This window comes from Frieseomelitta varia, unplaced genomic scaffold (assembly GCF_011392965.1).
Source record: "Frieseomelitta varia isolate USP_RPSP 00005682 unplaced genomic scaffold, Fvar_1.2 scaffold_182, whole genome shotgun sequence".
NCBI classification, from domain to species: domain Eukaryota; kingdom Metazoa; phylum Arthropoda; class Insecta; order Hymenoptera; family Apidae; genus Frieseomelitta; species Frieseomelitta varia.
Window position 1 is genome coordinate 1,499,801 of NW_025109550.1, and position 72,089 is coordinate 1,571,889.

A 72,089-nucleotide genomic window follows, 5' to 3' on the forward strand; every position below is an offset into this window, starting at 1 on the left:
TTTTAAATAAAGCTCGCAATTTTTAATCATCGACAATATAAACAAAGATCCAAAAGCTATTAATTGTAATCTTTACCTGACATATCTTGGATAACACTTCTTCTTACAATGTCTAAAACAGACATTTGTAGATATTAGTTACATCCCAGATCGTAAGAAATTATAGTAATTTTGATTGAATATCATAACATATAATAAGCGTGATATATAATCTATACCTAACCAAAGATCCATTTCACTTTATGCACGTCCACTTCATTTCATGCATCAATTTGGCCTAATTGTAAGTGAAATAAGCGTCTTAATTTTAAGTTTTAATTTTTGACTTTAAATTAATTTAATGAATTTAATTTATTCAATTCCGTGTAAATAATTTAATCGTTTTCAATGATTGAGTTGAATATAATTTCTATGCCTATCTTACTAATTGCAAATCACAGAGGGCGCAAGAAACGCTCTGATTTTTTGTTTAAAGTCTTTCTTTAGATTTTTCTTTTATATGATATTTTGTCTATTTTATATGATATCTTATCTATTTTATTTTTAGTTAATGCTAATAGTTATTTTAACGTTTCCCAACATTACCGATATAACAGTAAATAAGATTAACTAAAAAAACAGAACATTAACTTACAATTAATCAATAATGTAATTACAGTATTAACAATTATCGAAATTAAAATTTTACTATGAAATTGTATAAGATTAAGATCTCATAAATAAGTAGAAAAGATTATTCAATAAAATTCAGTAAAAATTAAATATAATTCTTAAATTAAGATGCCTGCTCTATTTTTGCATTTACTACCTAAAACATCATTAAACATCATACTCAATCTTTATAATGTCATATGTTATCAGTTAAGCTTGATGCTTATCGTTAATACGCTTTTAGATATCATCAGTCTGTAAAAACTACTACAAACAGAAAGAAAAAGACGGTATATCACGCTATTATATAAAAACATCTTATGTAAAACTTTTCGATTGGCACCTGTCTCGCAAAAACAAAATTTTACAAAATAAGGATGAAATGTTTAACATTTGTTTCTGAACTGTGTGGTAATACTCACAAGGTGAAGTCGATTAAAAGGAAACATTAATCGGGTTACCTCGTGCAACGAGTGCCTAATCGATCGTAGACTTTCAATTTATTACGAAAGTCTCGCTGAAGACGTCTGCATATTTGCGCGTCATTGAACGTTGTAGCCTAAGAAGCACACTCAAGCGATGATGTCAAAAAACTGCATTTGTGATGATGTTCGATTTCAAGGCCGCTCGTGCAACCGGTTCCTTTGAATTATATCGATAGTCTGGTAAAAGCTGCGTTTGCGTCACAAAGGAAATGCTTGTTGTATTGTTTTAGGTCAAAGAACAAACCTTGCGTAAATTACTTTTAGGGAATTACAACTATAGTTTGCAAAAGTTTAATTGCGCAATAGTAGAACAATGAACGAATTGTGCATTCACAATCTTAAGCATTAAGAATGTACATATATACTCAGTATGTACATATATACCAATTTTAAGTATCTAGATTTTCTTGGACATTCTCTGCCAAATCTCTAATGCATTTTGCGTAATATATTAATATTAAACCGGCAAGGCGTTATTTCACACCGATTGCAAAAGGGCTGAATTTACTTTCACAAAGCAGCATGAAATAAAGTGGAAGACTTTTTTCAAAACGAAATCTCGTCACACGCGAGGACATTGAACATGATCATTGCCGATTCCGTGGATAAGATCGAGCTTGACAGAATCGTTTCCATCAACCGCCTTTGTTTAAAAGCCTGAAACATACATTCATGAATAACCTGCCTGATGGTGTATCGTGCTGAGACGCGGTTGCTCGTGACTAATGTGACCTTCACCCTTGCCTCGTTTCACCGACTGGTCATTTCTCTTCCAGTGGTCGGTTAACTTCTTGAACTAGCACCACAGCTTGTCTAGTTGCCAGTGTTTAGATGATGGGACCACAGAAGAAGAGGAATACGTTAAAATATTTGTTTGTTAAATTGTTGATAAAGTAAAATATAAATATATATAATAGTGATAGAATAAACAAAAAATTCTCTCATGACGTAAAATCAACGTACCTTAAATATTAAAAGTATATTGCTAAAGAAAGATGAAGAAGAGAAGAATGCTTCGTTTCAACAGATACTTTGCTGAATCTCTTGTAACGTAAAGGTTTTTTGCCAAACAGTGTAAACTTCTTGCAACTGCTGTTAGGTATGCTGTTAATCTGGTAATACAGCTTTTCAAGTTTCTAAACCCTGTTTGGTGAATGCTATCACGAAGGAGAAGAATAAAGTGAAATAAGTATTTGATCTCCGTGACAAATCTAAATTTAGCATGTTTCATCTCTCTTCTTTGTTCAGTAATTTTTCTTCAATAATAGTTGATGCGATATTACAGGTTCTCGCATCGTTAATTAGCATGTGAATGAAATTGCGGAAAAAGAGTAAGATGAAATGTTTTATATATTCAACACGTTCTTATGTAGATATCCTTAATATGATATATTATAAAAATTTGAATGAATTGTCAGATTTCTGAAATTGACAAAGAAAAAGTGAGTATTTAATTGAAACTTGTTTCTTAGAACAAACTTTCAATGATGAGAGAAAAAGATATTCTAATAAAGATTGAAACACATAAGATATGTATCAGCAATTGTCATTGCAAACACAAAATAAATAAAATCTAAAAATCCTACAAAACTAGAAGATACGCAAAGCTCCGAAAATACAGTGAAGAGAGAGAGAGAAAAAAAGAAGAATCTGAAAATCACGTAACGTCGTTATTCAGCGTTATTCAATCCCGATTGAACGTGTTCTTTTGCACTCAGCCACCGAGTCGATTCGCATGATATCCATAGTCATTTCTTTTCCGGCCAGTCGCGGTATCAGAACTTTCACGCTCGAAATGTTGGTTGGTCATTGCGAAATCAGATGATATTTGCAGAAACGTGTCGATTTTTCGTTCGTTTGCTTTATAAACGTCAATTATCGTAGAAACTGTGTCGAACTGTGTTCAACAATGTTGAAGTCAACCACTCCGGAAGAATTACAGTCGGGCTACGTGTCGGATGGGTCGTTAATATTCTTCAAGGTTGGACGCTTGGAATACATACATACATACAACGTCTAGAGTAGAAGCAAGATATGCCACGAGCGAGGGCGTATCTCGCTGTTATGCGCATTTTAATTAAATGTGTGCACGTATCGGGTATTGTGGCTTGTGTAAGGAAGCGAGTGTACCAGCTATTTTTGGCCAATAAATTGAATTTCCCTAGCATCACGATGCCACATACAAATAAATATTTGTTCCACGGGATAATTTTGCTAGTGGAGGAATTTTAATAAAGTTTTAAGAAATAGTTTAAAGGTAAATATTATAGGTACAGTGATTCACTAAAAAATTGAAACAATTATTAGTTTTTTAAATTTTAACAATATAATTAAAGTAGTTGTGCCCTGTTGCAATGTCAAGGTGATATTTTGTTAAAAAAATTTTAGAGTTACAAAAGAGTTACAGCTTTTATCTTCATGCTAAAATTCTTGAACGCTAGATTGAATTTCTTGTATATTTATCAAATTTTTGTTATGTTTGTATGTATTCAAAAAATTGATATAAGTAATTGTCATAAGAGGATGACAATCTTTTTCACCGGCTATTTGTGAATATAAACATCGCTATCAATTACTAAAGTTATTAAAAGTCGAACAACAGTATCCTTTCTGGAAACAATTTTCTAAACGAGCAGCAAACTAGCGAGGAGAAGATGACTAGATGAAAAGATCGTTGATTCCATTTAGAATGAATGAACGTGAGAACGGAAATAAGGACCGAAGGTACCGCGAATTAAGCTTCATTGTTATCCAAGGAACGACAGGAAGACGAGTTATCGCAAGAAGGAAGTTTACGCGTAATGAGGCAAATCAGATCGCTCGGTTACGAAATAAGAAATCGTTTACCATTTCTTGCAACAGACTCGATGAAGTTTCAAAAGTGAAACGATTACCACATTTCTTATTCCCTGTTTTGTCGTGTGCATATTTACAGCGTTTTTGTGTCACCTCGATTGCTATGGTAACACACCTTTAACGTGTTACTGATTCAAAATATACTATACTTTTCCACCTGTAATAATTTTTCATACTTCAAGAGCTGAACATAACCTAATTCATAAAAATTATTCTAATTAAAATTAATCGAAATTTGCATATATAGCAAAATATTTTATTGACTTACTCGTTCACGATATCAAGAAATATAGCAGTTTCATTCTTTTGTTAATACTGAAACTATGACTGCATAACAGGAAACGATCTTATATATTCAAGTATTAATTATACATGTCCCGTTTAATATCATAAAGATTTCATATCTTATAATCTTGCAAATTAACATAAATGATCAATTAACATAAATGAATTGATCATCAACAAGCTATAAAACAGGTTGTCCTTGAATCTTATTTGATCTTGTTAAAAATCTCCTCTTTTTCTTTAAGTAATAAATAATAAAATACGACGACTAAATTCCAATTGTTTCATCATTAACAAGCCTGAAAAAAAGAAACTCTGTATTTCCTTTCCTTGTAAACTCTGTATCTCGTTTATTCGCTACAAACATTTGCGCATTATGATATTTATAATATACTTGTTCTTTCTGGATTATATCCAGTTTTCCTTAGTCTTGTCCCAAACAAACAACCATAAATAATGCGTCTCCTCTTTTTTATCTACAGACATAGATTTTCCATTGTTTATGAAACTTATGGTTCTATTCCTTACGATGTAACATTCACGAGAAACAAAACAGAAGCGTTTACGCCACCTAAGGACTCCAGACAAAAATCGATCTTGTCAAAAAAAAAAAAAAAGAGAGAGAGAAAAGAACGAAAGAAAAAAGGCTGTGTCTTATCTATCTTTTACCACCCATTGTGAGGTTAAAACTTTTCTTCCTCCCCTCCATGCTATCCCAAACTCATCACTCAGCGACCAATGTATGCGTGAACGTCCGCTCGATCGTTTATCACTGCTTTGTATGTACATGTGGTCGTCCCTGCATGCAGTAGTCCCTCATGTTCCTAACTGACCACGATTTGGGAATGAATCTGATTAATTAATACAAGAGACAGTTTAAAATTTCAACGGTACAATGCCAAACGAAGGGACTCCGTGAAGTCCAAGAGATGGCAGGAATAGCTGTGGTCAGTTGGCAAGGCAGAATTCCGGCCAGTTAGCAAGGCAGTTCCTGTAGATACACTCGCGCGCGCGCACGCATTCACCGCTCACAGCAAGTAGATACAAAATAGCGGCCGCAGTCGTGAAGGCTCGCTGCTCACGGTGAGATCGTGGTCCGTCGGGATCGGTGAGCGAAGAATTGTGTTGATCGTGATCGATCGATCGATCGATCGTTGCCGGTGGTGAACGCGGTAACAAGGAAAAGAAGAGAACGAAGAGAACACATGAGCCACGCATCGTTCAGGATCAGAACACGACGGAGAAAGAGAGAGAGAGAGAGAAAATCGTGATCTCTCATTTCTTATCGATCGACTCATCGATTACCTTCGAAGATTCGCGGTATCGACCGATAAGTGCGTTACAACGATTGATCCAACGCGCGGGAAATAAAAGGCCGCGAAAACTACCGGTGTGATTCTGCGCAATGATGACTCCCCGTCCGCGTGCAAGTCGTTAGTATTTCTAACGAATTGGATACACAAGCGTGAAGAAAGTAACAGGAAAATTGGTTTGAGCTTGGGAATTTAAGTGACACTGAGTGGACAAATTTGGCCGTTGATGTGGTACACGATCAAAGTAAGGTTAAGCGGATGTTTGTCATTTGATACTGGCGGTAGAATAACTCCGATTGTAAGAAGAGTGTGTTTGAAAGAAACGCAGTAGTGATTTAGTGAGGAACGACGAGCCTCGTTGAGAGAAATGCTGATACGTTTTGCTGCTGGTTCTACGTAGCTGCGATAACATTGGAAGAGTAACAACGAACAGGGAGAGATGGAGAATCCTTGAGACGTTCAGGTGAGCTTGTTTAATTGTTCCTTTTTAAGCCTATGCAGGTGTTGCAATTTTATCGATATGACGTCAGTATTTCACGAAGAGATACTCTGATCGATCGAAGTAATTGAACTATTCGAACGTACGAATAAATCAGGATCTTCTAGCAGAATTTTTAAATTAGAAATTGTAAATTGTCGATTCCTTCTTTTTCACAATTTGATAATTTTTCATCGAATGGGATGACGAACTGCTTACGGAACAGCATAGTTTTCTTAAACGATGGATACATAGTTGCTCAAGGTAGGCGGGAAGTTTAATTAAGTCTTTTTTACTTTACAAGTGTTCTTCGGTAAGAGCAGTTTGAGTAAACAGCTTCATCATCGGACAACTGGTTAATGAGAATTCGTTTCGTGTTTCTTTATTTATTTATCCGTTATCTTGTTTCATCTTTCGTGCATCATGTTGCTTTTAGCAATTGATGCACGAAAATTTTCAATTGAAGACGAATCTTGAAACGCGTCCAATGTTCGATCGTTCTCATGAAAATTCAATGGAGCACGAGTACTTTATTCAAATAGGGGATTGAAAGAAAGGGGATGAAGAAAAATATTCTTTATGGCATATCGAATATGCCCCAGTCGTGAGAATCAGTGACCGAATGTACACGTGTTGCTTGCAATGCGTATTTTCGAACCTGCCAGTCAAAACGATACTTTACTTCGTCAAACTATCTGACGTGTAATTTTAAGGCTGATTACGATAAACGATATTTATGACAATGTTATTCCATGCATCTTACATGAATGCAAATATCAGTTCTGAATGGCTGAATCACAATTCTGAAATTCTGATATTATTTTCGTATAATTATGTTTTATGATCGATACACGTTTGTACGGATTGTTTTAGCAGTCTTCTTAGAAATTTTTTATCAGCTTGTTTCAGTAAAGACATGATTCCAATTTAACGAAACAAAAATTTCTCCATATATATATGTATGTATATATATGTGTGTGTGTATATATATATATAATTTCACATTATACAGTACAACCCTATAATTTCATATTACAGCATATATTGTCCTAAAATAACTATTATACTATTATATTTATGGACATACCAACCAAAACTTTAAAATCACTACATCTACAAGACTATATACTCAAATGTATTGTTTTCTTGCCAATTTTCGCACTAATTCGTCAGCTGTATCAAGAGTTAATATCTCAAGTACTCTTTTAAAAGTTCTCTTTCAAGTTGCAGTATTTAAAAATTTTAAACATCCATTCCATTTGCTCCGCGTGTTTAGCTACAATGATATCAAATAAAGTAAACATCGCTTTCAACAAACGCCGAATGATTTCTTCATACGTTTTGACCTGTTGGAACCGATCTGCCACTTGGTAAAGTAGGTCTCCATTCAGGAAGTGAACTTACTGTCGAAATGAAGGTGCACCATGTATATACACGAACTGCACGTGTGAGCCTACTGTTCGAACATTGCGTGTCGACTTACCTAACACGTTATTCAACCTCTGGTTAGACTAAACGTTGGATTACATTCCGCAGGACCGCTGGATTGCATCCTGATATTCTATTCGAATTGCTAGGGACGATCGATGCTCGAATGACAGACGAATGGCCGCGAAGTCAGTCGTAAAAATCTCTTAGGCTCGTTTCTGATGCACTATTGATGCGCCTGCGATGATCTATTTCAAGCTTAAACATTACTTCATTTTTTCCCCCTTTCCAATTTTTTTTTTTAAATCTTCGAATTCGATCCCTTTCTGTATACCTTTGCACTCCGTTCGATTAGAAAATTCTGAATATGATTTCGAATTTAATATGGTCTCGATGTACAATTTGTGAAATTGTGTATTATTATTCGAAAGAGTAATAATAATACGGGTCTCAAAATATCTAGCAATAATTGTTACGCTGAAGACGACAGAGCCCACTGAAAGTTGGATTGCGGCAACGTAGCCTTGGACTCGTTGTACTTAGGGGATTAACAGACTCATTCTAGTCGACTACTGTGTCTTCGTGCAATTGTAGAAAGATTTTGATAGCTGTGAATGGCAACACTTTTTATAGATTTTTCTGCGTATTATAAAGTAACGTACCCATCCATCCTTGTTGCAAGTTCTTAATTAATTAATTAACTTCTTAATTAATAAAAATAATTAGATTTAATTAGATATTAATAAACATTATTAGATTATTGTACGATCTGTACAATAACTTACTATGGTAATCATATCTGACAAGGATAACATCCGAAAACTTTGTAAGAAAGCAATTAATAATTTTGATTGCTTTTGATTTTCAAATAACACGAAGCTCGTGCACATGTGCTCGACACGTGTAAAAACATAGATTTGCGTAGTAATATACAGATGTCTGGATTCACATGAAAGCTGCGACGTAGATTAATAGCTCGACGGATTGGGTGAATAAAACAGATCTTATGAAGAAAGGGCAGGGACGAGTGTTTCTTGAATGAAATTGGGCTTAAAATATACTGAGAAAAACGGGCGGAGATAAATCTTATGGTCTATAAACAAATCTCGCGATAAATCTTGATAAAGTTGATTTACGTTGCCTTTGCGTTCGTATCTCCATTTGTTGGAGCGAATGATTCTGAATGTATAATTCGATTGAAGCGTTAATTTTTTTTTTTTTTTTTTTTGAGCGTTGCTGATCGAAAAATTGCTCAATATGCAAATTCGAATTTCGGAATAGACTTGAAGATTTCGAAATCGTTCGGGGGCATCTCGCGCTCTCGTTTTAAAGGTGAATTGACAAATGTTGGTCAAGGTAAATATCTATCTATGAAACTTTTTCTTAAGTATATATTTAATCATTGCATCACATGTTAAATATTGTGACCTGTAATAAATAAATAAAAGGTTGAATAAAGTAACTTGATGGATACTTTTAATTCGAGTAGATACTAATAAAGTTGACGAACAAGTTACATGACCACTCAGTGTTTGTACCAAAACCAAAAGTTACCGAAACATATATGCAACATTTCTAGGACTTATGAATTTGATATAAACTAAAATTCTGAGATATGCATGTACTTATCTTAAAAATGGGGAAAATTCTTTATTAAGAACTGTAATTCGCAGTTAAACAGATTTGTGAAACATTCGGTCAAAAGAAGTCCGAATTGTCACGATCAACTTCCATTGTCTTTATTATTATGAATACTTTCACCGTGGCAGAATTAGGGACACACGTACGTTATGATAGAAATTATTTCTCCGTCTAAGTTGCCTAATACGATACGTTTGCGGCGGGGCAATTTCGTTTCGTTCACGGTGTTTCACGTATAAAAACTGTCTACATATATTATTATGCGTATTTGTAGAAGAAAAATTATAATATAAAACAGCGAGTAAGCAGCCAGCGAAACCGTGTCAACGTGAGTTAGTTACGCAAAATTGACGAATTAGAAATTTCTCTCTCGCCAAGTGCATTGTTTCGGAAGCATTAAATGCTGGATCGCGTTGGTTATCATTCAGTTATTATGCAAAGTGACTAGTGTAATATGGTTTATATTTATAACACAGAAGCGATGGTGATATAATAATTTTTACAATACTCGTAAATCAAATTAAATTAAAATATATGTACATGTATGTTTAAAGCATTTCTATCAGTCTAACACATTGCGTGGATCAGCTCACAATCACCCTAATCTCTAGCGCTTGCGCCACGTGCGACCGATAATAACGTGTCTACCAAGAATACCGTAACGAAACCAAAAAGAACGGAGCGACTGTTCAACCTTATTTAATTCTCTCTTAAAACAAAGTAGCCTATTACAATTACGCCTATGAATCAGCGAGCGCGCGGCGTACAACGGGCCAACGTTCTAATGTTGAGTTCACCGGGATTAGCACGCTATCCAGATCGATTGGTAGATCTCGTGATATGAAACACGGTCGCAGGTGTAACAGGAACCTCTCGAAAAGAGAAGTCCAACTGCAAGGCAAATCGCACGGCCTTCCAGTTGCATTTATCACTGACGTCGCGACGCAACTTTCACGTCCATTTGTACAACGCTTTCAACGATTCAGCATTTCTAAAAAACAATGTAAAATATTTTTAAAACAATCCGCGAACTAGGAGGAACAAAATGACCGATACCGTGGATTTCTTTCTGTGCAACAGTATGTAAAAATATTCTTTAAAAATATGTTGTTGATATTGCAAGATCCTAGATTTTTGCATAGGAATGTGTCCATAATGCGCGCGCGTGTGGCGGTAGACACGGATGTAAAAGGATGTAGAACCTCGCGGCAGGTTGAGAAGGAAAAGCGAGAAGGAATGATCTGTAACACGTGGTACACAATCGCGCGGGTGACCGTCCTTATACCAGTTACCCAGATTTTCAACCAGGAACAAGCGTACGGAATAGTACAGACGCAAGCACGACAGGATTTTCCAAGGGAACTTGTACTTTCAAATTCTGATAAATATCGCGATAAATATCGACGACCCTGCGCGTCATTGGCCGCGATCCACCGATTCGTTCGTTATCTGCGAGATATCGATACACCGTCAGCTGTATCAATTCGTCGTGGAACAGTGTAAATAGCAATCGAATGGAATCGAATCAATAGCAATCGACCGCCGTGTCACTAGCTGACACAAGACGACTACACCGATTTAATGACCTGTGTGAACGTTCGTTAAGAAAGTTTGATAACGTTCGTGCTTTTGTACCGTATGTGATTTCATTTTGATCGAGCGTTAATTGACTCGAAATGTTCGTGCGATTGCAGTGGGTTCTGTATCGATACATTGATACTAATTGATATGGATTCTACGTTAATCGGGTTTGATTGGTGATTACGTGCGGCGAGTTGCGACGTAAAAGAACGTGACAATTTAATACCGTGATACGTGACACGTAACACGATATTTTTGAAGTTTCGATACGAAAGTAAAACAGAGGAGGTCTCGATGCGAGGATAAGACAATTTGAAACAACGTCCTTACGTTTTCTGAGTTACAGAGGAAACCTGCAAGGAGCCGGTGATCTTTAAAAAGAAAAGAAAAAATGAAAGAAATATTATTATGAATAAACATATATAATTGTAAAACTTTATAATAATATATAATGAATATAAATGAGTATAATTATATAATTATATAAATTGTTCTTGGGAAATCAAGAGTTAAGTTATATATCCAGTGGAGAGAGTATTTTTCTCTTTGTAACCGTGATTCGAGGATTTCTCCCTCTGCTCCGTCAGCTGTTACGCGGTAACAAATCAAGTATAAACCGCAAAATTGTTGCTCAACGCTGAAATGACTCGAGGTTAATGTCTCAAAGCCATTCACGCCGCTCGCAGAGCCCAAGAAAGCATTGTAATCATTATTTCCTCCGCGCTCGACGATTATCCGGTATTCCGTGAGGCAACAATGCAACGCGTATCTTTCGGCGGACTCGTTAAACTCGTTGAATGCGCTAACCACGAGTTACATTCACGTTCGCTCCTCAAATTATCTGTCCTCTTTCGCAGAATTTTCTTCTCTTTTTTTTTGATACTCGAAGTGCATACATGTTCGTCTGGCAACCACGTTGCGCTGGCAACTGATTGCGGACCATAACGAACGACCGAACCGTATACAATAATTCGTCGCTTTCCTTTTGAACTCGTCAGTATGATATCACTGGATAGAAGTAATAATAAATTTATTATTTGTTTTGAGTTACACCTATAGCTATACGTAAAACTGAGAAGATATTGCAATTTTATGGGACAAAAAGTTCTCGACGTGCGTGGCACGTCATTCCGGCGCAAGAGGTTAAAGAATGGTTCGATTAGATCAATCTCTCAAAACCATCTAGAGATCAAGGAATCAATGTCGGCCGGATTGCGTCATTGCACAATCGAATGGCGAACCTCAAGGGAGTATTCTGATAATCCGGCTTAAAAAATCAATTTTTTTTTTTACATTTTCTCAAAGTATATGCTTTCGAAAATGTCCATGTAAAAGGATTTGTTTGAATTCGTAAAAATTAGCAAAGTTATAGATGTTCAAAGGAAACGGTGTACTGCTCGCAGTGTGAGTATGAATATTTTTGTACAACAGGCAACAAAAACTTCAAATGTGTTTTCCTCAAAAAATATTTTATTTTGTTATATTATTATTTTATAATATTTTATTTTTTGTACTGCTCGATTGATTAGTAAGTATGAATGTTTTTGTACAACGGGTAACAAGAACATTAAATGTGTTTTTCTCAAATCCATATTTTTTAAATTGGCTGACGAGATAGCTCATATTTTAGTTGACCGATTGACTTAAAATTTGAAGATCTTCGCCGGATGTACCTTTATCGCATGGATTTCAAAATCTGATGTTTTTTTCTATTTTTTTTTTTTTTACCATCCAAAAGACGAAAAGCACAAGGAAAATCGATATTTTAACTTCAAAATGCTGCCATTTTGTTTAATTTTCGAAATTTCGCTGTTTCCGTGGTTCGTGCGATAGCCAGATTTATACTAATCAAAATGCACTTTGGTTTTTTAGTTTCAAATAACCAGGTGAACCTGAATCACGTCAGCCGTTCGAACCAGTTTTTAAAAACATGCTTTACCTAAGGCTATATAATTTCCACAACTTTACAACGTTAAAAAAAAAAATTGTAAAATACTCTTCAAGTATGAATAAATCTGTGCGCGAAAACTGCATACCAAAATGTATCATGGTTCCCTTAGAAAAAAAAAACATCTCAAAAAGTCGATTTTTTCGAGCCGGATTACCAGACTACGCCCTTAATAATTCCCGTTTGCACAATGTTCCCTGCCCGCCGAACGCTGATGTAACCGCTCGGAAGACAAACGATCGCCTCTAACTAGATACGAAAGCATGTTTCCTCCGAAACATCGGACTCTGAGTATCTGTCTGTGCAAAGCCGTTGCAAAATCGGCCGCGTATCCCCGAGATGGAAACGTGACCGCTGGCGCGATCTTCGCGATTGGCTTCCCATGCGGCACGTGATCCTCGTTCGTTCGAACGTTGCTCCCCCTAGAGAGAAATCCATGGCGCAAGATGATTCCTCGATTCCCGAGGAATCTTCCCAAGCAGACAGCCAAGTAGTATCGCAAGCGGCGTCACGCAAATGTCACGAGACGTATCGAGAGAGGGAATTTATTCGCGTAACCTTGCACGTCGTATCCCTTTCTCCTTTTCTTTCTCCTTCTCCCTTTTCCTCCTTTTTTTCCGAATCCAATTACGACGGTGGACAAGGGACATCGCCGTAAACACGCTTGAAACTGCAGGAAAGATGGTGAAAGAAGTTGACGATGCGACGCGTTCGTCCAAGGTTGACTTCTTTTTTTTTTTTTTTTTTTGTCGAAATATTCTGCGATGTTCACGGACGTATGATTTCTGAAATGTTTCCCGGACGTATTGATCTTTGTCTCTTTTTGACTCTAATCGCAGAAACGGCAAACAATAGTCGCGTTGCCACTTTAAACTACAAGATTAACAGCAAGCTGAGATTACAGTTACTTTAAACCAAGAGCGCGGAGAAAGAAGGGAAGATTAATTTCTGTTTTGGGGAGGAGACAGAAAACAGCCGGGTATGCTGGAACAAGTATGAATGCATGCAAGTATTCGCGGGAACGAGGTGCTCTTATACCTCGCGGTTTTAAAGATACGCTTAAAATGCCTGGCCGTAAATGCCAGGTTGATTCCCGAGGATATAAAAGGAATACACGAGTGTTCTTCTTTCGCCTGTCGTGCGGTAATGACACTGCAAAGAATAATAAGCGAGATTGCTCTCGTCAACCTGCAAAAAGAAAAAAAAGGAAGAAGAAAAAAATGTTGCCTCGCTTGTTCTGAAACGAGAGTCGAGAAGATGATTTATAAATGGAAGGGGCGAGTAGATTGTCGCTTGCAGTGGATTTGTACAGCGTTTGAAACAATTAGGAGGTTAGATTCTTCACGCGTGAGATTCAAACATGTATTTATTGGGTTGTCTGGAAATTGATTTGTCGTGCCGATTTTTAAGGAAAATTCAAAAATAATGGTAGGAATCCCAGCTTGAGACCCCAATTTGTAGGAATTTTGATAACAGGTAGTTGTTTATTTGAAGGTAAATAAAGAAAATTTGTTTAATAATGATTATAAAGTGACGTTTTACACTATTTTCTTAATTGCTAAACTCGCTGGACTAGCAACTCTCAACTCACTGTCTTCTCTCTGGCACACTCACTCCCTTCTTCCTCATCTGCCCAAAATTTGTCATTCACACACACGTCCACACAAACGCATCCATACCCTTAATATCTTAAATGCTAGACCTGGAGGACTAGCCATAAATAATCTCAAGTCCCAGGTCTAGCATTCTCTACAGTACGCCACTTGGGACATCTGGTTGCAATTGTTGGGCACTGGAGAAAGTTCTGGGCCCTTTCCCAGAATTTGCTCATCCCACAATAATATCTGTCTATGTATCGACGTTTATTCATTCAATTACGTATTCATCATTTTGTTCTACAACCTTTCTACAACCTTTCTTCACCTTTCATTAAAGCAGCTTGAAGATTCTATATTTCCAGAACGTCTCAGGTTTCGCAATGAAAAACTTCTCAGAGTGGTTTTTTATGTTGATCAAAGAATTGAAGTTTTTGCCACTAACATACCGGAGTCAGAATTGTTTTGATTTTGATGAAATTTCGCACGAATTGTAAGCAACGATTCTACAAATCGTTTCTCGTTGAGGACAAAGTGTATATTTTCGCGCTAGACTTAGGTGACGTTCTGCTGACGGACTGCTCCTCCGTGCCCTCCTTCGGGTGTATATATCCTTCGTTCTGACCTTCGTCCAGGTACCCTAGTTCTGATTTACGGCCATCCGTCATAAATCTTGGGACCTTACGGGCATCCGTCATAATCTTTGGGACCTTACGGGCATCCGTTATACTTTGGGACCGTCACCTGGTCCTTAACCTTGAGTAGCCTCTTCTACCGAGTAGGCAAAGAAGTCTTCCCCTAGAAACGGCCGGCGTGGCTAACATTCGCTTACAGAATGTTTCAAAAAAATGTTCGATCAGTATTTTTTTTTATCGGTAATGGTCGATGTTGAAGAAGTGAAAACTAGCCTCAAAGTTAGGGGTGCGAAACATATTTTGTCAAATATCTCGGGAATTATTGAAGATACCGTTTTTGTGTGAATTGATGAAAATTAGTGTTTTGCAAACAAACCTTTTGTTTAAACGATATATAAAACGATATATAAAAAATCGTATTTTTGGTAAGTTTTCCTAAGTAAATGTTAATAAATTTTCTCGAATATTGTTTATGAATACTATATATATGAACACAAATTACGGATAAAATGGAATCTTGATTTTTTTTATTACAAAAAAATTTATTATTTTCAAATCTTTTTTACTGAACGTGTAAAGCAAAATGTGTACTAGAATTGTTTTCTGATTGTAAATTGAAATGTTCTAAAATATTAAATTTTGATATATTTATGTATTATAATAATCTCTTGATTTAGTCATCTCGTCCAACTTTTCTTCTAAAAAAAAAAAATACGTTGGAGTATGAATAAGAAATGCTTTAAGAATATGTAACACGAATCGTACGTTTTCAATAAGTTTGACATATTCAGTCGTGTTCCAATACCATCTAGTAAAAATCGGCAACTAACTTTCCGGGGGACAACCCAGTAATAAAATTAGCGCTTTGGGAAATACGTAATTTACGAGATAATTCGCGAGGAAATTCATCAGCCTAAAATCTCGATTTGTTGGACGTTGGCCACCGAAAACGCAGTTCGACGGTGCAGCGTAAAATCGCCAACGGGTATCACGGATACCACAGACTCGTTATCAATCAATTGTATAAACGGTGCCACGTTCAATATTGACGTATGTGTTATTCGTGCGAGCATGGTGTGTCGTAAACACAAATTGTTAGGACGCTAGATAATGGATCATGGTTCGTTGGTTACGGATAACACCGCGGATTCACTATATTAATTGTTGTGATACGACAGCATGGAGGTGCGAATTCGTCCATCCTGCAACATTTAATAATTCGTTCGTTAAACCAAATTTGTTTTGTTTTTGCTCGCGATACTTGTACAAAACGTATGTGCGTGTGTGTGTGTGTGTGTGTGTGTACTTGTTTAACAATTTATTGTCATTAACAAATGTATTTTATTTGCGAGATAAACGCGATCGACGTGCAGAAGTGAAAATGGGGAAATTCATTTCAAACTGCAACGTTGAGGGACGATCGTTTTTAAAGGAATATTCAAGAGCAGTTAACGAAGCGACGAAAGTCCTTGAAACAGTAGAATGCGTATTAATATTTAATTAAGTCATTAATAAGACATTAATGATTTGTACTGATTCGAATTGATAAAGATTTTCGAAACGTTTGCGAAAGCTCAACGGCAAGTGTCGCAAGCCACAAACATGACTAATTTAACAAGCGGGCTGCTCCAGTTATCACTGTAATAGCGAGCGATTAACGCGATCGTGTTCCCGAGCTCGAAACACACCAACTGTTTACAGACTTATTTCCTGACTGTAAAATGTCTGTAATTTGTCTTGCCGCCGAGATAAAACGAACCTTTTGCTCTTCAAGAACGTGTTTGTCTCACAGTTAATTTACATACGTGCGTCAGCCGAATGAGCGACCTCGGCCACCTCGTCCATCAAATTCACAAGTTTCGAGGTCTCGCTAACATGGAATAAATTGTAAACGTTTGAATAATTACGCGCGAGGGAACTTATTAGATGTAAAAAAAGAAAATTTGTTATTCGATACGTGGAAGTTGGATAAAGTCGCCATGTCTATAATTGGCATGCTTCGTGGATCGCCGATGACCCGTGGTTATCAGTTGCGAAACTTTCTTCTTTCAGATAAAGAAAGATATCCACTTGCATGTCTTGTTTGAGTAACGAGGGCACAAGATTTGGCAATTGTAATTTTTCTCTTTTCAATTTGTATACAAAAGAAAAAAAAATATATATATATATAAAATATATATAAATATATAAATATATACATATATACATATGAAAGAAAGTTAATGATATATAATTATATATAATGATATATGAAAAATAATAAAATGAAAATAAAAGTTAATGATATATAATTATATAAAAATGATATGTAAAAAATTAATAAAATGAAGAAAAATATATATATATATAAACATTATAAAAGAATGTTATTATTAGCAATGTAAGTCAAGGATAAGTTGCGCAATTGTCGCAATCGTTTAAATGAAGATCGAAAGTAGTTCATTCGCGGAGACGTAACTTGCAATTTAGCGATCGTTGCGCTTGGAATACGCAAACAAAACACTTCGTATATAATAAGAAGCACGGAATGTCTGACACAAATGTCTGCGCTCGATCGACTCGGTCAGCTTTAAATCAGTTCCCAGTGTCTTATCTTATACGGCTTCGGGTTGCAATCTTTCTTCGGTTTCTTCAAATCGTAAAAACGAAACTGGCGCATTGAATCAGCCAAGACTCCGGAAACCCATTTTTTGATTCAGTCGTCATGTAGCGGACACTGCATACAATAAACGAGAAACAAAATATAATGTATCGCTTGGTCGTTCTATTATATATTTCACCCGTTTAGTAATAACAATTATATAATCTTCCTTTTAATATTTATTATCTAATTCTCTATTTTTGGGAAAGTAGGAAGTATCTATCATAGTTTCCTTTCGCATTGATGTAAGAAACTAGTTCCAGATATTTAAATTTTCAATAAAAGTATTAATTGCAGCAAAAGTGTAGGAGTAATATGTATATACTGCAGCCAGCGATACTTTGCGAATACTCATTCGTCAGAAATCTTAGAACCAGAGCGATAAAAAGAAATCACGCGTGATAAAAACGTGTCATTATACAGATATGCATATTATTATGCGTCTCTGTCTCTCATTCAACACTTGAACATATAAAGTTGATAGTAAACTGATCCTAAGCTTCTAAACATAACAAATTTTATTACACTAGACTTTGATTGAACTCAATTTTATAGAAAGTATGATGGTATAATATAGAAATCAAAGTGTCTAACCACGTACAATGTATCAATCTCCACGTCGCTGATTAAAAGAAAAAAACCTGAAACGATGGAAAGATACGACAATCAGCAACGGCTGATTGCAAGATCATCGGTTCGATGGAATTAGTGCAACAAGTGTGTAGTGGCAACAAGTGTGGCGATGATTAAAACGGCAACGTTGGGCGGCTTGCGTTATCTTTTGCAGTCTTGCAACAAGCATTCAGTCAGTGACCCATAACAATTAGTCTCACGAGGGAAGGGGACAGCCACTACGATGCAGAGGGGAATGTCGATTAACGGAAGTGGAATAAACTTGGGTGATCCGGTAGGGTAAGTCCATCTGGACTTCTTGACCCTTCTCGGTCTTCTCTCTTTCACTCGCGTAATTCGCCCAATAACGACGGACACCGAGCCTCCAGCTTTGATAACGTTGGTATGTAAAGGGTTTAGTACAAATTTCATTTCATATTTCATACCTCAATATTTCATTTAATTTGGCCGACATCTGTTCTGGTTTTGAAGTTTCAATGGAATACTCCAAAGTTCATCAACATTTTACGATAATTTCGATTAATTGCCAAGAGAAGAAAGAAGCTTTCGCAAGCTTGCGCAAATGTTTGGAAAAGATTTAATAACAGCAAGTTAAGAGAAACAACGTGAGAGGAGAGCTTTAGTAACAACTATTATAACATCCCAGCAGCCATCAACCTAACGCGAACATCAGCCTAACGACATAATAATGCAACGATATCGTTCAACAACATAATGATGCCAACATAACGATATACAAGTACAAAACCGTAGTGTACTAATAAGCCTATCAGTGTAGCATAACGATGCACAATGCGACCGATATATAACTATCTAATTCGTAAGTTCCACCAACAATGCATCTGCTAAAGTTTGGAACTTTTAGGGTAGATAGTACTCGCCGAAATATGAAAAATAGTCGTAAACATGAGTCGAAAAATTAATATAATAGTTTCAAAATTATATAAACGATTTTTTGTTCCGGTTGAAATCGGCTTGCGAAACAGTTAGAACACATCCTTGGAAATCTTTGAAAGAGTACGTAAAGAGGTTACGTAGAAAAAGAAGAAATTATAATAAAGTAAATCACTATAGTATGATAGCTCTTTCGTTTCTTCAACCTAAACAAAAAATCGTTTATAATTTTGAATTTCGTAATTTTAAAATATTATAATATTATAATTTTTTAATTATAATAATATTATATAATTTTAATAATGATAATATTATAATATTATAATTTTAATTATAATAATAATAGTAATATTGTAATATTATAATTTTAATAATAATAATATTATAATATTATAATTTTAATAATAATAATATAATATTATAATTTTAATAATAGTAATATTGTAATATTATAATTTTAATAATAATAATATTATATTATAATTTTAATAATAGTAATATTATATTATAATTTTAATAATAGTAATATTATATTATAATTTTAATAATAGTAATATTGTAATATTATAATTTTAATAATAATAATATTATATTATAATTTTAACAATAAAATTATATTATATATAATTATATATAATTTTATTATATTATATATATATATAATTATATTATTATAATATTATAACATTATTATTTTAATTGATTTTTATTTTTTATTAATTTTTCGACCTACGTTTCTTACAACTTTATTCGGTGAGTGCTATCTACCCTAGAAGTTACGAATCCTTTTTTCTACTCACCCTGTATCAAACTACATCGGTGGAAGATCGAAGAAGCAATACGCGAAGAAACTGATATGTGAAAATTAATGTAAATTCGAGACGTTCGGAACGCACGTGTGCGCGCAGCCGACTCGATGCGCGCGCGTTGAGTAATGGCGCGAATGCGTAATCATTTAAACATTTCGCGCGTATCGGTAAGGTTAAGCGCGGAACAGTCATTCGGAGAGAAAATTAATCGCGACCAAGTTGGACGGGGCTGCGGATTCTATTTACGAATTGCGTGTCTCCCTTTCTAAATCCGTCATACGATAGCAATGCGAAGAATGAAGGGAACACGTCATTTTCATCTGCACCCGTGCTACAGAGGGACGAAATTGATGTACATATTCGCCGGAGTGAAAGACATTGTTGTGAGATGGATCAAAGTACCAGAGAGGGAAAAAGAGAGAGAGAGAGAGAGGGAGAGAGAGAACGCAGGATTAAACGAGATGCGAGTTGTTGAAGAATGTCTGTAGTCATACATTTTTTTCGAAGTAACTAGGCTAACAAACGTTGACACCGGTGAATGTAGAATGTATAATTGACGATTTAGAAAATTACTCTATAAATTTTCAATACCTGCATCGTTGAGCATCGATCGCTTTATTTCTCCAAAGTAGGAAAAAGTTTCACGAGTTCAACCTATTAGATCAAGTCCAGTTTCAACAGCGTACTGTCAGTTCTTTTTGTTTCGTTTTCTTCCCCATTCAGACCTGCCATTTTAGGAATGGACATCCAGAGAACCATGTTAGACACGAGCTCGATAGGCCAGCAAATATCAGTCGCGTCGTTAAAGTGCACGTGCATCGTGATTCACGAGCGCAATAATTGTGACAGTCGTTTATTATATACCTCTCTCTTTCTCTTTCTCTAAATTCCATGGTTCTTCTAGAAAACACGGGAACTTGCGTCTGCGAATCCTGGCAGTTGCATACGAATCGCAGATTCAGCCACGATTTAACTAAATCCATCGATGTTGCGAATCGAGTTGCTGTGCACAACTGCAAATGACTGTACGGTGATGAATGGTGATGAAAGTGACGGCGAGAAAGCCGATAATTATGCAGGGAGTCTATTGCAGCGGGTAATTAACATGTTCGTCGAGTCACAGCTCGTCTTTGAAAATTTTTGCGAAACTTACGTATGCTGTGTTCGACGTTTCGCTATTTTACGTGCTTCTCTGTTTTCCACGATGCACGAAATGCAAACAAAAATTTCGCAACGTAAGTTGCTTATTTGTTGAACCACAAATTGTATATTGTATTTCACACAACTCTCCAGAGAAAACGATCTTCGATCGTCCACATCGTAATAACAATCCCGATTTCTATACGCGTTCCGCAGACTCAATTCGAAGAAAGTAAAATTATAACGCATTTTATATCGTCATATTGCAACGCAAACTCATTGCAAAAATTACTTTAGAAACTAGGGGACATGAGTGATAGTCACAAAAATTTAAGCATATAATTGTAACCAAATTACAAAGAGTCTTCGAATTTAACCTATTAAGTATAAATTGGCTAATTGTAGTTCAAATCACGGCCAATGGTAGGCATTTTATAGTCTCAATTCGAAGAAAGTAAAGCAAATTCATCAAAAAAGAAGTTGACAAGCTAACTTTAAAATACGCAATAGTCACAAAAATTCAAATATATAATTGTAACCAAATTATAAACAGTCTTCGAATTTGACCTATTAAGTATGAATTGGCTAATTGTAACTCAAATCACGGCCAATGATAGGCATTTTATGGTTTCAATTCGAAGAAAGTAAAGCAAATTCATCAAAAAAGAAGTAGACAAGCTAACTTTAAAATACACAATAGTCACAAAAATTCAAATATATAATTGTAACCAAATTATAAAGAGTCTTCGAATTTAACCTATTAAGTATAAATTGACTAATTGTGGCTCAAACTATGGCCAATGATAGGCATTCCACAAATCGAAGAAAGTAAAACTACTACAACGCAAACTCACCATAAAAGAAGTAGACAAGCTAACTTTAAAATACACAATAGTCACAAAAATTCAAATATATAATTGTAACCAAATTATAAAGAGTCTTCGAATTTAACCTATTAAGTACAAATTGGCTGATTGTGGCTCAAACTACGGCCAATGATAGGCATTCCACAAATCGAAGAAAATAAAACTACTACAATGCAAACTCACATAATAAAAGAAGTAGACAAGCTAACTTTAGAAACTTGGGAGACACAGCCAATAGTTGAAAAAAATTTAAATTTCCAAAGCCTTTGAATTTAAGCTATTAAGTGTAAATTGGCTCAAACCACGATCGCGTGATTTAAATGGTGGTCGCTTAAAAAGTCATCTCCTCGAGGATGATTCGTTTGCGAGGCCGCTTCCGGTGTCTAATCCACCGCGCAAAGACCCCTTTCGACTACACGACCGCGCTACTTAAGTAATTCCTCCCCATTTGCCTCTGCGTCACGTAGACCTCGCTTCTTCCAGCAGCGACAACTGAATCGCAACGTCCGCGACCGCTCGATTGTCCTTTCAATCGTGACTTTTTTTTTTCATGACCGCGTCTCCTCGCCGCGTCGTTACTTGCATCGTTTACCGCGCATCTGACATTCGGTGTAACGAAGATTTCCTCTCTCTCATTACAGGAATACTCCTCTAGAACTCTGTTGCGTCTCGAGAGGACAAGATAACGCCGAAAGGTACGTGTTTCGTGCGTGTTCGAGCGATCGTCGTTGCGGTTAGGTGCTTTTTCGATTGTTTGACACGTGACATGACGTGGTCACGACGGTTCGTAGCTGCGGTGACGTTAGGGTTGATTTTTAGAAAAATTCCGATATTCGGTGCGGTCTTTTTCTCTTGTCCAATTTTTTTTTTTTTTTTTTCTCTTTTGTCCACGATGAAAATGCCACGAATGACAAACATTTTCTAGAAAATTTCCTTTATTTGATCGACTCGGACTTTCGACTTTCTAACGAATCAGCTGATTCATTGTACATAGTAGTCTTTAAATAACTCTTGAAGTATCCGGTCGCTGATAGATCTGTACACAGAAACGAACACAGAAGCTGTCTAGTCACTTTTTCTTTCTTTCAAATTCCTGCTATTGCCACTACTGGCAACGCGAGAACGCGGCTCAATTGCAAATTAATTGTTCGACAATTTCATTCATCGCGAGTACAGCCAGTCGTTCCAATGTAGGGAACACGCTGATACGTAATGACATGAACCAACAGTGCACGCGTGAAACTCAACATAAGAGCAATTTCTCTCCGAATCCCCGCAGAGTATCGAATATACATATGTACCTCGACTCGAGGCGATTCTTCAGGAGTGAAACGCAGCGGCGGAATGACGAAACGCGTCTCTCGGGAGACGACCACGTCGTTCATCTCCCCCGTCTCGATCGTACGATGCATAACACTTATTACACAACTGTCTGTATGTATATATACCTGGTTGGTGCAGCATCGCGCAAAAATATCGATGGTGTTCACGATCGTTCAGTTTCACGAGACTTTCTACGTTCTTACGCTTGTGTACGAAAGTCTGTTCAGAGTGGCGAGGCTGAGGAATATTTGTCTCTCTTCCAATGAAATCGAACACGGTTACGTCCGTGACATGCAGACGTTCACGTTCTGCGAATCGAACGACGAATTTCCCTTTCGCTGTCCTTGAAGGATTTCAAGGAGAACGCCAATCAGGTTACGAACGCGCGAACAATGCGCGCCGCGTGCGAACTTCACCCGTTTAGCACGCCCGTGAACTTCTAATCGCGGTGACAACGCCGCTTTCTTGCCGCCTAACCGGAAGAACGGCGAAAGTGGAACCTGTTCCACTTCCGTTTCACCAATTTCGATGCTCCAACGTCCACCGCTATGGCGGATGCGCCACATTGCACCGCTCACGTTCTGCTGGTATTACGTACACTCCACTCCGAAAGTGTTAGGACACTTACAGAAAATGAAATGAAAATTTGAAAGAAATTGTTATAATTAGGAAATTATTATAATTTCTGAAATTTATTTCAAAGTTAGTTTATTTTAAAGTTATATTAAGTTGGGAGAGGTATATATAGTTTACATTATAGTTAATAGTTTATTACATTATTTAGTACATTATTACAGTTATTATTTATACAGTATATTTATTATTACAGTATATTTAGTACATTATAGTATATAGTTTACATTATTTGTTATACAGTACATTATAGTATATGGTTTACAGTATATTTATTATACAGTATTATTTAGTACATTATAGTATATAGTTTACATTATAGTAAATAGTTTATTACATTATTTAGTACATTATTATTACAGTTATTATTTATACAGTATATTTAGTACATTATAGTATATAGTTTACATTATTTGTTATACAGTACATTATAGTATATAGTTTACAGTATATTTATTATACAGTATTATTTAGTACATTATAGTATATAGTTTACATTATAGTAATAATAACATTAATTTTGCTAAAAGAAAGTTAAATTTTTCATCGATATATCCACCGCGGTTTTTTTAATTAATTGTTCGACTAATTTCGGCATTTTATTAGTTTCTCTATTTCTGATACTATTTGGTTCCATGCATTTTGTAGTTTGTTCCATAAATCATTTTGGGACTTTGAATACACCTCACGGATTTTCCGATCTAAATAATTCATTCCAAATCTTCTCTATTGGGTTCAGATCGGGGAATTGAGGGGCACAATTATTTTTGATTCATCACTCTGTTCTAAATGTTGCAAATAGTCTTTACAAACCCTTGCAGTGTGCTTGGGATCGTTGTCATGCATGAAAATAAAATTTTGGCCTCCCAGATGATATGGCATGATCACGTACAATAGACAAATATTGTTCTTTTTTCAGAATCCCTTCGATTTTTATTAAATCACCAACACTATTTGCTCCAATACACCCCCAGACCGTGTTTAACTGTGTTTAACTGTGGGTACGATACAGTCAGGAATTATTTTTCCTTCAGGTCTTTTAAAAACATAAACTCGCCGCTTGCAACCGAACACCTGAAATTTAGATTCGTCGGTCCATAAAACATTTTTCCACTCTTCGACTGACCAATTTCGATACTGTAGTCTTCCTACTTTATTTTATGGTCTTAATAATGGTTTCTCTTTATATAGCTACGTATCCACGAAAAAATTATCCTAATACTTTTGGAGGGGAGCGTAACTGTCGAAACTCACGCTCCCGTAGGCGTTAATTTTGGTTAATTGTACACCTCGTTGGAAATGATTAAAGTATTGCGTGTATCGACGATTGAAAGGTTTCACTGCTCGTACCGCCAGTGAAAAACGTATTTCTTACCTTTTGTGGAAGAACGATTTCGAGATTCGATTGGTCTATGTTTCTATTTAATTTTGAAAGATCTATTTAATTTAAGAGATTTTAATTTAACCTTTGTGAGAGTTTTATCGTTTCTTTTATTATCGAAGCAATTATATAGGGTTATAGTATTTCTTGACACGTTAAGTGCTGTGCGTACTTCGTTTAACGGTAAGAAAAACACAAGATCACGGCACGATCCAGCATCTCAAGATGCCGAAAATTTTGTAAAAATTATTTTGTAGAAAATACAAGAAATATTAGTAGAAAAACCACATCTTTGCCTAAGCTCTTTCAATAAAATCCATTAAAATTATTATCGCATCATTAATACTGTATAACAGAAGCAATACTTAGCTACTATTCTTTCCTGTAATCTTAAAGTTTTTCAAGTTTTAATACACGTGTCTCACCATCTATCAACATGGTAGCACTTAACGTGTTAACGAAGTATATATATATAAATATACTCGATAGTTGCGTTAAGAAAAAAAAAAATAAAAAATAAAAAAGCTCGATTCTCAGCTCCTCCCTTAAACGCGAATTTCTTTCACGCTTGTTGGCGTATTAGATGTCAGCGTTGAAAGGCAGTGTGCTTTCACGCGTCTCGCTGTATTAAATATTAAAATGGCAGAGGATGAGGTCATCTTGAGGCGCCGACGATTCTGTGCGCGATGAGTTCTTTGTTGTAATCTTATGAATATGTATGGAAACTTTCGTTTGCCCGGCAACTGTGAATCTGGGTATGTGGAACGATCTTCCTTTCGAGATAGATCGGCAAATAGCTCGCTTCCTATTATGTAAACTCACAGCACGCATACGTGGGTGTTTTTTTTTTTTTTTTTTTTTTTTATCAAAGGAAGATGCTTGAAATATAATGACTGGTCGGTCAAGAAAAATGGACAGAAACAGCAAGGATAAGGATACGTAGTTTTATTAGAACACTTTCAGGATTTCCAAATTTCCCTTCCCTTCTATAAATTATTCGTCACAAATTTGAATTTGAGCATATTAAAGGATAAGCTGTAATTAAATTAAATATAATTTGTAAATAATTTATAGAATAATAGTTACAAATATAATTTGAATACAAGTATATTAAGATGAAGGACGTTTAAAAAAAAAAAAATAACACATCAGTTTCAATTGACTTTTATCGTTAATAACGCTATAGAATCTATAACTATAAATAAGAGTGTATATTTGTGAATATACTTGTATTTTTTTCCTTTACGTTTATTGCATTATAAATTTCGAGAGGCCCATAAAATGTGCAACGCTGGCCCGATATCTCGCGTGGAAGATTTCAGTTTCACTTTCACTTCGACCACGCAGTACCCGATTCTTGTAATCACTCTGCCGTAATACCTCAAATACTATAAAATGCATTTATTACGAATCCGGGCAATGTAATGTCGAGAAATTAATTGACGTAATTCAATTCTCGTAAGCCTCGTATCCCATGAGTTCTGCGAAGTTTAATAACTTTTGCTGCTGAAATAATAAATATCGATTTCACACAACCCAAATTACATATCTCTTATATACTTGCTTCACTTATGTTACGTAATGGTTATAAAGGTACTCTTTTATTATATATTATATATTATATATTATATATATATATCGAAATTGCAATATCTCATTTTAAACACAAATAAGCTGAATAATATATAATATATAATAATATATAATTCAATTTATTTGTGTTTAAATGAGATATCGCAATTTTTGCACGCATTTCATTAAGTTATATAATTCTTACATTTCTCTATTGTGTACTAAGAAACAGTGTGAAATTAGATAACCTTCTCTGAATGCTAGGACTCAAATACACACACACACATACACAATATATCACTCAGCTTACTTGTGTTTAAAATGAGATATCGCAATTTTTGTTCGTATATTGCATTAAGTTAGGTAATTCTTACATTTCTTTATTGTATACTAAGAGGTGGTGTGAAATTAGGTAACCTTCTGTGAACCTCCTTTAGGAATCAAATGATAGATTAATTAATGTTTCGCATATCCCTTTGATAATTTCATTTTTCGAATAGTGGCTCGTTACAAATTGTAAGTAGAATTATAATTTTAAGTCTCTTTGACGTTGAGAAGCGTTAACGGTAGAAGTCGAAGAAATTTGTCTTCCCTATTGTACGTTCCAAGGAACATTATACTTCAGGAACACTACGCTTTTAACCCACCAGAAGAAGCTCTTGTGCACTTCCGTTTCTTTGTTGCTACGAGCTACACTCTCAGTAGAAATAGTCACGTTTTTACCGTATTAATTGACGCTTCAATACGGTACTTCTTTCTCCGAGCTCATTGTCATTGTTCGTTTATTCGAATACGCGAGTTTTTTTTCTCACGAGTCAACCAAGAAAGAGCTCGATTAATATGGGGAGTATTGGAACAGCAATGAAAGAAAGATACATCTGAACGCTTGGAAAAAAAAAAAATCTGCAAGAGGACTATAATTTATAAAACAATAAAATTATTCCCACTCAGGATCAGAAGTGAGAAGTGAGATGATTTTGTGGACTGGTTCAATCATTTGTCACTGCACGTTCGACGTCTCTTTGCATGGAAGAACAACAAGCAGTTGATAGAAAGCGGTCTTTCTCTCGATCGTATTCGAATCACGAACGTTAACAGAAAACGATAGGAACGATCAGCGAAACCAAAGTGACGGAGGAAAGAGCGAGCGCATAATTGTCCTCTTGGGACAGAGAAACGTTCAACAAGTAATTACAACGGCCAATGTTTCTCCGGATGTTAATTGAGGTGAAACATTCGCGTTCGCCAGGACGACTGCCAGGTTGGAAGAAGTCCAAGGGTCCGGGCACGACCTTCGCTCGTTACGCGATCCATGCACGAGCGAATGCGTTTAACGACATTACCACGAGACCTTGTTCTTGAAATACTTTCTCACAGACGACGCGAAATGGGACGAAAGAAGGTACGAAGGCTCGACGACGAGTTGTAACCTTCGAGGCAAGTTTTTAGAGATTCTAATGCGTGCTATTAGATTATCTCAGAAGACTTGTCGCTGAATTGATGTCGACGCATCTCTTGCAAAACAACTTTTTAAAAAAAAAAAAAAAAAAAAAAAGTAACGTTGGAGCGTTTTCTCGAATTAAACGTTTGACTCTTTTTTATTTTTCTTTTGTTTTTATTTTCATTACTCATAATCGCTTCAATCAATCACTTGCGCGGGTTATTATTATTAACGACTTGAAATTAAATCTTGTGAATCTAATTTATTATAAAACTATTGTTAGATTTAGTCGTAAAAATTTCTTAATTTTAGGAACGCTTCTTCATCATTTGGGTTGTTAGTCAAGGAAGAACTTATGTTTAGTTGATGTCTATCTATTTTCTGTACTGGACAATAATACGTTCCGCCGTCAATTGAACTTTGCACAAATTTCAAGTTGGGGGCAGACTCTGGACGTTTTGAAAAATATTCAAACAAACGTTATTTTTATATTACTTTTCAAAGTTATTTCAGAAATGATCTATTTGTAAAATAGATAAAAATAACGAGATCATATTATTAAGTATTTCATACAAGAATTTCAATTAACTTATTTCCAATTAAATGATTCATTTGTTATTTCATGAAATAACAAATATCTCTTATTTGCTAGAATCGTTTTTTGTTATTTGATTTCGATGGAAATAACTGGTATCTTGAGTTATGGAGTCTTCTTTGTTGAGGAGGATACTGGTAGTTGAGTTTGATCATTATGGCCCGTTATGTTCCTTGAGATTACAACTTGTTCGTGTCTTGGTAGAGAACGAACAATTGTCTTCTTAAAAAATTCATTTTTAATTTTTCATTTATTTTTTTTTTATTTTTTATTTAATTTTTATTAGCCACATGAGGATTTTTACATTGATTTCACTGTTTTATGCTAAGAAGTACAGATTCCGGAGGTAAACTGTCGGTGTAACGTCGATCAGCGAGTTAGCTGCTTCTTTGACTTCGCAAGAAACGCTCAAAGTTGCAAGAACGTGGAGAAAAATTTCGTAAGGCAGGAAAAACGTTAGAGACAGGGAAAGAGAGAATGCTGAAAAGCCAGATTTACTATTTATTCTCTCTTACGTTCAGTTATTAATACGGAAAAGTAAACGATTCGTGGCGTTTCATTGTTAAACGCGCTCCACCAGCGATATATGCATACCGTTAACACAGAGCGGCGCATAAATCGCAGTCGATGTGCACAACGATCAATCGTGTCGCGTGGACATTTATCAAGATGCACGGGCTCACGTGTACGCGGCCAACCGAGACGAACGACAATCACTGTCCGGGAACCATTCCTTGCAGATCCTCCTCGAGCCTTCAGGACAAGAAAAATCCAAATGATTGAGAGAGGGATCAAACTGTGGTTTCGTCGGTCGTACGAAACGGAAAAATCGTTAAAACTTCGATCTTCACTGATATTATTATATACTATATATATATATACATATATATACATATATATACTGATAATTAATATTATATATTTGATATTATACAGAGTGAATAGGAAAAAGTTCTGTATATTTCTATGCTAGATAGTAGATAGCTCGCTGAAACATGGAAAAAAATCCTAATAAACACGGGTCGAAAGATCAACAGTGTCAAAGTTATAAATTTTGTTAGATAAGATTTTTTGTTTCGGTTGAAATCGACTTGTGAAAAAGTTAGAACATCTGGGTATCTTTGAAAAAATTTAACTTTAACACGAAAATATTAAGTCAAGCGTCATGCATAGAAATGGAAGGACATGTAAAAGTCTCCTGTAATCAGAAAAAGAAGAAATCATACAGTAAACCACTACCTACATTTAGTACGATAGCTCTCGAAGCGAAAGAATTCGTTTCTTCGGTCAAAACAAACAATTAAAATTATTAATTTTTCGACCCACGTTAGTTAGGATTCTTTTTCATGGTTACTACTTTTCGACGAGTACCATCTACTCTAGAAGTTGTGAACCTTTTTTTCTATTCACCGAGTATATGTAAGTAGCACACGAGACTGTGGAAACTATTTCGAGAAATTCTTCTTCTCTCCTTAGTGATATTCATTTTATCATTACTTGTCAACACATGTAGGATTATTAGATGCGTTAAAATGAGGGAGATTTATATATGATATTTATAGTATTATAATAATCATTATATCATTATAATAATAATTAAATTATGATATTTATATCATTTTATAGTATTTTATATATTTTATAATATTTTATACATTTTATATATTTTATAATATTTTATACATTTTATTTTTTTTATAATATTTTATACATTTTATATATTTTATAATATTTTATATATTTTACAATATTTTTACATTTTATATATTTTACAATATTTTTACATTTTATATATTTTACAATATTTTTACATTTTATATATTTTATAATATTTTATACATTTATATATTTTGTAATATTTTATACATTTTATATATTTTATATATAGATAATTTCTAAAAGAAATGATAGATCAGATGCCAAAATGAGTCTGAAATCTCCACAAACCGCTGTCCGACCTCTGAGCAGCGGTTTGTGAAGATTGCACCGCTGCTGAAGAACCGCGTTAGACCAAGGTGTTCACCCGATGGCTAGGTGGGGATGAAGGCCACGTACTGCTTCTGCAAATGCCTCGACGATGTGCACCTAGACCTACAAAACGAGATAACTCGCGGCGATCTACCGGCGCGGTGACTCGTTGCGTCGCGCGTACACTCGCGGATCCGAGGTGCCGGTAGACGCCAGCTGAGACGATATCGAGAGCCGAAAACACCTGTTTGCCGATTCATTTTGTGATGCACATGCCGTACCTCGTGTCAGATACAACTTCAACAAATTGGAGATAGTGAGATTAGTAGTTTTTTAATCAATCGTGGCGGAGCTGTGAGATCGATGGTGCGAGAAAGTTGTGCATCGTTCGCCACGTTTCAAGGATCAATTTTGTAAGGTTCGTTGTGCGTTCGTCATTTGATTTCTTTCGTTCTGGAATTATTCGTTGCGAAGCAGAAGATTTAACATATCGGAAAATAAATAATGTTTAAAGCTTCTTATACTACCATCTGATCAGAGAAATTCTCAAGTATCGGAACGAAGAAATATCGATAGAATGTATAAAAAGCTTCGCAAAGGATTGAACACGTCGGGAAGCAATTTCCGTGTATTTCAGCGAGGCATATTTTAACGATTCGCACGATGTCGGAGATTTCAGCGTCAAAGTTAGCATCGCGAAAAAAAGAAACGCCGTTTAACAGACTCGAAGGAACGCTGAGAATCCACAGAGAGAAGAAATTGCAGAGAGGGAAAAGCGGTCGGGTCAGGTATCCCCACAATCCTCTTACGCTTTATATTAGTGGAATCGATATTTTCGAAGCTACCAACAATTCCAATGCGAGAAACTTGCTTCCCTGTGAGACCTAACTGTCATGTCCAGTAATGTGACGTAACAACGACTAATTGCTAAACTCGACAGCTTCAACAAATATATCTCACAAACTTCCTTTTTGAAAAAAATAATCTTTGCCACCAGTCTCTGTTGCCTGTGAATAATCTGCACATCCCCTCCCATAGATCGTTAAAAGGATTGCACTCGGCAAACCCACGCCTACACAGTGCAGAATCCTGGAATTCGATTCATTATTTCAGTGTTGAAGCAGCCTGGTGGTCGTGTCTGTTCCAGGTGGTTTCGCCGTAGGCAGCCGCGAGAGATGTGGTCGCGCACGCGATTCTTGCTCCTGGCGTGGACGATCGTGCTGTTGGCTGGTGCACGGCTCAGCAACGGATCGCAGAGGCCGCGTCTCGGCGGCGCCGTCAACATCTTCAGCCGTTACGGCTACCTCAGCATTAGCATGAGAGTGGTCCCCAGAAACGACACGGACACGTGGATCTTCCGAGAGCCGACACTGGACGTTTTCAGGAATCCGACACCGGTGGTCGTTAAACAACGGCAACAGGCGGCGGTGTTCGACGGAGACTTCCACATGGAGTTCTGCGACAACGTCCGACAACTATTGCAGGCCTATTTCCGGGACTTCACGTTCGAACGGCTGGAGAGACCGTGGCGAGCTTTCAGCGGCAGCTGGTCCAAGGCGGCCATTGCTCGCCACTTGGGCATCAACTCGTCCTTCATCACCGGTGAACATTGTTACGTGCTGGTGCGTGTTGCCAGGTTCCGCGAGAATCAGAAACTGGCCAGTGCCGCGGACTCGATGATTCTGGACGAGGCTGTGCTCCGGGAAACGGAGAACGTCACGATTGGAGATACGGCCAGCGTCGTTCGATTCATCAAACACTTTGGATCGCACTACATCGCTGCTTACGTCACTGGCAACTCTTTGTATCAGGTAAACACAGAGATGAATTATTAGCGTACAATTATATCGTTACGAAATTTTGCAGAAGCGCTTCCTTCAGGATGGAGTATTTTTCAAAAGTAATGTCCCCTGAAAGGATGATCCCCTCCGCATGTAACAAACATTTGAATCCTCGTATATATCCTCGTATAAATGCTCATGCAATTGATTTATGGCTGCATAAAATTTATTGCCTCGAGCCTCGCTTCCGAGAATCAATTTGAATCTCCACCTAGTATCATCAAACCATCTCCACTCACGCCACGGTTGCAAAACGTTACCAAAGAAATCCTGTTTCGACAACCAATTGCTTCTCCCACGTTGAAATTGCAGCTTGGAAAATTATATAATGTATGCACTAACGTGTCGTTTTCTGTATCTTTCTTTTACCAATGTACGAATCTCTTGGACATCGATCTAAATAAATAGTTTATAAATATAATAGTAACGACCGGTTAACCCGACGACCACCCAGAACAGACATTAGCATAAATGATTATCGTTGATTCTTTAATGCTTATTTAATTGCAATCGTAAATCACGCACGTCTCGTACAGGTACGAAAGAGAATATTAGACGCAGGAAGACGATGGCTTTTTATGCAAAAATAAATCGACAGAGCGAAATAAAATTTCTGATACCAACGGAGAACTTTTGCCTTTGATCTGTCTAATTATTTCGAAAACGTCTGTTTCAAGGTGTTCGTGTACACGCAACAAGCATACCTGCGCATCAAAGAGCGGCTGAAGACCCGCGGCGTGGCAGATTTGTCGAACATTGAATTGAGCAACTATTTTTCACCGTGGTACGCGGAGCACATGGGCTCGATACAAGCAGCAAGCGGAAATCGCACCGTCGAGGCTTGGGCGGTGGAACGGCTTCGAAACCAATACTACATTTTCTCGTACGCCAGCTTGCTGAAATTACACGGTGACGGGATGCTGCTGAAGCAACTGGACAGTTTATTGGAGAACGAGGCGTTGTTACAGCTTCAGCTGAAGACGCTCGCGCCGATCTTCAAAGATCCTCAACGGCGCGAGTGGTTCCTCGAGGTGATCGACAATTACTTTAAGTTATGGGAGGTGAACATGTGAAGCGAAAACACGAGACATGTCCCGAAGGGAGAACATTGGTACACCTGCGTTTTTATATTTGCATAATATTACGTACGTGGTACGATCTGTAGGACCACGGTATACGCGTACGTATCTAATTTAGACAAACGACGACCGATGACTTCGACGTGAAACGACGTATTCGTCGTTGTTATTAGAACGGTTATTAATGCTCGAGAGTCGTTAGTCACGGTCCGCTGGAAGTTCACTATTGTTTCTCCGTTAAACGGACGCTAGGATTTAATAGAGAAACGCCCAACTGCTATTACATTCTTATTAAATAAGTATTTATTATTATAATTGACGATAGAAAACATTTTTATACAAACATTTTAAATATATATATATATATATATATATATATATATATATATATATATATATATGTATATATATATGTATATCACAAGCAATTTTCGTAAAAGTGACTGAAAAATGCGCGACGTTCTGCCTCCACGTTTGCCATTTCGCTTTTAACATCGATTTAATAGTTTTCTGTAACATTGTTGTCTAAGCTCGTCAAGAGAGTTGCGATAAACGCAGAAACAGAACTCGTCGCTGTTTTCCTTCTTTCTCGCGTTGATTTTCTTTTCGAGTATGTTCAAACTTCGATGAACCGATACTTTTAAAAATAAATCTGCGCACTTCATTTGTTTTATTCCTACAAACTTACGGATGCTACTTCTTTTTTTTTTTTTTAGTCGAAATGAATCGATGTGAGTATTCGAGTATAAAAGAAAGATCAATTTGTATGTCACGTATCAACGGACAAGTCATTTTATTGGCACGATGAAACGATTGATGAATAGAACTTGTAGGAAAAGTCAGTTTAATCGATCTTGATGAACATTCGATGTTATTATATCTTATTTTTATGTTTTCTTATCTCTCGACTTTTCTCGTAAACAGTGTTATAACAATAAACGTAATAAAAGTGCAAAACAAGTTCATTAAAAAATGTATGAACGTTCAAATGTTTTTTAAAGAAAAATCATTTGAAGATTAAAAAACACACAAATGCAGTAGGTGTATCATAAGAATCAGTATTTTTATATCAAATTTAATTATATTATATATTCTATAACTGATTTTTGAAGAATAATCTTGAAAAACGCGTAATTATTCGCTTTTATAAAATTTTGTACGTACATTGTATTTTTAGTTATCCCTAAGTAGATCCCTAAGGTTCCTATTGCTCATTAGATCGCACTTAAGGGTACATTTTATTCTAAAAGATACAGCCATTTAAATCAACTATTTTCTCCAATGTACGTACAAAATTTTTCGTATGAATCGATAAATTTGAATTATTCAAGCTTCTTTACAAATTAACATATCACGAAAAAATGTGACAATATTTATAACGTGAATTTTTTGCGTTGAAAATCAATTGTCTTTTTTCTTCTTTATAAATTTCGACATTCTCATTTCGCACGACACTCTTCAAAAAAAAACAAAAAAAAAGTGTAACAATTATAAATGGATAATTTATCTCCAGAAATATTGACTGTGGTAAGATTATTCTATTAATATCTCATTAATACTTAAATTCGAACTTTATATATCACATTGCCTATCGATTGTGATATTAATTTTAATTCGAGATAAAAGGAAGTCTCGTTACTAACTACTCGTTTCGCTATAAATTCGTAACTGTACACTTGTGCATTAATTTCAATAGGTTTTTTTAAAGGTTTGTAATTTCACACATGCTTGTTGTTCTCTACCTAACTTTCTTCCATTAACAACTAATATAAGTGGAGTTTCGACGCGTATAGATTTGAAGTCAAAATCCTGAAAAAGCATATATTAGATATAATCGTTAATTTTAAAACAATCATATATATATCAGTATAATAATACTAACGTTATCAAGATAAGAGAACTTTTGATGAATCACAAATGGTTCAGGTATAGCAACAGAATCTCCTATGGTAACTCCACGACCTTTAGCAAGATTATATACTGTTACAGCAATACACGTTTTCTCCTCATCAACGAGACAAAAGGCGCTAAATATATTGGATATGTATTAATCATTGGTCATGGTTTGTTATGATTTTTGAAAGATGAAATGAGACTCACAAAGGTACACAATCGATGTCTTCTATCCAACATACTACTTTTCCAAATACAACTTTCTCTGGATTTAGCCCAAGGGCTAAGTCTTTCAGTAATACTAAATCTAATTTTACAGTTTTCTGGCCGGACGTAAAAGAGCCACCTTTGTATGGTCCCAAATGTTTAACATCCAATGCCTACATTTAATCAGAAACCTATAAATATGTATAGGTACCAGCTTCATGTATTAAGTTTATAGAATTTTATAAAATAAAATTCATCTTGAACCCACATTCCGATTAGAAAAATAAATATATCGTTTAAAAAAATTTAAATACCTTTATCATTTGGTACAATCTCTTCGGTTTCATTTTTCCGTTATTGTTTACTGAATTTTGTACATCCTTCAAATATCGTAACAATTCGTCCCTTTTGATACGTGGTATTTCCCACAATGGATCCAGTAGTATCGCTCTCTCAAAAGATTTCATTGCTAAACTATATTCCTCTTGATACTTTAAGGTCTATCGTTGCAATACATTTGCATGAAAGCAAGGAATTAAAGTGCATCGATATTGTATTGGAAATAATAAAATGCTTACCACTGCCTTATTGTGAAATAAATCAGCAGTACTTCCTGCTACGATATCTTTTTCCTAAAACAATATAAATACGTTCACTGCTGGTCAAAAATAAAACTTGAAGACTATTGCGATATAACTTACTGCTTGTGCATAAGCCGACATGCAGAGTCGTAAAGTTGCGGGATTTTGTGCTATTGTAAAAAAGGAAGACAAATAAGCATTTCCTAAAATTGCCCAAGAAATACCATCTGATGTATCAAGACTGACCGCTTCCTTAGCATATTGCACTCCCTTCTGCATATTTTGTATTTGTTGCTCAGCATTAAGGACTGGTTCTTGTCTGAGTACCATTGATAAATTTCTTAACGATACCTTATTCCCACCCTATAATATTGCATTTTAGTTATACAATATATAACGAGAAAGCGAATAACAATGAAAAAAGAAATTTTACATGGCGTACAGCTCCGACGAAGCAATTTTTTGCTTGTTGAATATCGTTATTTTTCCAATAACAGCATCCTAATTCATTCCATGCTTCTACTAAGTTAGGCTCCAACTTTACTGCCTTTGTCAGTAACTCTTCCGCTTGAGGTATAAAACGTTCCGTGACATTTAGAGCTTTCCCTTTCAGATAGTAATATTTCGCTCGTGATCCATCGATCTCGTATCCCTTGCACTCATCGAACTTATTTAAAGTATCTTTCATCTCTTTTTCCACATCGCTGTTCTTTTTAATAGCTTCCTCGATAGAGTGATTTTCAAAATAATGATCTCGAAAAAAATATAACGCATTTACTTTTTCCTAGAATAAATAAACAAAACAATAGACATCGAAACAAGTTTCGTAAAATTCAACGGAAACGGAAGAATATAGGTTAGTTTTACACGTCAGTGAAACGACATGAGGAAATGAATCAATTATGTAAATTTTCGTTATTAAAACCGTGTATACCGTTAATGCTACAATGGGATCCTCCTTAACAGTGTTCGAGGATTTCGCTCCTGCAACCACTTTATCATCTATTGTTGCGGACATTTTTCGAAATACTTTCGTAAACTGCCTATCACAGTAAATTCGTTGTGCGTCAAATACACGTGGAGATTTTGCTTCTATACATAACGTACATATATTAGATGCATGCGATCTAACGCTCGAACAATCCGTTACAATCAATCATTCGAAAATCTCAACGATCGCAGTCTAACCGAGGAGGTTATATCATAAGTCGTTAATGCAAACTATTACATATAAAGTACTATCCACAATAAAGTTAAAGCTACTCGTTATCAATTGCTGATTCTCAACGAACGAGATCAAATATACAATTACTAAAACTTATCAACGCTACAATTACGACAAAAGTACAAAAGTTACGAAAAAGATTGCCGCCAGTCCATGATTTTTCACGGTATTTAAACGTCAAATTTCGTTCGCACGCGTCTCTGTAGATTAAATTTCATCGATATAGTTCAAGCGTGGACCGAGAGTAGCGCCACCGTCGCTTCTCCCACTGCCACTCGTCACGAACATCGAGCGAGCGTAACTAGTATAATCGCGTACTTTGTGACCGAAGCTTCCCCAGAAGGCTGCATCGTCTCAGGATCGCCATTTTATGTGTTTGGCTCTGAGACTGGGACGGTGGGTGCGTGCGGTGCAAACTACAGAGCGTATCTATCCGTGTATTATCCGCAAGATGTTACCCAAATACTTTGCGCCCGACATGTACGACAAGTAACGACAGGTGTCGGTGTGTGTGATCGGGCAGCGAAGGCTCGGGCCGAAATGGTCCCGGAATAGTGAATTGTGCGTGAGAGTGTTTTCATCGAGTAAAGTGCGTCGCGCACAGGCTTTTTCCACCAGTCGCTGTCACCAGTTTTGTTTAAATACCTGTGCCACTCGGGAAGTTGGCTTTGGCTCAAATTACGGACGGCCTCTGGATTCCTTACGACCGCCCTTCGCCACCATCTACGATGAGTTCGCGCAACATACCCTCAGACAAGGTGAGCCTCTTGTCAGTTGTTCTAATATGTCTACCGCACCCTTCCGCCTCCTCTTTCTCCTTTATCCTTCGCTACCAACGCAGTCTCCGACTCCCGTTCGATACCCATCGTGCACTAACGTATCACTCGGTCGTACCTTTGTTCACTAAGTCACGGCCATCCGACCATCAATGCGTAAAATTACAGCCGGATCAATGAGATGTCACCTAGCGCCTATCTGCCGCCTGTTTTCCCCGATTAAACAACGGATGTACACCCTCGCATCAGCGATATATATACAATATATATGTATATATCTCTTTTCTTTTTTTCATTATATATGTACTCTGTCCGTTTCCTCTAAATTATTTCGTTACAACGTCTCTCTCGTTGAAAATTCTCGACCGAGACATGTCCGACTAAATGTCGAAGTATCGCGCGGTAACGGCTCTTCTATCAAAGAAATCGGAGTGAAAGGTACACGGGAAAGGATACGCAGTCTGAAGCAAATAATTGAAGATTATATAAGTCCTCGACGATCTTAAAAAAAAATCCGTTCTACGCGTTGCTAAAACCTACGAAGTTGCTAAAAGAATTGCTAAAAGAATCATCCCCCCCCCCCTCGCTCCGTTTTGACCGCCATAATGGTTCTGATGTTCAAACGACTAATCGATCGCGGATCGATATCACTTCACGTCGTCGGTATTTAAATTTACTTATTGACTTTGCGCCTCTCGTACGAGCGTATTGTCATAAACTCGTACCGGCGGCTAATTAATGGACAGAGGATCTGCCTTTGATTGCAGTGCCCTTCGTTACAACGAGTACAGTTTCGCCGAGTTTTTCTTTCTTCTCGCGTCAAGAGATCACGCTTGTCGAGCCGTTTCATCCCGCCATCTCCTCCCCTCCTCCCTCACACACGTACGCACGCACACACACTCCTCGTTCCCTTCCACGGCAATGTAAATTAATTGTGTCGTGAAAGTCGTGACGGGAACGTTCTCCACGCTTTGTGAATTACACCTACCGTCACCAACGATCGTCGGCGATTCGTCGCGTTTCTTTTTTTCTTTTTTTTTCTTTTTTTTTCTTTTTTTTTCTTTTTTTTTTGACAAAGTCGCCGCGTTACTCGCACGAAGTGCACTCGTAGCCGGTCCAACGAGACTGTTTAATTGGCACCAATCGTATCACAGGGACGGCTACAGCGCGCTTTGTACGCTCGTTGCCTGTTTCATTCGAAGCTTACTTTTTAGACTTTTATTCCTAGGAGAAATTAAATAACGAGCAGCAGTATATCCACCGGGGGATATATATATATATATATATATATATATATATTTTTTTTTTGTAGTTTATTGCGCTCTCGGTGTAATACACTTTCGGGCTGCTTTTCCCTGCCGGTGAAATTGAACGTCTCGGTATTTTTTTTGCGTGTTTTGTCGAATAATGTCCTTCTGGCGAGATAGCTTGACGTAGCTTCGCGAAAGTTGTTCGGGGAATTTTTAACGTAACTTGGCCAGGAAATTGATCTCGTCTTTCGAACTTTTCAACGCGAGCGTCAATCGGTGTCCTTCTGTCTGCTATCGATTGGCGTTCTCTTCCGCTTTTGTTTCGCGTCTTGATATTATTAAATGAACGGGCGCGCGCGATAAATTGACACATACACACACACGCGCGCACACGCACGTACGTATGCCTGTTTTCCGCTAAAAATAGCGCGCCATTCAAAATTCAGTAGCATCGATGGAGTGTAAAATAGATGCAAATATTTGCGCGGCCGCCCCTTCCCGACCGAATCATGCACGCCATCCCCGGCTATTTTCGCGCTTTACCATAACCATTCCCTTGTTTGTAATTAATTGCCGATGCGGTGTACACTCGGTCGTGGTTTTCGCGCGGTTTTGTGCCCGAGAGCCGGAAAGAAACACATTGTTTTCGATCGTACCTAACGGGGCCGAATTGCGTTTACTTACAACCCCTTGGCTGTGTAAATTTTCGTTGCCGTGACAATTGTTCCGTTCAGTTCAGAAGTTAAGACGACTCGAAATTGATGTGAACTTTCTAATTTGATTTCTCGTTTCAATTGGCTCCCGATAGAACCAAGCACGTACAATGCAAATTAATCGACCGTGCCTTCCCCATCTAGCAGCCGGTTCTTGAAATAACCGAGAGGAGAATTCCAGTAATTTATTCTTGCGTCCGCAGGTCCGCGATAATTGCGGAAAAATTCGCGCGAGTAGAATAAAACGGCAGGGTTCTGTTCCGCTAGGCTGACGTCGGAGTTTTCAATTAAGAAATGTTTTCTGCGGGGGAATTGCGGGCCCCGCAGACGCTTAGTTTCGTTACAATTAAATCGCGCAAATTGGAATTCACGGCTGTCCACCGTTACAGGCCTGGATATCGTCGAGGACAGGCAGGCTCCTTTCACCCGCCTGTACCGTCAAAGATACTCCATTCATTATTTTACCATGGGAAAACGTCAACAGCTTCGCTCTTACGCTGTAACGGTGTGTCAGGACCGAGCTCTCTGTTGCATCAATAATTCGCCAATTACCGATAACGGTGGTTGCACGTTACAGATGAACTGTTCCATTGATTCCCGTTCGTCTAATGTCTACAAAAAATCAATAAAATTCAGAGTCTGCTACTCGATAATTCATTTACAGCGAAGAGTAATTGAATTATCAGCGTTACACATTAATAATTGTTATACGTAACAATTGACATTATTAACGTGGTCTCCACTTTGACACTGATCAATTTGTTTTCGTTTTTCTTTTTTCTTTCTTTTTTTTCGAAGATGATTTTACGTCAGATGATGGCTAGAAGAGTGAGGATACCTTTCTCTCGAAAACTGTGGAAATTCAAAAGCGTTTAAGAATATTTTTTCCATGACCAAGTCCATCGCAAAGTCTTGAGGAATAAAATTTTCTTTTCGCAACGGCTTCGTGAAACTTGCTGCACGATTTTGTTGAACTCGGCACATTAGGGCTAGACGACGAAACGTTGGGATTTCTCATTCAACACTGATATTCAATTTAATCTTCTAAGTACTGATATCCGATATATCGACGCCTATGTAATATCTGAGAAAGCCGAATGTCCGATATATCGATGGTCTCTCTCTCTTCTTGTTTTGAGTAGCTCGAGTCTTTATTTGATTTGATCAACATTGAAAATGTAGGAACTACAATAATTTATATGAAAACACGTAAAATTAAACTTCGCCTGGCGATTTAAATCCGTCCACTAGCGAAGAGGAATTTAAATACCCCGTCCTTAGAAGGTTAATAAACTGGTGAAAGAGAATCGTACAAGTTTCAATCTTCGAGACGAATTTTCTCCAATTTTCGAGTAAAATCACGTCCTCACTTTCTCACCCGTTGCGTGGTGTAAACTTTGAAAAAAAGACAAACCCGCGCAATCGTCAAAATAGAAGCTTCATGTTTTAAAACCGAGCCCGAGTGGATCTTCTTTCACAAAGTGACCACCAGTTCGAATCGTCGACAATTTTTCATTGTCACCGGTACCGAGTGGACAACTCCTCGCTGTATCTGGCAACGTTCGATTCACTTTATTTCGATTTATCTGCCAACATGGATTCACTTTCGAGCCGAGGCTGTTACGTCGTGGCGATCCTCTCGTATCTTCTGAAAAAGAAAACCACGCGTTCCTCTCTCGGCTACGATCCGCTGTGGGCGGTAGCCATATTCGGAGTCCGAGGAGTCTAGACATAATTGGTCAAAGCATCTAGAGCGAATGAAGCGTTCAGCTTCTAACCTCGGACCTCCAGCAAACTGACTTAACTCGCGATCAATTTTCTCTCTGCCACGTAGCTGAAATCAGTTCACCTGAAATGATTCCAATCCGCTGAATTCCGGTGAAAATTCTTTCATTTTTTTTTTCTTTTTGCTGAACACGCTGAACAGTTCGATTCTCCTTTCCAAGTCAAGGTACATACGTGATTTATCAAGCTGACTACTTACATACATACATACATACCTAAGTCTCGTTTGGCATCGAGCTCGAAAGCGGTATTATCGCGTTGCTATCGGGCAGAGCCTAGCGGTCAAGGTCGATTAAAGAACAGGACCGAATGCGTTTCTTTTCTCACGCGAAAGCTGGATGAAAAAAAAAAAGAAAAATAGAAAGACAGAAAAATAAGGTCAAGAAGGCTCTCCGATACAATAAGAAAGACGTAACTGCTAGCTCGTGCTTTTGTACCGTGACGAATGCGGTTCCCTCGGCTAGAAGTCACCGCGAATGATATAGAGTGACTCATGACAATCGATCAAATGCTCCAAACGTTGCTAAAAATATCGTGTTGCACTTTCACTTACTGTACTGTATTTTCTTCTGTTTCGTAACTGTTTGATACTCTTTCGGTATTGAACGATTTTCGCGAAGTAACGTAACTAACAAATATTTATCTTTCTCGACTGCAGTCACAAACTCATTCTCGAATAAGTTTGGAAGTAACTGTGTAATTGTATAAATCGTATTAATAAATAATTGTGTAAATTGTAAAATTATTGTATATATATATAAATTATTTATAATTATTGTATATATATTTATAATTTATAATTATTGTACATATATTTTTATATATTATTGTATAAATAATTGTATAATTATTGTATATATATAAATAATTTATAAATATATAATTATACAATTTATAGAATTATACACTTTTACAATTCAACATTTAAAATAAAAGCGTTGCAGTTCGTTCGACTCGTTCGATATCTCGCATAGAATTCAGTTGCCTTTTTCTTTTTCCGTCTTTCGTACTTTCGAGCGTCATTTATAGTCTTCAGATAGCACCCTTATTCCTTCCAAGGATTTCGTAGGCCCTAGAAAATCCGAGGATCCTTTGTTGTCTGTTTCATGTTTTTCCTTCAATATGAATTTTATTCGTACTGCCGACTTTCTTCACACAATTTTACGAAAGAATCTCGATAAACAGCGGGATTTCTGATAACTCGTAACTCACTCGCACAATTGATCGAAGCGACGCGATCAATTTAACCACGTTGCGCTGGCAAAACTGATTGCGGACCGTAACGAGTGACCAAACCGTATAAAATAATTTGTCGCTTTCTTTATCTTTTGATATCTCGTTGGTATATCACTGAATAGAAATTATCGAGAAATAATAAATTTATTATTTATTTTGCCTATTCTGTTACTCAAGTATACTTAAAACTGAGAAAACATTACAATTTTGGAGTAAAAAATTCTCGACGTGCGTGGCACGTCATTCCAGCGCAAGAGGTTAATGACTTGCGCTGGTAACTGATTGCGAACCATAACGAGTGACCAAACCGTATACAATAAATCGTCGATTTCTTTTTAAATTCGTCGGTATGATATCACTGGATAGAAATTATTGAGAAGCAATAAATTTATTATTTATTTTGTCTATTTCGTTTTACTTAAATATACTTAAAACACTGGGAAAATATTACAATTTCGGGACAATAATATTCTCGACGTGCGTGGCACATCATTCCAGCGCAAGAGGTTAATTAGCAATACACGTTCACTTTGGTCGATTATGAATCTCCGAAACTAACACGAGTCAACGACACCCAGTGACTTCAGACTTTCTTCCAAGAGGAATGTCAAAAGTTTACGAACAGAGTACAAGTGAAAGTGTGACACGCGATATTTTTGAAACGTGTCATTTTACGGCTGTTTACGAAATACAAAGACAGGATCAACGATTCTTTTACTTCTCTTTAATTTTTACCTCTGTGTAATTCACGATATCTCGCGGTGTCTCTTTTAACCGACTCTTTTTCTTTTTTTTTTTTTTTCTTTTTTTTTCCCCTCCCGTGGGAATGGTGCGTATATGTACGTGTGCATGGAGAGTCAGGACAGACAGGGCTGGCATGAAAATGCAAGAGGGGATGAAAAAAGATGAGGCTGTCCGTCCGTATGGAAAGAAACCATCCGGCAAACGGATCAAGGCGAATCAGCTTTTGTGAAACGTCTAAATCGATTTTCTGTGTCGGGCGTGCTTTTCTTCTCTCTGAAAACGAGAGAATGTGTGTCGGCCTCGTGCTTGCGGGCTCGTGCTTCCCTCCTACGCGGCTGGCCCGACGATTCACCTCGTCCTTCCGAGTCGAGGGCGAAGCTTTTCTGGATAAAACGATTCGATGACGTGCCAGATGAAAGGCCGATTCTCGTTCTAGACGGTTGCTTGATAAATCTCTCGGTTCGCGTTTAACGGATACGAATAATTCTCGAACTCGATTCGATCGTCATCGACGAAAATCGTCATGCGAGTGAGTCGTGTAGATTCTTCTGAAATTGCGTGATAAATCTCTCGGTTCGCTTTTAACGGATACGAATAATTCTCGAACTCGATTCGATCGTCATCGACGAAAATCGTCATGCGAGTGAGTCGTGTAGATTCTTCTGAAATTGCGTGATAAATCTCTCGGTTCGCTTTTAACGGATACGAATAATTCTCGAACTCGATTCGATCGTCATCGACGAAAATCGTCATGCGAGTGAGTCGTGTAGATTCTTCTGAAATTGCTTGATAAATCTCTCGGTTCGCTTTTAACGGAGTAACGCCGGTGGATGTGAATAATTCTGGAATTTGATTCGGTCATCGTCGGAGATAATCGTTATGTAGGTGAGTTGTGTAGATTGGAGATTATCGACAGACAATTTTTCTTTGGTCGAAACTTTTGATACTGGTGGAGCATCGATTCGCGAAACTTGGATGAGAAGGTACCAGGGCGGTCCTCAACTTTCGTACAATTCGCTATTTCGTATTTTGTAAGTTTCGTACTGTAAAAGTTGGATTTTTATTTGATGTGTACTGCGAAAACGTACTTCCATGTAATGACTCTCTTCACCTCTCCGATATTATGTCTCATGTACGGAGAGACATAATAGAAAAAGACACAGCGTGTTACAGAGCTCTTTATCAAGAAAAGAAAAAGAAGAGAACAATTCAACTTAATAAATCAAAGAGAACACCAGATACTAATCAATAAAGTGTTATTTATTTGTATGCCAATACTCGTTAAAAAATAATTATTTTAAAAACACTTTCTAATATTTTTTTTCTACTTTCGTACATTTCAACTTTTACGTAGAGATTTCAGGAACCAATTAGATACGAAAGTCGAGGGCCGCCTGTAATTCTCAGTCGAAGTCGATTCGATTGAAATCGATCAGCGTGACTCGTATTGAATTATAATCACAATACAGGTTTATCAGATCCCGTTTCACCAAGGTCTTCCTTAGTTTTTAAATGAAACTCTATATTTTGCATCTTGCTCTTACGCAAGACGCGTGAAAATTAATACAGAGCGATACACATATTGTATCGTGATCATGAAACAATTCGTAACGTGATGCAAAAGTGAAACGAAAATGATTTAATTTAATTTAAAAAGAAATAGATAAATATGTCAGTGTATGAGACTGTAAGTACTTACAATTAGTAATTACCATAAAACTAATTTTTTCTGCAGTTCTAATGCTCTTTGCAGTTTTCATTCTCGAGACAAATTATCTTCTTTAGGTTTGGAGCAAATATGGCTTTTTTACTGGAATTTAATATTCTTTTAAATGAAGAAAATATATTGTCCAATTAAACAAAGTAAAAACGATCTTAGAAATTTTAAAATCCTTCAACACTTGTAAAAAATTGATATTTTGCCTCCCTTAAAACCATACAACTTTTGTATTAAACAATTTTTCATTAGAGACGTAATTTAAAAGTTGTTTCCGGTCTGCAAGTTACGTGAATTACCCTGTATAATGTGAAATCAGGACTCTCAAATGTTATTTAAACTGATGGGCAATATGAACCTCTGGCAATATGAAAAAAATTTCTTTTGAAATTTCGTGTGAAAGAAGACTGTCAAATAAAAAGAAAAATAAATAAATAAATGGCTCTCGTGTTTTTCTCCGCTGGCACGTCTCTTGTAATGTAATTGAATCTAGAAGTTTAATGCAATGCATTAAATTCTGATCGATGTTTCGGAGCTTTGCATCCGCGCAAGAAAACAGAATCCAATCGAAAAAAAAAAATATATGTATATATCTCGACATAATTGGAATTCGATCCGCGCGATTACGTACATACCTACGCCATTCGCGATTGCCCGTTTTTGGAAAATAGTGCGACAGATAACGAATGTTTCCACGTAATGGATCGGTGATTTTATGTCGGTTGATATTTCATACAGCGTCGGATATCCTTGAAAAGCGAAACGAATAAATTTTGCATTTTTGGTTCTCTCTTTCTGCGTCCCAAATCGAACGTTGAGATTCAAATTTTGCTTCAAGCTGCAACAGATTTTGCGAGGAAGTTTTGTTTTTTGATCATTTACACCGCCGTTAAAATATTCGGAGCACCCAGGTTACTTTTCGAACGAAACGAATTGTTTTCGTACGATAATTGATTTTCTCAAAATTAACCATCCCTCTCATTTTTAACTCTAATTAAAAGAATAAAGTATTAAGTTTAAAAAATAGAAACGGAACATTGCTCCAAACTTTTGAAGCGCGATAACTTTTCATTAAAAAGAGATTAAATTCAACGAATTTCTTTATATTTCTTTATATTACATGACCATGAAATAAATTTTTTCGCACGATAATTGATTTTCTCATAATTAAAGATCTTTCATTTTTAACTCCAATTGAAAGAATATTAGGAATAAATATTAATTAAAGAAAAAAGAAAGATTGTTTTTTAATCCAAACTTTTGAAGCACGATAACTTTTCATTAAAAAGAGATTAAATTCAACGAATTTCTTTATGTTACATGACCATGAAACAAATTTTTTCGCACGATAATTGATTTTCTCAAAGTTAAAGATCTTTCATTTTTAACTCCAATTGAAAGAATATTAGGAATAAATATTAATTAAAGAAAAAAGAAAGATTGTTTTTTAATCCAAACTTTTGAAGCACGATAACTTTTCATTAAAAAGAGATTAAATTCAACGAATTTCTTTATGTTACATGACCATGAAACAAATTTTTTCGCACGATAATTGATTTTCTCAAAGTTAAAGATCTTTCATTTTTAACTCCAATTGAAAGAATATTAGGAATAAATATTAATTAAAGAAAAAAGAAAGATTGTTTTTTTAATCCAAACTTTTGAAGCACGATAACTTTTCATTATGAAGAGATTAAATTCAACGAATTTCTTTATATTACACGCGATAGCGTCGAGTATGATTTGACAATTGTTCTCGCATTTTTCAAAAGAATAAACGAGCTCGATAAAGTTCAACGACGTCGTTACATCAAGCACTCTTGCAATCGCTAGTCGCGAAAGTTACTACGGAGAAAAATAAAAGCACAAAGCAAAAAATTCACGAGATATCCTGTTTTCACGGTACCTCGGATTCGTTTGGTGAATGGTCGCTACATGAAAGGTAATTCGATGTGGCTGTTTTTTTTTTCTTTTTGCTTTTCTGTAACGCAGTCGTGCAACAATTTTGCAACGAAAGAATAGCTAAAAAAAAAAAAAAAAAAAAAAAAAAAAAAAAAAAAACGAGCGAACGATTGAAATGCAATAAGTGAGGCAGAAAAATCTGTCGAGTAATGTCGTTCGTGTGTACGGATGAATCAGCGTGATACCTTATCGTTTTATTTCTCGAAATTCATTGTTCGTTTTCGCCGGGGAACGGCCATTAATTTCGTAAAAAGAGAGATCGAAACGCGAGACTCAGTTTTTGATTCGCGACGCGAAAGAAAATACGTAGTAGCGTTTCCTCTGAGCCAACAGTTGCCAATCTTCTTTCTCTCTCGTACTTCTTGATTAGGCTTTTCGTTTATGAATCTCATCCTTCAAAAACGTCTGTTGTTTTTCTTTTAAATTTTCTTAGGTCTAGCTAAATAATCAAACGACTCATATCAATCTGATGACATTTGTTTTCTCGATTTCACAATTTATTTCAATTTTTTGTAATAGCGTAAGATCAAAACTCTGTCACTTTGTTTTTGTGTTTTTTTTATTTTCACTTCTTTTCTTTTTCTGGTGTCTTCCGCCATTGCCAATGTTATTCTCGCGTACTCTAGGTTGGCAACCGCTGCTCTGAGCGATAAAATTCCTATTGGTAGTTAAATTTGTAAAACAGGGAGAATCAAGTTGAAAGAAGTTTTATCTGTGTCAAGGACGATGAAATAAAAATTGTAGCGAAATATTTTCGTAGCACAGTCTGCGAGAGATTACTGCTTCGCCGCGTAAAGTAACAATTCCAGTAGCTTTTATCGGGAAACTGGTTGGTATGAAATAATGTGATCCCCGAGCGACCTCGTTGCTTAAACGTCTTTTCCAACAGTAGGAGGGATCGTTCTCTCCTACAGTCGTCCTTTATATATCCGTAGCAAGTTTTCGAAAGAAAAGTCGAATAAATATTCGACGGTGCTTCAACTGTAAAACATCTAAAAGTAGATTCGAACGAGATCCTTTGGTCTTTCACGACCTAGTTAAAACTGTTCGGAACTTCTGAATATAAACTCCCCCTGTCTCCTCCCAGAATAATTCCAATGTTACGCGAAGCATTTTACCCTATTTCGACCAGCGCGTTTTCAGAAACGCGCACGACAACAATGTAAAAATCTTCCGAATTCTTTTTTTTTTTTTTTTTTTTTTATAAATGTATCTTCCGAATTTTTTTTTTTTTTTTTTTTTTATAAAACCAACTGCTTCGTTGTCACGTTATCGTAAATCGAGAGAAAGTAGAATTTTGATTGCAGTGCTCGTTGTATCGTGCATGGTGACTATAGTTACTCAGCCATTGAGCGATATACTAGAAAGAACATTTTTGTCATATTTTGCCCTGCTACTTTCAGAAAGGAAAAAAAAAAAAAAACGCTATGCAAACTCGTAAAAAATTATCTAACATGTGTGGTGAAACTATGGCAGTGTCAGACTGTACGAAATTTCACTAGTAATGAGGATATCAAATCGTTCTTGGTACTTTCTTTCATCGTAAAGAATACGAATTTTTTTGAACGCGGAATCACAAAGTTGATAGATAATCGAGCAAAAATTAAACAATATATTGTTCAATGAAGCTTGTATTTGTCATGAAAAGTTCGCCTCTCGTTTGCACGCATAAAGAAAAAAACATTTTGGTCAGTCTAATAATTTGGCGGAAATTTGCTCACGTCGATATTACGCTGCTTGAAAGAAATACGTACGCACGCATAATATATCGTTCAATTTCTTTCTATCATTTTCCATAATTTCCGAGGCTTCGGCAGCTCTTTGCGTTTAAAAATTGTATCGACAGCGAACACTCCGCCTCTCTGAACGCTCTGATCATAATATGTATTCCGCCTCGCGGCCGCAATGAAAAGCCATTTCAGAGAATTAATTCGACGCCTTGAAAGGCATCGTAGTTGAAAGACTTCGCAGACGAGAGTTTCAAGTGGAAGTAGTACCATTCGCAACTCTTCTTTTCTTTTTTTTTTTTCCCCTCCCAGTTATCAACTACCATCGTTTGATGTTTCCATTTCAAAGTGAATTCCGTTAGTGTATGTAGAGAACGAGTCAGTCGATGTTCTCGCAATCCATTCGCTTTCTACAAGCGGAGCGCGTTGCGGTCACGCTTGTACGCTGTTCACTCGAAAATTTCACGTTACCTCGCGCGGCAGCACGAAGGCTTTTGCAAGTGTATCGCGATCCAGTGAATGATAGCGCGATCATTGGCTCTGTATGAACTTCAGCTTGAAATCGAGCAAGCTTGTTAACCCTTTACAACCAGCAGTTTATTTCCCTTTCTTCTTTCTAAGAAATAGCGCAGTAATAGGATAAAAAATAAATTTCTTCTCTAGTGGCTTCCCCCTCGATTTTGGCTCGTTCTGTGTGCTTTTTAATAAAACGCAAATAGAAAGAAACTGATGAAAATCAGAGGCGGGTAACTGGCGGCCCTTACCCCCACTTTCCTAATCGCTAGCGCTATCCCCTCCACTAGCTCCACTCTCTCTCTCTCATGCACGACGAGGAAACTTCAACGCAGTGGAGAAGGTATATATATATATATATTGAGGATAACAGCAAACACTCGTTCACAATTTTCATTAAGTCACGAGAAATTCGGTACGCGATAATAAAATAACGTTTGTATAAATTGAACACACGTACATATGAAATACTTTGTCAAATGTAACAGCTAATTTCCTCTGTCGATCGTTCAATCCAATTTCCCCGAGTTTCCTAGAATAATAATTCTAATTATTTTCGCTGCGTTACACGACCGCGCGAAACGAATTAAAACGCGCGTTTGCTGTTATTCGAAATATGATCAAACGAGTAGCGCGTACTGACGTGCGATTTATAATTGCACGTGCCGACTGTATGGTTAAAATGTTAATCGTAGAAATGGATATGAAGCTTAATATTAATTTGCACGATATTCTGGGCGTGATGAATTGAAATGACAGGCAATGAACGGGAGATGTAATTTAAAAATAATTACTGTCTTATTTTAAATAATGTCGAATATTTTTTTCTTTTTTTTTTTTTTTTAAAGAGAATAGATCGAGCTATTTATCAGCACAATTCACACCGTAATTCAGATCGTGGAAAGCACACGAAGCTCATCGAAAATTAAACGTTTTGCTGAGCGTCAAAACCGCGTTGGAACAAGTAATCCCTTGATTATATCGACAGTCGACTCTCTTTGCTCTGATATTTGCATGCTTTTCATCCGCCCACTTGCGACATTTGGAGGCTTCGACGAGGCTGCGTGACGGTTTAATATCGAATTCTATTCCAATCGTAATTTTCGTCCGGGTGAGAAGCATTTTAATGAGTACGCTGTGTGAGTGAACTACATTATGCAAGTGTAATTTGAATTCTATATTTTTCAAACACGTTCGTACAGGAATAGAAATTTGCACAGACATTCGCACTCTGATGATAATATAATTCATCAGAGGAATTAAACTTTGAATATCGTACGAGAGAAACAACGATCGATGTCGATTATATCAAGTCGGTGTAACTTTGTCAAAAAGGATCATGCAACGATCCACTTGGTCTCATTTCAAAGAGCAAAGCTTCTAGTTTGATTGTTGCGAATTTGTTCCTCTTTTTGAAGATGACTGCATTACGTGATGAGTGAGAAAGTGAGGATGCGATTTTTCTCGAAAATTAAAAAAAAATCAAACGAGTGTAAAACTCTGGCCACTGTCTGGTATAAAATCGTCAAAGTTTCACGTTTTAAAGTGAGACCAGGTAGATCGTTGTACAGGGTGAACCAAAAGTTCCTTCCCACCTATTTTTTTCAAGTAAAACATTGACATATAGGAGAAAATTAATTTTATTAATCTCAAATTAAATCAAACGTGATTTTTTCATTGCGTTTCAAAAATTACTTCTTTCAAATGTTGTTGACCGTCAGAGCAATTAAATCGGATTTATTTTATAGTAGAAAGTGATTTTTGGCCCAACCTGTGCAATCTTTCTTTACGAAGTTATATCAGTCGAAATAAATTATCAACAGTTTTTCGTCGTCGTTGGTACAGCTCTGCTCTTCATTGATTCGAGATCCCGACCGAAGAAACCAAAACGTTTGGAACCCCTATTTGAGATTACTAGCGCCAGTTACTAGAGCGCGTAACTCGACGGCTCGGAAACAAGGTCAGATCGGCCATTCGTTCGCGTAAACTTACTCCATCACTTACAAAGTGCTGATCTCAAAGTGTATCGTCTATTAAAACAACGCCCTGTATATTCGCGCGAGGCTGCTCGTGTGGCCGGTGGTCTTTTCTCCGCCGGTTTCTATTTTAGCTGGCTCTCCGTTTCTTCTTTCGTGCCGCGCGAAAATAGAAAATACACGGCGTGTTTACACCGTGTACTACAGCTCATTAATGGGGGATGTGGTACGCGTTTCGAGAAGAGGCCGAGAACGAGAGAGTTTGGTGGCCACGGTTCGTGAGAAACTTGGCCCCCTCTGTTTATGCCTTCAAAGCAAACAAAAATTGCTCGTGGCACGCGTTTCACCCGCGATATATATGTATATACGCAACCGTTTGCCCGGTAGATATTTTTACACGCGGATTTGCGAAGTAGTATAGATCAGCGATTCCTCGCGAAAATAATATTGTTAATGGCGGAAAACACCAAAGACAAAAGGGGTTGAAATAAAAATACAAAAACAAAGTTATCGAGTTTTGATTTACAGAGAGATACTTATGTGAAAGTTTTTGAGGAATAGGTGCATGTTTATGAGGGGAAGGAGTGCTCATAAATGAAAAGCCTAAGGCGGGAGAGAAAGAAGGTTGGGAACCGCTGGTATAGATGATTGAGGTTAGATATTCTTGGGGCAGCATTTTGGGTAGGAAGCTACTATAACTGGAATGAAAGAAAAATCGTAGAAAAAGATTTTTTTTATACTCACTTGTAATTGTTATTTGTAACATTTTAGAAATTAAAAGAAATAATAATAATAATAATAATTGCTATTTTACGACTTTTCTTTGAACCGCTGGTATAGATGTTTGAGGTTAGATATTCTTGGGGCAGCATTTTGGATAGGAAGCTACTATAACTGGAATGAAAGAAAAGTCGTAGAAAAAGATTTTCCTTATACTCACTTGTAATTGTTATTTGTAACATTTTAGAAATTAAAAGAAATAATAATAATGATAATTGCTATTTTACGACTTTTCTCTGAACCGCTGGTATAGATGATTGAGGTTAGATATTCTTGGGGCAGCATTTTGGATAGGAAGCTACTATAACTGGAATGAAAGAAAAATCGTAGAAAAAGATTTTCCTTATACTCACTTGTAATTGTTATTTGTAACATTTTAGAAATTAAAAGAAATAATAGTAATAATTGCAATTCGACGACTTTTCTTTGAACCGCTGGTATAGATGATTGAGGTTAGATATTCTTGGGGCAGCATTTTGGATAGGAAGCTACTATAACTGGAATGAAAGAAAAATCGTAGAATAGCAATTATTATTATTATTATTATTATTTTTTAATTTCTAAAATGTTACAAATAACAATTACAAGTGAGTATAAGGAAAATCTTTTTCCTTGCCGATGATCATTACTGACGGGGGGGAATTCTATTTCAGTCGCTCATGGTAATTGGACTAATACGATAAGGGAAATTTATTTAATAGTATATTTAACAGTTAAATTTTTTTAAAAACATTCTCGATCGTAAATAACGACTGCAAGTTTTAAGAAAAGTATTCTCGTTGTTAATCATCACCGACGAGAGAAATTTATTTCGATTGCTTACTCCCTTTTCGATAATAATTATCGACGAAGGTAATTTATTTCAGTTCTATTTTTTCGTTAATTCCCGCGAAATTTAAATCGGAGAATAAAAACTGTACGGTTTTGAAAATGTTTCAACGCGATTGTGCGTGCGGATGATTGTTTCAGTGTGAATGTAAAATAATACTTCACGTTTTGCGCTATCACGAGCGTTCGAAACGAAGTTTTCTTCAGTCGATAACTGTTACTGTAAGCAACAAAAATAAATTTCCCTTATCGATAACTACCTTGAGCTACTGAATTCCTCTCGGCAAAGAAGATTTATACAACTTACAATTGTCATTTGTAATATTGAATTTCTCTTTTAAACAAGTTTCCTTTCGAACGAATTTCAGTTTATTATCGATGTTTTTCGTAAAAAAAAATTTTTGCTAATAACTGTTACTTGTTGGTCTCTCATTTTGGGACCTTTTCTTTTTTTGTCTTTTAAATATCTAGGAAATGTTTCGGTGTGCTGAAAGACCTTGTTAATGTGAACGTTGTTGGAAAATCCTATGTTGCGTGATTTACCAAGCACGCTGAGTTGTCTTTGTTATTCACACCCGCGCACATGCGTCTGCGTATTATCTAGCAGAGGAAATTGCAGCATCGTATTTAGAATTGTGCTGTTTCAGTTGTTTATTCGCCGTTGCGACGCTCTTCTCTTCGCACTGTTTCAATTTCATTATTTCACCAGCCTGTTTAGCTTCCTCGCTTCTTTTTCGTGTAATTGCGGTGTTTTTACGGTTCGTTAGAATTTCTGCTGCTCGGATATGTTTGTCGTTAGCCAAATTACATTTTTCAAGGCTGACGTTAACGTTAACGTTTCATTTTTGAGGGAAGAATTTTTTTTCGCTCGCTTCTCTTCCGTTGTTGCGCATCTTTTTCGCTTTCACTCGTATCTGTTTGTTCTTTCGTCACTGTTCGAGTTCTACTTGTTAGTCGCACGTATCATCTTCGTACGAACGGATAAAGCAACATTTCACCAGAGGAATTATCTTTTCATTGCAATTCACGTTGCTTTCGTTCCAACGCGAAGCTTGCAATTTACGTATATCTTTCAATGCAATCGATCTTCACTCGACGAATATTTTAACAATTTTTAGATAATTATCGTGCCCTCCGTTGTGCATACAGCGAAAAGCATAACTGAACACGTAACGATGAAAAATTGTCGATACTTTGATCCGTTACAACGTCGTAAAAGAAAATCGTATAAGAACCTACTTGGCCTCGTTTTAAAGCGTACAGCTTCCACTTTGAAGAAGCTGTACATACATCGAGTACGTTTTTCGCAAAGATATTTTTACACCGTGTGGCGGCTAAAAAAGCAAGAGTATTTTTATTCTCAAAAATCGTACAAATCCAAGCATCCATTAAGGAATTTCTTTTTCGCAACTTGGTCCACCGTGGTTTTGTAAATTGAAATTGCAGTGATTCCTTACACTTTCCTGTACGATGTTTTCTTATCATTTTATTGAACTTTGAACATTAAGAATTTCTCGAACTGTTGTCGTAATATTCAAAATTCAATAAAATGGCGAGAACAGAGTCGTGGAATAAGTTCTAAGAGGTCGTCGTAGAAACGAATCTTCAATCTTCAAGATTACCGCAGATTTAATCGTAAAGTAAATAAAATTCTTCACCGTGCAATTTTATCGAACTTTGAACATTAAAGTTGGTATTTTTTGAGTTTTTATTGTTTAATTCTGAATTGAAAGTTCTATAAAATAGTGAAAAAGAAAAATTGTACAGCAAGTTTTAAATTGGGAAACTTTAGCCTTCAGAATCGTAATGGGTTTAGTCGTAAATAAAATTTTTCGGTATTTTCAACAATGTTTTTTTTTTTTAGAGAAAAGAACATTTTTCAATTTGGGGTGCTAAAATATTTTCGAGAAAAAAATGAAAACGTAAGCTTCAATGATACTAAGTAGAGTATGTTGCATGATCTTTTTTGACAAGGTTAAAATAGTATTTCGAGTATCGACAATTTTTCACTCAAGTTAATTTTACTGCCAAATTCTCTCGAAAACGATTCATATTCGCCATAATGATAATAATAGTATCTTCCAAAAGCCGCATCTATCTTCACAGCAGAAGCCTGTGCAATTCTCGAAGCTTTTCACCATACACAAAACAACAATACTCAATCGACTATCATTTTTACAGACTCCATGAGTGTAATCAGAGCAATAGAAAACATAAATAGTAAAACATAACATGAAACCATTCTAAACATTCAACATATTTTTACGAACCTCACCAACAATAATAAAGACACAATCATCGCCTGGATTCCATCCCACCAGGGAATCAAAGATAAGGAAGCTGACATAGCAACAAGAGAAGCAACATCGCCCTCGTCGGATGTCATTCGAAGACAAATTCCTTATCAAGACCATGTTGTAACATTACACCATGCCGAAAAACAATCATGGAACAAAATATGGAACACCTCCAAAAAAGCAAAAACTCATAATATAACCCAAGATTTCTATCAAACAATGCCTACCAACAATATGAAAAGAAAAGACAGAATAGTCATGACAAGACTTAGAACAAGGACACTGCAAACTTACACATGAGTATCTATTTAAAAAAAACAGAACCACCAATGTGTATCCAATGCAACCAAATTTTATCAACCCATCATCTTCTATTTGAATGCAGCAAAAATTCAAAATAACTTCACCGGCAGCCCTGACGTCGCAGAAACACATAGGAAATGTCCTGAATTATCTAAAGGAACCTAACCTCTACCATGAGATATAATCGTCTTGAAAAGAAGGAAACAGTACCTAGTTCTAATGACCAGAAAGTAGATGCGACGTTAATCATAAATTAAAAAAAAAACATAATAATAATAATAGTAACAAAGTCGTAAAATTTTTTTTTTTTTTTTGGAAACATCCTCTTTAGAACAGTGCATATTTTGCTATTTTCTTTGTATTCTACGCGCAAACACTCTATACAGTGTGATTAAATAATCCACACGTGCTCCCGGTTCAGTTTAGCTCATCGATTTCTCTCAATTTCATTCACGCTCGTGATTGTTTAATTGAATCTCGCCCTGGAGATTCAAATATGACATGTGCAGGATTTTAAAAGAGTCGGTCGGTAAATATCGACTCGGTGGCACTACGAAAGCAGCAATTGCACGGCCATGCAAATTCCGCGAGTTAGATCCTGCGAAATTCATGATACGTTAAGCACACATTGGCAGACTACATTCAACCTGATTGCATCAGGGGCATATTCTCGTATCACAATTGCCAGCTCAATTCGTTACCGCAACGGCAGACTGCGCCAGTCAGTGGACAGGTGCATAAGCAACTGTATTCACCGATCGTTTTCGAACGCGATAATATCCGATATCGTAGAGCGGCCGATATATTTCTGCAACAACAGAGCCGGCACAATGAACCTCGACGATTGTAACAGATGCCATTCAGCTGCGTGGCGAAAAACGTTACATCTGTTTTTCCTTCGCGCCAGTTTGCAACCAGTAGTAAAAGGAGAAACTAGAGAAATTGGATTATCGTTACCATTCGCCTTTACATTTGACACGAATGCCAGTCTAATAGTTTTCGATTAACGCGTTGACACGTTCCCGATAGATTGTACCAAGATCATAGTTCACGTTGATATAGCGAACAGTAGCTCGTGAAAATGTTTCAACATTTACTGCGGATAAGTTTTCTCTGCTCGCCACTCTGGTGGCGTGTGATTTTTTTTTCCTCGAAAATTATAGAAACATTAAAAAAATTCTTCTTCACGACTAAACCACCGTCGTTTCGAAGGTTGAAGTCTCTCCAAAACTTGTACAATTTTTTCCTTCGGTTCAGTTTTATTGGACGCTTAATATTTGGAGAAAACAAAATCAAGAAATCTGATTTTAACATTCGAGGTTCAATAAAATGATGAAAAAAGAAATCGTGCAGCGAAGTTTTAAGGACTCGTTGCGAAGAAGAAAATTCAATTTCCAAAATCGTGATGGAGTTAGTAAAAAATAGTATTCATAAAAATTAGTATTCTTATGAGCGACGAACGAATTTTCGAGAAAAAAAGTATCATTTCCGTGCTTGCGAAAGAACGAATTTACGACAATCAAGATAGAAACTTCATGCATTAAAATAAAATCAAGCGGAATGAATTACGATACTCATTTTTTCATCATCATCGATCAAATTATACTCTTCGTCGTAATCGTGATAATCGAGTATCAGTTATATCGCGAAACATTTTCACACGACGCATACAAACATTGTTTCGAAAATTTTTCTGCAAATAATTCATCGTCCTAAATTTACAAATTGTTGTCAGATCATTTAATAAAATTGTGTGACGTGCAAAGGAGGTACCAAAAAAAAAAAAAAAATTGCTTCGAAGCGCTGAAACTAGTTTCGCAAGCCGCGCGGTACGTCGCGGACTGTTACGATACTGGAATTCCAAATTTCTTCGTGCAAATGTATTTTTCATGCTCCGAGAATGAAATTCCACGAATCGAAATAAATATTCGAGCAGCGAACACCGCTACACTTAGGGAAGCGCTGACGTCAAGCATGAAGTCTTTGTCTGGCCAGTTCATCCGCCTTTCTACGCATCTCTGTTCCCATCTTGGCTCTCTGCCCCTCTCTCTCTCTCTCTCTCTCTCTCTCTCTCGAACCATTTCTTTCGCCTCTTTCTCCGTGTGGTTCTCGCAGCCGTTACGGTTACCGTTTTCCATGGAACCACGCCATGATGAATCTTCCTCTGACCTCTCTCTTCTTCTTCTTCTTCTTCTTCTTCTTCTTCTTCTTCTTCTTCTTCTTCTTCTTCCCCTCTTGTCATTATCGTTTGCTTTGGAACTTTAAGTAATTAATAGCATAACGGAGATAACCCTTGTTTGTTCTTGCGAACCATTTCGCGGTACTGTATTACGCTTTGAGAAGATTTCGCTCGCTATATTTGCGTGAGACACACATACACACGTACCTGTACTCGTACGATGTCGTAACTTATTGCGGCAATAAATTATTGGCTGGGAATATTACATTTAATATATCTTTTAATATTTCTACGAAATTAAAACGGTGGAAAGAGAAGCGATGAAGGAAATACCGAGACGAAGGCTCCTTGTAGAAAACACATATTAGCAAGCGCCAGATCACATCAAATTTTCAGTCGTTATGTTCTACTTGAAAATCGAAATACTAGACATTAGGAAAATATATTTTTGCTTTTCCATCTAGGGGAGATACAGTACCAGATGTTCCAAGTTTCTCTGTTATAATTTGGCCAGTTCTTGATAAAAAATTTTTACTGTAAAAACTTTAGAAAGGGATAAGAGGGTATATAGCGTTTTCCTGAAATTTTATCATAAGGATTAATGATGCGCATAAATAAAAATAATTGTCGTCTAGAACCATCTAGAATCATCTACTTAAACAGTAAATTTTGAGGTTATGATCAATAATGTTAATAGTAGAGTTTGTGGTTATTTTGAGGTTATGATCAATAATGTAAATAGTAGATTTTAAGGTTATTTTGAGGTTATGATCAATGATATTAATAAAAAGACATTTAAATGGCACAAAATTTTTATTCAGATTTATTACAAATATCGCAAGCAAAATAATCGACATTTTTTTTTCTTATAGCGTGGAAAACTTCAACAGCCTGTCTTATAATTATTTTCTCTTCGAGCACCATTTTCAAAGCCGCTTCCACGTTGTTCTGTCGTCTATTTTTTCCCCTGTAACTTTAGGCCTTTATTTTTCCATGAAAAAACAAAGCCTAGGAACTTTAATCATCAAAAAAAATTCATTTAAATTCGTCGCATAATGTACAAAGTAAATCGCCAAAACTGGGGCAAAAACGTATTCCTAAATGTATATTTAATAGTCTAGAAATAATGTAAATTATTAGTCTAGAAATAATATAAATTATTAATAGTCTAGAAGTAATATAAATTATTTACTTGGCTGAAAAATGAGAAATCAGACCCCTAAGTTTCGAGATTCTCGTTCAAATTTGAGACACCGCGTATACATACGTACGAAACGTTCGTAATAAAAAGTATAGTCGACCACTTTGGCTTTTGAAAGGCCCACTTACGAGGAACAGCAGCAGCGACGGCGGCGGCAGCAATAGTAGTGGTGGTGGTGGTGGTAGCAGTATCCGAAGAGGGCAGACGAAAGATAGAATTAACCTCGTTGCCTTTCCGTATTTCTCCGGGCCGTCTGTTTCTTCGCAAAATAGGTTAGCAAAGATTGATAGGGAAGCGACGTATAAACAGGCCCGTATCTCCAAGTTATAAGTTCGGCGCGGGGGAGGGCGGGCGCGGATCAGTCGTTACGACTTGGCAAGCAATTTACGAGGGTTTTTGCTCCGGAACGATTTCGCGTCCGCCGTGCAAAACCGCTTCGAATTTCGCCTCGGCGTTACGTATCGCGAACGTACACGTACACGTGCATGCGCACACGTTCCAGCAACAGCCGCGAGATAACCTAAATTTCTTCTTTCACGATCTTCCATTTTCCTGGTATTTACGGGATACACCGAATTATCCCGGCAATGTATTTTCACCTTGTGCATCCCGGCCAGCAATTTCAAATTTAATACCCACCGATCCCCTTGGCTCGTTGCGTACTTTGGCTGAAAAATTCTACGGGCCAGGGGAAACGAATGGATCACGATTTTCAGTTGGTGGCTGGAGAGCCTGACGTGTGCCTGATGATTTATGACAGTTGAATGCTAGGCACTAACTAGACACCGCTGATGTTACGAAGCTTCCGTCGGAGAGATTAAAGCGCAAGGAATAAGAAAACTGTATGATTAAGAAGAGTCGTTGAACTCTCTGAGAACGCATCGTTGTTGATCTCCAAAGTTTCGATAAAAATGAAATAGAAATTCGTTACATTTTCAACTGTAAATGGATATACAGAGTGTCTCATTTGAAACGTACCAAATTTGCGTCAGAGAAACTGGAGTACAAGCAATAAGAAAAGTGTATGATTAAGAAAAGTCATTGAATTTTCGGAGAACACATCGTTGTTGATTTCCAAAGTTTCAATAACTGAAATAGAAATTCGTTTGATTTAACTATAGATATTTCCTATTGACTGTGGATATACAGGTTGTCTCATTTGAAACGCAATTACCTCTTAAACTATTCGTTGTAGAAAAACAATATTTCGAATAAAACTTACGTTATTTCTTATGGTGGTCAAAGAATTTGTCACGGAACATGTCTATCTGAAGATAAATACATAGTTTCGTTGAAAATCTCGGATAAGACAAGATACGTGAGCACCGAAAGATATCTTTCTCGGAACGAAGTTTTCCCCCATAACAAATAGTGTCTACCCAAGCAAATATTTGTAAACTAGGAATACGAATTAAAACATTTGCATGATAATAAATCATAAAGAAAATTTATTCGAAAACAATTCTTTGGTATATGTACGAATACTAAAGATAAAGCTAAATATTCATACTAATTTTTTAGTAATTTTTAATTTTGGTAATTTTTAATTTTAATTTTTAATTTTAGTAACTTTTAATTTTTAATTTTGGTAATTTTTAATTTTAATTTTTAATTTTAGTAACTTTTAATTTTTAATTTTGGTAATTTTTAATTTTAATTTTTAATTTTAGTAACTTTTAATTTTTAATTTTGGTAATTTTTAATTTTAATTTTTAATTTTAGTAACTTTTAATTTTTAATTTTGGTAATTTTTAATTTTAGTAACTTTTAATTTTTAATTTTAATTTTAGTAACTTTTAAATTTAACTTTTAATTTTAGTAACTTTTAATTTTAATTTTTAATTTCAATAACTTTTTTTAATTTTAGTAACTTTTAATTTCAATATTTAATTTTAGTAACTTTTAATTTTAGTAATTTTTAGTTTTAATTTTAGTAACTTTTAATTTTCAATTTTCAATTTTAGTAATTTTTTAGTTTCAGTTTTGCTAAAATTTGAGACAGCCGCGTGTAAATAAATAAATCCGTGAATGTAAGAAAGAGACTAACCTTACGGTTATACTCCGAAGCGAAGCGAAACAGGGACGTAAACCGATCGAACCGTGCGAACTTTCATGCACGCGATATTACTCAATATCACTACGGTGGCCATTGGTAAACGCGATGCCGATTCTATCGTACGTACACGGGCAGTTGGAACGACTGGTGGTAACGTTTTCATTGCCACAATTCCACGGTAGTTTTTCTACGCTTTCGTAAAAAGTGTACATGACCGCGCGCAAAGAGAAAGTGCACGGACTACTTGCGCAGTTCTCTTGCGAAATTCTTCTGATTCTCGTACGTGCTGCGGTCCGATTACTCTCTCGTAATACCACCGAAATGCCCCGCGAAATGGCACAGGTTACAAATTTCTCTGAAATGACGGAATTACGAAATGTCGAGGAACATTTGAATAGAATGAATACTAGGCTCGACGATATTTTTGTCAACGATACTTTTCCGATTTCAGATTTATTTAATTTGAAATAATTTTTACTTCTTTCTAATTTAACAGAGTTATCAAAAACTTGATGTGTATTTAGGAAGTATAGTTTGGAAACGAGCAATCTTTCAGATTTATTTATTTAATTAGCAATTTTTTTATTTATTTAATTTGGAATAATTCATCAGAGCTATTAGAAGTATCTAATATTTAGAAAACATGCTTTGATCATGAAAACGAGTTATTTTTTTTTTTTTTCCTTTTGTTTGGAGTAATTTTTCTTTTTATTCCGATTCTCGTTCGATTAATCTCTCTCTTGTAATCACTGAAATGCTTCGAACTATAGAATTTTAGAACCATAAAATTATGAAATGTCAAGACATACCTGAATATAATAAAAATGAGATTCGATAATATTTACTTCCTTCTAGTCTTATCAGAATTGTTAGAAGCTTTATAATTTAGAAAATATGCTTAGATCGTGAGCAATTTTTTTTGAATAATTTTTATTTTTCTCTAACAAAGTTATTATCGGAAGCCTAATGTCTAAGAAACGTGCTTCGATCGTGAAAATGAAATCTAATTGCATCGCGTCTTCTCGTCTAAGTCATCATAAATCATGTTTGTCGTGGAAAGTCGGAAGTTTTCTATTGGAACAGCCTGATTCTCGACGAATCAACAAATATCCGCGTAGAAATCGAATCTCTGTTTCACAGATATAGCAACGAAGGATCTACGTGGTAAAATCTAGGAATAAATATTTAAACTAATCGCAAAGACGAACTTACGCTAATTTGTTTGTCCGTAATCTGCCAGATATTGGAACATTTATCAAACATTTATCATTTCGATATACTGAATATTTCTCTAATATTATTTGTTGATAACTTCGATCGATCGTAGTGCGAATCGATTCAAAATATTTCCCACTAGAAATATCATAAATGGAATTCTTTCACAGTTCCCGACGTACGAAGAATGACTCCGTTATTAATTATCGAGATTCATAGCGCGACGTTTCTTCGGTATTCTTCTACTGAACTTTAATTACCCGATTATGCTAATAAACCAGTCACGGTCGATCACGTGTATAATTAATAGACAGCGGATGTTTATGCGAATGCCGAGTGAAAAACTTTATGAATACAACTTCTCTGCATTTTCTTGCGTTTCCTTAAATTTTCCACAAGCGCATAAGAAACAACAGTTTGAAAAAATCGGTTATATAGTTGACAAGTGAATCAAGTCCCTTTTCTTAATGAAATAATGTGAAATTTGGACTTTCGTCTAGCACTTTATTGTTATATAACTCTAACAATTATACGTTTTAAACAATTTAATTTTAAATATTTATTAACGAATTATATAGTTTAAACAATTTAATTTTAAATATTTATTAACAATTTATACATTTTAAACAATTTAATTTTAAATATTTATTAACAAATTGTACAGAATACAACTTTCTTATATAAAGAAGTAAAGTGAGAGGATAGTATGTAATTACAGCGACATAACTTGAAAGAAAAACTATGTTTCTTTCGATAGTAACGATAGTAAATAAACGAAGGTTTATACTGCAAATCACGCGCCATTATTTACTTAGGCTAACTCTTGTGTTTTTTTAACGTGAAACAGAGTTAAATTGGTAAATAAAATGAACACGTTCTTCTTAATTTTGAACTTTGGCAACTCGTCAATCCGGGGAAAATCACTCTGCTTAGTAAATTGGACTTTGTAAAGTTCAAAAAAGCATACACATTTTTTTTCATTGATCGCGAGGAGTAACGTTTTGTTCTCTGTCTCTCTCTCTCTTTCTTTCTTATTACAAAAATTGATGTAGTCCGCTGTAATTGGGATTAGAGGGAAAATGGGGCAAGAATAAAAGGATTAGAAGCGGATGGAGACTGGGTGAAGGTAATACTGGCAAAGACTGTACTTCTAACGCTTCTAACATGACACATGATAGGTACGTGCCACGGTATCGTGGATTTCACATAGGTCATCGATGTTACGTAATAATTACAATTGCGCAAAATATTCATTCGCGCATCCTGCGTCCAGGCTTTCTGCTTTTTCTCGTTAACTTCCTCTGAAATTTATTGTTCACCTTCAACTAATTGTAAATTAAACGGTGAGTCGATTTTTGTTTCGTGATTCTTTGTTCTGTGCTGCTTTGCCATTAGCTAATGTACAGGGTGAGCTAAAAATCACTTCCTATTAATAAATCCGTAATTTCTTTTATTACATATATATATATATTTTTTTAATTTTTGAAAGAAATCATTTTTAAAATATATAATGAAAAAATCATGTTTAAATTTAATTTGAAATTAATAAAATTAAGTTTTTCTTATACTCGTTCAATTTTGATGTTTTATTGAAAAAAAAAAAAAACAATTGGGAAGAAACTTTTGGCCCACCCTATATATAATCGCTGACATTACGCGTATATTACAATTCGACTCGTACAGTTTTAGTAATTAAACGTTGAATACAATCAAATGTTAAAACTTCCAACATTCTGTTAAATTTATCATACATATTGAACCTCATATTGTTGAATAACGCACAAAAATGTAATTACTTCTTACTCTAATCACAAATTACATACTCTGGAAACGTTCCAATCTTTGTTTTACCATCCTTTTCTTATCATTTGAAAACATTCGTTCAATTATCGTTGCTCGTAATTATTTTTGCACCATCAATGCCGCACGATCATTCTGAATATTTGTGCGAACAAATGTTTGCCTCTCGCGAACACGTTCGCGATAAACGTGTGGCCAGAGATAGAGAAAGTTCTTAGTTACTTAAACGGCACCAAAAACTCGCCGCCAGCAATTTCTCTGGCCTGCAATTTCCTGTCGCCGCCACGTCCGTTTCCGTCGTTGCCTCGCGACGAATCGTGCGGTCAGTTCCTCGGAGGAATCGTGTACGTGTATCGTAGATGCTTGCAAATATACATCACGAGCAAGTACACCGTACATCCTCGAAAGTTTCGCCCGGAGTTTCTACCAGTGTCTTGACAAGTTCTCGGTTCCCGGCTGGGAAACCATAATCCTTTTCAAATTCACCGTTCCATTATTATTTCGTTGACGATTGCACGTTCCGCAGCAAAGTAATTTGCTGTTTGGAGTTGTTTCGGTGTTACAAAAAAANAAAAAAAAAAAAAAAAAAAAAAAGAAAAAATAATGAAATCGTCTAATCAGAGTATTGCAAAAAATTCACATTCAGTTTTCTTTTTCCTTTTGTTTCGTAATATGAGTAACCGACGTCGACCGAAACCCGTTGATCACGATAAATCTAATTTTCGTCGTTTCGAGTTTAGTTCCCTCTCCTTCTCTCCCCCCCCGAAACAGGGGGAGGCAAGTTGATTAAACCGAAAGCTCAAATTTCGCCCGTTTAGGGTGGCTGGAGGGAGGAGGAGACGTGGAAATTAATTTGTCGGAAAATCGAATTCCTATTCAGCGGTTTGAAACACGGGGACGATATAAATTTCAGTTGGGCGAAGCGATAAAGCGATAAATGTTACAAGTCCGTTCGCCAAATTGCACGCTTCGTTTATTAGAATAATCGATCAACAGCGGCAAGCTTTCTGTTCGAATCGCGCGGGCAGCAATTCGATCGGCTAGCGGTAATATAACGTGAATGGAAGCAACGTTGGTAATATGTGTACAGAAGACACGATTTTCGTCGATATTATAGGCGCGAAGGATGGTGATCTTCTGATTTCCTAGGTTTGATCGATGAGAGAAATTCGGCTTAGTGATTCGTTTCACCGACTCCTTTTTATCACGCGTGACAATTCAAACGTCAGCCGCCTCGTTTGACTCATCCATGAGTCACGTTCTTCCGGCAGAAGTTACGCGTATGTACATGATTGAGTTATGGCCTCCCTCTTTCTCGCGCCCTTTGTTTCTATTCTATTCTTTCTCTTGCTTCAGAAGAGACTGTGACCGATGAACCGACAACGTGCACTCTCGACTTTTGAAATAAATTTCAAGCAGATTCGATTCGATTTGGATTTTGTACGATTCGAAGTCAAGTTCATTTAGCGCAGCGGGTTCCCAACCTGTGGCACGTGAAAATAATATTGACAAGAAGAAGTTAAAATAAAAAACGCAAAAATGGAATAATATGATAAACAGCGTGTGAAGTTTTAAACCGTATAAAAGAGAACTGAAACGCACAAATATAAAATAATTTAATCTAGCGGAAGCTTTTCTTGTAATACTTCAATCATTTCAATTATTGTAAAATAAAATAAAAGTGCCTGACAAATTCAAAATTCAAAATTCAAATTTTGAGTGCATCTTGAGATGCAAAAAATTCACTGTTCTCGAATTGCTTCCCTAGAAAATCAAATTGTCCTCTTGTGGAGACTCCAAGTTGAGAACCACGGCTCTAGCTTGTTTTACGATCTCGTAAACGCTTGGCATTTGAGATGTTAATAAACAATGGCACAGGAAACAGGCTCGGGACAGTGACGAATTTTATCACAGTGGCCGTTTAATTTCCTTTCGATTTATATGCCGCGTAGAACCCGGGAGACCCTTGTGGTTAATGAAATTATCGAACGTGCCGGTTACTTAATAACGTGACACAGAGTCGCGGTGGAAAATTATGAAAGAGAGTTACGAGCTGGCGGGAATAATCATCGATCCGTGGGCCATAATGCCATAAGACGGAACCGGATTAACCTCAAACGGTATTTGTAGAGTCTCGATCGCGTGTACACGCCAAGTACCGTTCCCATATATACACCGTGTACCGTAAAAGCTGTGTTGTTACAACGTTAGTAAGTAGTTCAGCCAAGTATCGCGTTCAACCTGTTGGAAAAGTTTTATCCATGCCGTGTTCCAACCGCATTCGTCACTTACAAGTTTAACGCTTCGATCATTTCGTGAAAAATTAACGAAGCTCCGAGATACACGCGAACGACGACACAGAGACAGAGTTGCGACGTACAAGCTCTCGACTCACGTTTGAAGAAAAGATATGTATAGTGCGACGGTTCAAAATTTTTATTTCCATTCGCATATTTGATTAATTTCTCAATTATTCAAAATTTTTATTTCCATTCGCATATTTGGTTAATTTTTCAATTATTCAAAATTTTTATTTCCATTTACATGTTTGGTTAATTTCTCAATTATTCAAAATTTTTATTTCCATTCATATATTTGGTTAATTTTTTAGTTATTCAAAATTCTTATTTCTATTTACGTATTTGGTTAATTTCTCAATTATTTAAAATTTTTATTTTCTTTTACATATTTGGTTAATTTTTCAATATTCAAAATTTTTATTTCCATTTACATATTTGGTTAATTTTTCAATTATTTAAAATTTTTATTTCCATTTATATATTTGGTTAATTTCTCAATATTCAAAATTTTTATTTCCATTTACATATTTGGTTAATTTTTCAATTTTTATTTCTATTTACATGTTTGGTTAATTTCTCAATATTCAAAATTTTTATTTCCATTTACATATTTGGTTAATCAGGATAATTTGAAAGGAGATTTTTATTTATTTGCAACGTTGTCTCGATTTTTAATAATCAGAAAAAGGATATAAATGTTAGATTTTACTTCGAATTTTGACGTATCGTAATTAAGTTAAATGGATCGTGCGTTAATTTAATTGATGTTGCGTGTGTGATTGCAACACCTCGATGAGCACAGAGATCGCCTCGGAGTTTTTCCAATGAATTTTTCATTGCGTCCTTTCTTCACAAGTGTTTCCATAAACGGAATAAGGTTACGAAACGTAAAAAGTAAATTTTCATAATGGGAAGGTTCGTTAACCATTTTAGTTCAACCACGCAGTGCGATCGCGCTGTTCAGATTTCGTCTCGAATAATGCTCAATTTACAATGCGCGTTGTCAGTCAGATTGCAGCTTCCTCTCCTGATTATAATTTTCTTTCCAATTAAACCTAAATCACGCGCATAAATAGGCAATGTTTACTTTATCTAGTTTTATCGCGTTGCTTGACATTATCCAATACGGTTTTTAAAAAAATCCTGGCACTGAAACGTTTAACACTAGAACCTAGTGACCAATTTATAATAATATAATTTCAATAATAATTGTTATTGAAATTATATTATAATAATAATTTTACAATTATAATTTTTGTTGGAACCTTTTATAGGTACGAAACAGTGTGTTTTTGAAGATTTGATTAATTTTTCATAAAATATATGTGAATAGAAGCTCTCTATTCTTTGAATTTCAACGTTTTCTGATGGAAAATTTTATGCTTTAAGTCGGTGTTTCTCTTAATCGTGATTCTGTCACTCTACAAAAGACGCTGTATATGTGATCTCTCTCCCCCTCCAAAACATCATTTCCACCAGAAACTTTCAATCTTCCAACAATCGTCCAAATTTTTCCCGCTAAATCCCCTCAGAGGCACTCCAATGGGTCCATACGATCTGCACCCCTTTTTCGCCCCGCCGATGCGTCATCCGGCAGAGAGAGCAGCCCCTCTTACAACGACCTTCGCCACTGTTTCATAGAATCCATCGTCACCGTCACAAAGATCATAAAGAGCGGCGAGGAAGCTCGTTTGCGAAGGCGAGCCAGGAAGAAGAATTAGAGGCAGGAAACAGCGGAGGAGGCTACGACACGCGTCACAGCCGCGAATTAAGTGTTTACTACTTGCTACTCACTCGAAAGTTCCCCGGTAGCCGTAGTACAATGCCCGCGGACTCTTCTCCTCGCTTTGTCGCCGCTGGATAGCGTCGCGCAACTTTCCCTCCCAGCCCCCACGAGTTCCGTAGCAGGAGCAGCCGCCTATAAATTATCCTTATTCAGGGCTGTACGCGGCCCGCGTGTCCAACAACTTTTAGCCGTTACACGGCGAAATTGAGCGAGCCTCCGCCAACACGTCCAGCCATTAGTCTAACGAATTTGAATCGCAAAGCGTGCCGTGAATACCCACCGCTAGACCGGCAGGGTGCACGCGTCTATGGCGAGAGGGTATTGTGCACGGATGGTTGTACGTCTTGTTGGAATGGTCTGTCGCGAGATAGGCGAGAGCCAAGTCAGTTTGCTGCGCCCCCGTCAATCGTTTAACCTATTGCGATGCGACCACGTGCCACGCACGTCGAGAGAATTTTTTGCAACATTTCCACAGTTTTAAGTATACTTAACACATTGCGGACGAATTCGTGTCTTTCGGTTTTCAACTGTTGCGGACGGAAGACGAGAATTCTCGTTTTTTCGTGTTTCAACTGTTGCGGACGGGCAGAACGCTATTTTGCGTTGTACGGGGACGTAGGCAATGTTATATGTAATTTATATTATATAATATTATATATAATATAATATATAATTTTATATAATATTATATATAGTATTATGTAATATATAATTTTATATAATATATAATATAATATATAGTATTATATAATATATAATTTTACATAATATATAATATAATATATAGTATTATATAATTTTATATAATATTATAATATTATAACGTTTCTTGGTGTGGTATGTTAGAAAATTTCCCTACTTCTTGAAAAATTATATAATATTATATATAATTTATATTATATAATATATATAACATATTATAATGTTATACAATTTCTCAAGAAGTAGAGAAATTATTTTCCAACATGCTATACCAAGAAACGTTGCTAGAGGTATTTTCATTTTATTTAATAAAATACCTCTAAAATGAAAAATAATTAATAATTTTAATTCGTAATAAAATAATACACTTGTTAAATGCTGTACATTCTCTTGAACTCATTCAATCATATATTAAATAATTCAAAAAATACGAGAAAATATGGGCTATATGTTCATCAGAGCATACCGTCCTCAATGTGTTAAATATAAATATAAAAATAAATAATAGTTAAAATCTGAAATGCATAGTAAATAGATTCTTAAATATTACTATAAAAAATATATAGTAATATTTAAGAACATTTTATCAATGTGAATCAAACAAGTGCATATACGCACTGTACAAAGTTTCCCTGTTGCTCCAAAAATGTGGCCTAGGAGTAGATTAGGCGCGCCGAGTGTTAAGTATAACCCAGGCAAAACAAATGATAAATTTATTACTTCTCGATAATTTCTATCCAGCGATACCATACCGACGAGTTCGAATAGAAAGCGACGAATTGTTGTGTACGGTTTTGGTCGCTCGTTATGGTCCGCAATCAGTTGCCAGCGCAACGTGGTTAATAGCCGTGGTTCGTGGCCAACTGGCCAGACCCAGGCTCAACCTTCCTCTGACCCCCTTCACGATCCGGGATATTAAGATATCGCGCCGATCAATTCGTCGTTGCTTCCCACGAGCAGTCCGCCGTTTATGGAATCTTGGTTCGGCGAATCGCCGAGCGATGAATAACAAACGGCTGTCCGACGATCGAACATCGATAGAGATATTTCAGGCTCCTCTAACTACGCTAGAACTACCGAAGTGGTCAAAGTGACCAATTTATGATTACCTATGGAGATTCTGTGCATTGCAGCGCATTTATTTAGTGGCGTATTTTTAGATTTTGCATCGACAGATGATTGTGTTTCTTTATTGCGTTATTAACTTTTTCTGTTGCGCCTTGCGCTTTAATCTCTTTGCCAGAAATATTATATTTATATACGAAAATAAATATGAAAGTGCCGCTAGCGGTAGAATACATTATTTTGGAGTGTAGAAAATACACTGAAAAACGCCCAGAGTGCAATATGCAAAACCCACCCTGAATGACAATCTAATGGACAGCAACACAATCAAGAACCTTCTACAATACCTAAAATTGACAAGAATATACAAGAGACCATGATTACCTGAGTCGCTAATAACCTGCAAAGTGGTTGATGCGACTTTTAAATAACGAAACAAAAAAAAAGTATAAAGAATATAAAAATATTATTATAAATAAAATTATACAATATATAAGAAATATTATATAGTCGTCGGTAGTACTGACTTCAAAACTATACTTCTCATGTACGACTTTTCAATTTTTATATATTATATATATAAGTGCATATTTAGTACTTTTTCAATTTTTTTTTTTTATTTTTCAACGACGAATTAACTTTCGCGTGAGAAGCTATATTGAACCATTATCTGTCTCGTCAGTTCTGTGATAAACACCAAATGTCGCGTTATTAATTCAACACGGACAGATAAATCTATTGATCGAAAAGTAATTACGTTTTTTTTTTTAATAGATGGACAATTTCATTTCTGACCGCGAATTCATTGCGTAATCTAATAGCTGATTGTTTCAAACAAATGCACAATCTCGTTGACGATTGTTTGCTTGGTGTCGATTTCAAAGAAGAAACGGTTTCGTCGTATTTTGCTGTACTACTTCCCAAAAAAAGAAACTACAGAAACTGTGCAAGCTCATAAAAAATTATTTAACTTGTATGATCAGTGTTAGAATTGGTTTGCTAAATTTCACTACTGATGAAGATATTAAATCTTTCTAATTCTTTTTTTTTTTTTTTTTATTGTTAAGAAAAATAAAAAACCATGAAGTTGCTCGAAAGGTAATGGAACAAAAAAAATGGTCAATATATTAAAATATCTTTTGTTTCTCATGAAAAATTCGCTTTTCGTTAGCACAAAAGAAAAGGACGCAGTTACCTTTCAGTCAACCTAATCGATACTGAGTTATGGGTCATTACCGTAAGTTATTGATAATTCTGAGATTTGACAATTTCAATACGTGTTACCTTTCGGTTTTGTTTAAACGTTCGTTACACATAACGTGATAAAATAAGAAAAGAGAAGAAAAATTTCAGACGAATTTTATTACGTAATACCGTTCGAATTCTACTGCTCTAAAGTTAAGGAAATAAGTTACATGTCCTCGAATTGCTTCGAAAGATTACGTAAAGTATTATTCGCGAGTACATCAAAATACAAACGACACGAAGCAGCTGTTTACCTTTGGACTCGGTATATATATCTCGTTGATTCGCATAAACTTCGCCGAGTCTTTTCCTCGC

At 36.1% G+C, this 72,089-nt stretch overlaps 2 protein-coding genes and 1 long non-coding RNA gene across 8 annotated transcripts; 1 reads left to right on the forward strand and 2 right to left on the reverse strand.

The window, feature by feature from the left end:
* Positions 1-5,306: 5,306 nt before the first annotated feature.
* Positions 5,307-34,027, forward strand: LOC122538860 (torso-like protein). Of its 6 annotated transcripts, XM_043673327.1 has the most exons (4): positions 5,307-6,053; positions 22,521-22,574; positions 31,940-32,603; positions 33,311-34,027. In XM_043673327.1, exons 3-4 carry the CDS (start codon positions 31,968-31,970, stop codon positions 33,704-33,706), a joined length of 1,032 nt encoding a protein of 343 aa, XP_043529262.1. In that variant the 5' UTR covers positions 5,307-6,053; positions 22,521-22,574; positions 31,940-31,967; the 3' UTR covers positions 33,707-34,027. The 6 variants fall into 6 exon arrangements, with proteins under 6 accessions (XP_043529262.1, XP_043529261.1, XP_043529260.1 ...); XM_043673326.1 differs by lacking the exon at positions 22,521-22,574; XM_043673325.1 differs by lacking the exons at positions 5,307-6,053; positions 22,521-22,574 and adding an exon at positions 17,703-18,449.
* Positions 34,028-34,428: 401 nt separating this feature from the next.
* On the reverse strand, positions 34,429-37,591 carry LOC122538859 (tetratricopeptide repeat protein 5-like). The gene is made up of 8 exons (XM_043673323.1): positions 37,328-37,591; positions 36,827-37,177; positions 36,514-36,756; positions 36,391-36,444; positions 36,127-36,312; positions 35,813-35,985; positions 35,595-35,739; positions 34,429-35,521 (listed from the first exon to the last, which is right to left on the reverse strand). Exons 1-8 carry the CDS (start codon positions 37,409-37,411, stop codon positions 35,402-35,404), a joined length of 1,356 nt encoding a protein of 451 aa, XP_043529258.1. The 5' UTR covers positions 37,412-37,591; the 3' UTR covers positions 34,429-35,401.
* Positions 37,592-39,947: 2,356 nt separating this feature from the next.
* Positions 39,948-51,307, reverse strand: LOC122538915. Its single transcript, XR_006308947.1, has 3 exons — positions 51,191-51,307; positions 41,895-41,899; positions 39,948-39,958 (listed from the first exon to the last, which is right to left on the reverse strand). It is a non-coding gene; the product is annotated as an uncharacterized LOC122538915 (long non-coding RNA).
* Positions 51,308-72,089: the final 20,782 nt, after the last annotated feature.

What these genes read in the sequence shown, in the direction of transcription:
- LOC122538859 (XM_043673323.1), bottom strand. Translation starts at nt 37,411, where the DNA reads ATGTCCGCAACAATAGATGATAAAGTGGTTGCAGGAGCGAAATCCTCG. An exon ending in TGTCGGCTTATGCACAAGCA is followed by an intron (nt 36,445 to 36,513) that starts GTAAGTTATATC and finishes ATATTGTTTTAG; the next exon opens with GAAAAAGATATCGTAGCAGG. An exon ending in GATTGTACCAAATGATAAAG is followed by an intron (nt 35,986 to 36,126) that starts GTATTTAAATTT and finishes GATTAAATGTAG; the next exon opens with GCATTGGATGTTAAACATTT.
- LOC122538860 (XM_043673324.1), top strand. Translation starts at nt 31,456, where the DNA reads ATGTCGGAGATTTCAGCGTCAAAGTTAGCATCGCGAAAAAAAGAAACG. An exon ending in GGGAAAAGCGGTCGGGTCAG is followed by an intron (nt 31,581 to 31,939) that starts GTATCCCCACAA and finishes TGTCTGTTCCAG; the next exon opens with GTGGTTTCGCCGTAGGCAGC. An exon ending in CTGGCAACTCTTTGTATCAG is followed by an intron (nt 32,604 to 33,310) that starts GTAAACACAGAG and finishes GTCTGTTTCAAG; the next exon opens with GTGTTCGTGTACACGCAACA.